The following is a 72,089-nucleotide window of genomic DNA, read 5'->3' on the forward strand; positions in this document are numbered from 1 at the left end:
TAACATTTTGAAGGAAATCAAACACGAGGATTTCCATGAGCAACGAAAGAGATCATTCCAAATTCCATTCGAGTGAACACAATCAATTACAGTCTAAGAACAGAAACTAACAGGTCATGCAAAACTAGAAATTACAGCATGCTTATAAGAGTATCAAGGGATAGAGTATGCATACCTTTGAAGAAACATTCTTCATGAATCCCTCGATCTCCAAGTGCCCAAGAACTGCAACACTTGAATGCAATGATCGGAACAACACGATCACTAGCACGAATACAACGAACGTGGCCTCCACGAAACCAATCGAGTCACACTCAATTCATGAAGTGAGTGAGGACATCACTACATTGGTTACCTTGGTATTCTTGGTGTGACAATCCAGGAGATCTTGGCTTGAAGAAGAGGCTGGCAGACAACGATTGTGTAGACGATCGAGGAAGTGGGAGACGGAAAGTTGTCTATCATATAGACGATGTGCTCGATCGTTTAATTTATGGAAACCAATCGTATAGACTTAGCCACTCGATCGTTTAACTATGATCAGTTGATGAACTATCGATAGTCAAAGCTCCACAATCGATTAGTCTCTGTTAACTATTGCTTAGTGAAACTCTTTCACTTGATAGCTTATCCGTGAGTTTTTTCCGAAAGTGGCAACTCTTCAATTTTAGGAAAACAATTTTCCTTTTATCTTACGGTTACCATAAAACCACTAATAACCTTCCACTCAATTGGTTAGTAGAGAAAAAGAATTAATTATCATATAATTAACATATTATAAATAAATATGATAACCAACTTACCATATTATATTTATAACCTATAGTTTTAATATTCATCTCATGAAACATACAAACCGTAGTTCTTTTTCTATTTTATGGTACTTAATCTAAATCATTTACATTAATCCTCCACTTGATGTATCTCATACATCACACCAATTATATCATAAATAATTGAATTTTCTCTTATTAATTTGAACACTTCAAACTAACCTCAAGAACTGATTCTCAACTTGAATCCATTGAGCTACCAAGGGGATCTTATGGACCTATAGCTTGAAGCTCCAATAGTACGTGAATAATTGACTAAACTCTTTAGTCACAGGATCCACCATCCGTTAACTGACGGGCACTCCACTAAAGACCAACAGCTGCACTCTTCTCACTACAAATATATTTTTGTGTCCATATCAACCAATCAATAGTGCAATAACCCTTCACAAATCGCTCATAAGTACAGCTAGAGCAATTTACCGTTTTGCCCCTATAGTTACATCTAACTCCTTAAGTACCACTAATTCTTCTAATGAACAATAAGTCATAATCCTACTATGACTAGGTCCTCTCTTCCAAAGAGAGGATGTGGCCACTATATTCAAGACCCGGAATTAGCTTTTAAGGGAGCAATCTATCTACTTACCCCTACTTTGTGGAAGGAGTGAATTCCATCTTGTGTAACTAAGTTCCCAGCTTCTCAATCAGAAAAATCCCCAAAAAGGTAGGCTTGTTGAGTTTGCAATCTGGCCACTCTCACCCATACTAATCAAAGGACTGCCCTCATAAGCAGAAGTTCCTAAAACACTCAAGATTAAGATCATGTCACCTATGGTCGTTTAAGTGAGATGTAAGTCTCAATTATTAACGGCGTTATATAAAGAGACAAATCATCTCATGGTACGGTCTTATACAAACTCTTTGTATAGGACACCCCTGCTCACGTGTCTCCAAATGAAATGGCCAGGATCAGACCATCTGTAGTAGTTCACAACACTTGTAAACCTCTACAAAGCGAGTCGTATCCGTAGTGTCACCAGGATAAGGTATCCCTCCTTTATCCTTATACTATAGACCTTTTAGGTTATTACTTAAGGCATGATCCACTTGTATATCTCATATACATGCTTAAGTTTACATACAATAATCACGGATCTTTGTTTATTGGATATGAGTAAATGTAAAGAAAATAACTCTTATTTTATGAATAAAAATGTGTACAAAATTTACAAACTATGAGACTCCGGGAGAATTAGGACACCAATCCCAACACATTTACTATGAAGTAGGGATTGTCAGTCGATATTAGTCTAATCCAGGATTAGATCACTAGTCGACAATCAAAATGATTCTCAAGTATCTTCAGAGAACAAGAGACTATATGCTCGTGTATAGAGATAAGGATTAGATCCTTATAAGAAATACAGACTCTTGACTTTCAGACTGATAGAGATTCTCGAAAATCGACAAAGGGCCAGTGTTCACTCCGAATGGAAGGGTTGCATTTTGGCGAAGCATCAAGCAAGGATGCATCGCGGACTCCACTATGGAAGCCGAATACGTAGCCACTTGTGAAGCTGCTAAAGAGGTTGTTTGGCTTGGGAAGTTCCTTACACATTTGGAACTTGTTCCAAATATGTCTTTGTCGATCACTCTCTATTGTGATAATAGGGAGGCTGTGGAAAATTCTAAGGAACCTCGGAGTCACCGAAGAAGCAAGCATATTGAACGGAAGTATCATTTGATCAGGGAGATTGTGCATCGTGGTGATGTGATAGTCACGAAGATCGCGTTGGAGCACAATGTTGCTAATCCGTTTACAAAGGCTCTCACGGCTAAAGTGTTCGAGGGTCATCTGGAGAGTCTGGGTCTACTAGACATGCAACACATTGTCTAGGGCAAGTGGAAGATGATACTAGGGTATAGAGTATGCCATAGTTTATTGTATGTTGTACTATTTTTATGTATTGTACGTTAATCTCTCAAGGCATTAGGACAAGTGGGAGGTTGTTGGGATTGGTGTCCTAATTCTCCCGGTAATCTCATAGTTTGTAAACATTTTGTACACACATTGTTATTAATAAAATAAGTGTTATTTTATTTGCATTTACTCATATCCAATAAACTAAGATCTGTGGTTATTTCATGTAACTTAAGCATGTATGTGAGACATACAAGTGGATCATGCCTTAAGTAATAACCTAAATGGTCTGTAGCATAAGGATAAAGGAGGGATACCTTATCCTGGTGACACTATGAACTCGGCCTGCTTTGTAAATATTTACAAGTGTTGTAAAGTGCTACAATCATGACCATTCATGTGGAGACATGCGAGCGAGGGTATCCTATACAAAGAGTTTGTATAAGATCGGTCCTCGAGATGATTAGTCTCTTTATATAATGTCATTGATAATTGAGACTTACATTTCAGTAAAATGACCATAGGTGATATGACCTTAATCCTGAATGAGTTGGGAACTCCTGCCTATGAAAACAGTCCTTTGATTAATATGGGTGAGAGTGGTCATATTGTCAACTCAACAAGCCTACCTTTTTGGGGATTCATCTCATTAGGGAGCTCGAAACTCAGCTACACAAGACGAAATTCTCTCCTTCGCCCAAGCAGGACAAGTAGATAAATTTCTCCCTTAAGGGTTGATTTCGGGTCTTGAACATAGTGGCCACACCCTCTCTTTAGAAGAGAGGACTCATTCATAGTAGGGCTATGACTTATTGTTCATTAGAGGATTCAGTGGTACTTAAGGAGTTAGATGTAACTATAGGGACAAAATGGTAAATTGGCCCAGCTGTACTTACGAGTGATTTGTGATGGGTTATCGTACTGTTGATTGGTCATGTGGACACAAAAATATATTTGTAGTGTGAAGAGTGTAGCTGTCAGTCTTTAGTGGAGTGACCAACAGTTAACAGATGATGAATCTCGTGACTAAAGATTTTAGTCAGTTAATCACGTACCGTCGGAGCTTCAAGCTACAGGTCCATGAGGTCCCCTTGGTAACTCATTGAGTTCAACTTGAGAATCAAATTTTGGGTTAGTTTGATGTGTTCAAATTAACAAGAAGAAATTCAATTATATGTGATATAATTGGTGTGATGTATTAAATACATTAATTGGAGGAAGTAATATAAATATGATTTATATTAAGTACTATAAAATAGAAAAAGAACTATGGTTTATATGTTTCATATGATGAAATATTAAAACTATAGGTTATAAATATAATATGATAAGTTGGTTATCATATTTATTTAATATAATTATATGATAATTAATTCTTTTTCTCTAACAATCATTTTGAGTATGAGGTTACTTGAAGTTTTATGGTAACCATGAGATAAAAAAAAAATTGTTTTCCAAAATTAGAAGTTGATTCATTAGAGAAATTCTCACAGAAAAGGCTATCAAGTAAATATAGTTTTTACTAAGCGATAGCCATTGAGAGCATACACGATCGCTTAGAGTTGACTATACGATAGTTACTCGTTGATCGTTGTTACACGATCGAGTAGAGAAGTCTATGTGAATGGCTTCCGTTTACTAAACGATCGAGTACATCGTCTATGCGATAGACAGTGTTCATATCTCCCACTTACTCGATTGTCTACTCGATCATATACCTCCTATCTTCCTCAATCCATGATCATACAGAGCCCATAATCTTGAATTCTCACACCGAGAATACAAGATAACACTTGTGATGGTGTTCTACATCCGTTCTTGAATTGAGTTGGACTCGATTGGGTTTAAGGAGCATTCAAACATTTGTGGAGGCTGTGTCCGTGTTCGTGCTATTAGTTGTTCCGGTCGTTGCGTTTGTGTGCATTATTGGAGCATTGGACACTGATCGAAGGATACTTGAAGAATGGTTCTTCAAAGGTACGCATACTCTATCCCTTGAATCCTATTGTAGCATGTTGTAATTTCTGTTTATGCATAATCTATATGTTTTTGGTAAGACTGTGATTGTTTGTGTTCATTCGAATGGAATTTGGAATGATCAACTTTCGCTGCTCATGGAGATCTCTGTGTTTATGATTTCCTTCAATTAGTATCAGAGTTAGGTTGTTCTTATATTCAAAATTCCATTACTGTATTGAACTTCTTTTACAGTCGTGGTGGGTTTTAAGTTTGTTCTACAATGCGTTTAAGAGTTAAATGTGTTTATGGATGTGTTGATGGTTGTTTACGAGATGATTGCCTCTGTTTAAAGCTTTCATTAAGTTTACAAAGTGTTAATTTGTAAGGACCCCTGCGTTTTTTGGTATAATTAACAAGCAATCGAGTCTGTATTTAAGCATTTGAAGTTTTTTGAGTCATTCGTGATGAAGTTTCGAAGCATGGAGATGTAATTCTCATCGAGGAAGAAGACCAAAGGTTGGTTGAAGGTTGGTTGCTCCACTTCCACTACTCATGGAGATCTTTGTGTTTGTGATTTCCTTCATGAATTCCATCTTGTTGGACTATGTCCCTAACTATTTATTCAGTCTTATCTCAAAATGGGAGGCTTGTTGAGCATTATTGTTGAACTACTCTCACCTATGTAGATCAAAGGATAATCCCAAAGAAACAAGAGTTTATAGTTAACTCGGGATTAAGATCGAGTTATCCTAGGTCATCGAATTGAAATAGTCAGTTTTAACAGTGAACGGTCGTTAAAAAGAAAAAGTGACTATTTCGTGGTCCGATTTTATGTAAAACTCTTTTGCATTTGATACCCCTACTCGCATGTCTCCACATGAACGATTTTAGGGTCACGTCATTTGTATCATTATACCAAGTAGGCCACATCCATAGTGTCCCCAGGACGAGATACCCAATCTCATCCATATACTTATAGACCCTTTTGGTTGTAAACTATAGCTTGATCCTCTTTTATGTCTCTACATAAAGTTACAATATTCATACTATAGTCATGGATTCATTTATTGGATTTTTATTACATAATGCAATTTCAATAACACTTTTATTGAATAAATGCTTCAATAATACTTTCATTGATAAATAGAATATATTTCTATGATTAAGAACTAGGAGTTTTAGGACATTTCCAACACTATAGTATGGAGGAGCATAAAGTAAAGTTGTATTGTTGACTCCATCATGGAAGCTGAGTATGTAGCTACTTGTGAAGCAGCCAAAGAAGCAATATGGTTCAGAAAATTCCTGACTGATTTGGATGTTGTTCCAAATATGCACATGTCGAGCACCCTGTATTGTGATAAGAGTGGAGCAGTTTTTGACTCAAAGGAACCTAGAATCCATAAACGAGGAAAGAACATTGAGGGAACATACCATCTCATCAGGGAGATTGTAAGACCCTAACATTAAATCTAAAGTGGGAAGTTAAATAGAGAAGAAAAATCCTAAGTAAGGATATTGGAACAAAGGGAGGAAAACATCAAAATTATCCGAAAAGGGTGACCAAAATCCAAACGCCTATGAAGGGCTTAAAACATGTGGATGCAAGAAGGCATGGAGGATGGAGGCAAGAAAACTTGAAAAAAATGACTAAAGGTTGCATACAACCAACGCAAAGGCATACATGAGCCATGCGGACACGAGCAACAAGCATGCGTCGAGTGAAGCATGCTAGGCGCGTCGGCCAGGCCTCAAGGCCAAACGCACAGGCCATGCACCAAGCGCGCAACCCATGCGTCGAGGCCAAACGCACAGGCCATGCGTCAAGGCCAAGCGCGCAGCCCATACGTTGATGGTGTATGCCGAGCGCCTGCCTATGCGTCGAACGGACAAGCGGGCAAGCCATCCTATGCGTCGAACCGCTGCTGAGTCTACCAAGAAACCATGTGTCGATGTGCCAGACCAAGCGCACGCCCATGCGGCCGAGCATGCTATACAGCCGAGCAAGCGTGCAAGCACCTAGGCAGCACACCATGCGTCGATGGTCAGCACCATGCGTTCACGCCTAGTAGGCCGAGCGAGCACACCTAGCAAGTCATGCGTTAAGGGTGAGCAACCACCCTATGCATTGGTGATGGCCAACTCATGCATTGGCTAAGTTGGACTTTGATGAAGGAAAGGTGAATTGCTATGCGTCAAGGACAAAATGTGAGGCTAATTGATGGAAAACTTCAAGGGAGGATGCCAAGGGTATACGAATATAAGACTAAACAATTTAAGTAGAGAAATATGTGAGGTATTTAGGTGATTTAGGTGGCAAAAGAAGGATCACACAAAATTCTAGTAGGAGGTGGCTAAAGGAGATTTCATGCAATTGAAGTCTTATCACCCCAAGTAGGAGGTGGGTGAAGAAGATTTCATGCAAAAAATGAGACTTTGGCTGGCAAGCTGAAATAAGAACAACTCAAGGTTAGGCTAAGGATAGGCTGGGTAGACTGAATGTTGGCAGCTCCAAAGTGAGACAAATGGGAGTTGTGTTGTCAACATGGGGTGAGTTTGAAATGGCTATAAATAGGGGAGTTGGGCAAGGGGAATTCATTCATACTAGCACCTAAATCGTGTGTTGAGAGCATATTAAGAGAGTGACGTTTGAGTTATTAGGCTGCCAAGTTGATTGGAGATAAAAAGAAACAAGGTTGCGTTGGTAAGGCACCTAGTCAGCCGGACACACAGCCAGCCCACACCCTGCGCGCACGCAGAGCTACATTCGTCTGTCCGCGAGCACATTGCTCAACGCATCCCGCGCGCCAGCCCAATGCAGTAGCCTCCCCCGTATGGCGCATCACGCCCAGCGCTCGCCCAGCGCAGCGCACGCCCAAACCCGCCAGCCCCTTGTGCGGCGCAGTACGCCCACTCTACCTACTACCCAACGCCCAGCTACCTATCTCAAACCAAATAACCTCTAAAGAGGCTAATTTTAAGTAGGGTAAGCTGGTATTTTCAATATATAATGGTATTTTAGCTAGTTTGACGTTATTTATTGATGTAACAAAGGAATTTCCATTGATATAGAGGAATTCATAGGAGGGTAGTCTGAAGGTGATTTTAGTAGAAAAACTTGCTGACGATGAGTGTTTACTTAGTTTTATGCTTTGATATGTGAATAAATGCATATGTAAGTGCAAAATACATGCTTATGATGTTATGTTGATTGCCATGATATTGTTTGTGATATTGCTATGGAAACTGAGATTATATCCAAATTACATAAGTTAGCATGCTTAACAAAAGGTGCTTGGTGGGAAAATATAGTCGGCCTCGGTCGATGGGAAATAATAGTCGGTGACGACCGAAGGGAAATATAGTCAAGTACCTAAGCATGACTAGCAGGATAAAGAATTGTCGGTGTACACATTGGCGGGAAAAGTGGGTTATAGGAAAGTTTCCATAAAAAGTTGTAATAATGTGTCCATGATATGAGCATGCCACGAATAGCATGGAACTGGAGGATGTTGATTAAATGAATATATACATGATCATGAATAAATTATATTGGGATTATGATTATGTGATTGATTTCCCAAAAACATGATTTGCAAAGTGATTATTATTCTAAAAGAACCACTCACTGGGTTTAGTAGCTCACACTCTTCCAAATGTTTTCTTATATCCCCCCCCCCCCCCCAGGTAGCAAAGCAGAGCGTTTAGGAAAGGAATCTACTAACCACCATCATACCAGGACTTGGTAAATTTTCGGGGCATGGTTCGGATCATGTAATAAAGAATATAGGAAATTGAACTATGTGTATGAAAGTTAGATAGAGTGTTGTAAACATGTTGAAATCTTTAATAGATACGGGGGCCGGGGGGGAATGTTAAATTTAAATGTTGTCTTGGAATACTACTGGTGTACCCTCACACTCCCTTCCCGGTCTTAAGGGTTAAGGCTAAGGAGGGGGTGTGACAGAGATAGTTAGGGTTGGCAAAAAAAACCGTGGGGACCCGAACCATTTGGGTCGGGGATTCCCCGATTTGACCAGGTATGGGGTCAAACCGGAAAAATTAATTGGGGCCCCGTCCGGGGACGGGGCGGGGACGAGGACAGTATCCCCACCCTGACCCCGACCCCGATTTTATATATTTTTATTTTTATAAATATATATTTAAAATAATATAAAATAATTAATTTATATATATGTTTATAATATTAATAGGTAAAGTTTGGAGCCAAGAAGTCTAAAAAAAATCCAAAATTTAAAACTAAAAAGCCCAAAAGGAACCTTATCAAAAGAAGCCCATTTCTCATCTCCTTTCTCTTCCTTCCCTTTCCCTTCTCTTTCTGTCTGTGCCCTAGTACCTCCCTGAGTCAACCGCCGCCGAAAATGCTACCGCCAGTGGCGACTATCGAAAATGCGACCACCAATGCCGACCACCTGAGTCTTCCTGCCCGTGCACCAATCAACAACGCGACCACCAACCCCTACTTCCCTTTCCCTTCTGGCTTCCAATTCCATTTCTCTTCTCAGTTCTCTAATATCTAACGCGACCAGCCCGTCGACGTCAGTCAACAACATGACTAGCCCAGACCAGCCGTGAAGATTGTCGCCCAGTCGTGAAGCCAGTAAAAATTTCCTTTCATTTTCCTTTCGAATTTCATTTTTTCCCATGAATTTTTTAGTTTTCTTCTTCAGACTTTTTTTTTCTATCTCCTGTCCTCAATGCTTGTTAATTAGAACAACTCCACCAAATTTGTTTATTAATTAAGATTATATGATAACATTGGTAAGTAGAACAACTCCACCAAATTTGTTTGTTAATTAGGATACATTTGTTTGTTGATTAAGTATAAATATGTTATATTTTGGAGAGTGCCAAAGAAGTCAAAATAAAGATTTGTTAGTGTGTTTGGTTTCAAAGTCCACAATGGTAAAAGACTCTTGAAGGAGAGATGATGGCAAAGTAGAAATGAGAAAGATTTCGCATAATAAGATAAAAGGATATAGTGCTTATTCAATTTTGATTTTTCCAAGTAGTAGAGAACTTTTTCACTCAACTTTGAAACTTTTTATTGGTTAATTATTAAAACTTGATCCTTATCTAAATCAACAAGTTATGACTCTTTTGATAGACATTTCTTCACTCTCAAATCTCTCTATTATACTAATATTTTGTAAAATCTTTCATGTCAAAATCAATAACAAATTGAGTGGTTTACGTATAAGTAGACATTTTCTCCTATAAGGATTCCATTTAACATAAGTTTCTCAATTCTCTAGTTCAAGATGTGACCTAAAGACTAAAGAAGGGTTTTTAAATTAAATCTTTGGTAGGTTGAAAACAATGTCTTCATCACCTTCTACAAATAAAGATTCTTCAAGTCCAATTCCAATTCCAAGTCCAATCCCAGATCCAACCCCAGATTCAACCCCAAATTCAACACCAAATTTAACTTCATGCTCTTTGAATGATTATAATTTTAATGTTGATAATTGTGTTATTCTTGGTGAAGATATTGAGAAGAGATCTTTAAAGAGGAGATTGACATCAGTTGTTTGGAACCATTTTAAGAAACAAAAAATAGATAGAGTAGACAAGGCGGTTTGTAATTATTGCAAACGAAAATTAGGGGGTGAAAGTAAAAATGGAACCAAACATTTGCATGATCATATTAAGATATGTCCATATAAAGGACATACGAAAATCCCTATTGACTCTTAATAGGGAGAAGAACAATACATTAAGTTTATATAACTTCGATCAGGAAGCTGCAAAAAAAGCATTAGCTAGGATGATAATAAGACATGAATATCCTCTCTCAATAGTTGACATGAAGGTTTTAGGGAATTTTGTAATGACATCCAACCATTATTTAAGATGGTGTCAAGAAACACAATAAATAAGGAGATTTTGAAAATTTATGAGACTGGAAAGTTGAAAACCATGATATTGTTGAATGAGATCAAAGGAAAAATTGCCCTTACAACGGACATGTGGACTTCCAACCACCAAACAAAAGGTTATATGACTGTCACTGCTCATTTTGTTGATGATAGTTGGGTTTTGCAAAACAAAATAATCAGGTTTATATGTGTCCCTTCTCCACACACTTCTGAGATGCTTTATGAATAAATAATGGAATGTCTGTTAGATTGGAATATTGATCGAAAATTGTCATCTGTAATTGTAGATAATTGTAGTACAAATGACTCCATGGTTAATATGCTTGTTGATAGTCTATGTGGAAACTTAATATTGGATGGGAGTTTATTTCATATGCGGTGTTGGGCTCATATTCTGAACTTGATTATGAAAGATGGGTTGGCAGTAATAGGAGATGGGATTGAAAGAGTACGTAGTAGTGTGTATTTTTGGATGCATACACAAAAAAAGAAGGAGAAATTTGAGGAAACTGCTCGACAGTTGAATGTTTATGATGGTCAAATGTTGAGTCTTGATTATTGTACTAGGTGGAATTCTACATATTTTATGCTAGCCACTGCATTAAAGTACAAAGTTGTTTTTTATCAATTAAAACAACGAGAACCAAAGTACAAGTGTTTGCCTTTGGATCAAGATTGAGTATTAGCAAAAGAGATATGTGAGAAACTGAAAATATTTCATCATGTGACTGAAATATTTTCTAGATCCAAATATCCTATTGCTAATCTTTTTTTCCCCAAAAATTTGTAAATTGAAATTGGCTATTTCTGAGTGGACTAATTTTTGCATTCAAGAGATAAGAGACATGACTTCAAATATGATGTTAAAGTTTGATAAGTATTGGAAGAAAATTCATGGGGTAATGGCCATAGTTGCAGTTTTAGATCCACGTTACAAATTGAAGTTGATTCCTAGAATTTATGGAGATAGTTTTTTTTTTCTTGAAGTGGAAAGGATTAAAAAAATTTGTTTAGATTTGGAAATAAAATATCAGCTGAAGCATGAAGGTGAAGGTGAAGGTGATGATTATCACATTAGAAATTTAGATGGAACCTCACAGAATATAGAATTTGATGATTTTAATGATTATGGCTTGTTTGTATCAAATTCCAATAATATGAATCAGAAGCAACAGTTTGATGCATATTTGGATGAACTTGTCTTACCTCGAACATCCGATTTTGACATTTTGAGTTTTGTGGAAATTGAATGGTGTCAAGTATCCAATTTTACAAGAAATTGCAAGAGATATATTAGTCATCCCGTTATCTAGTGTTGCATCAGATTCTGTTTTTAGTGCCTATGGTAGGATTGTAAGCCCACATCGTAACAAACTTCATCTGAAGACGACAGAGGCTTTGATGTGCGCTCAAAATTGGATTGCAACTGAAGTTTTGATAGGTTAGTTTGTTTATTTTGTTTTACTTCTTTTTAGCATTTAATATATTAATAAATATTTTCTTTTATTACAAATATTTGACAATATAAGGTATTAACAGGGGAAAATAAATGGTTAAACATTTAGCAACTATTTTAGAAGATGCAGACGATTCTGATGAAGATGGCGTGGTGACTAAGGTATGCTCAAGGATTAACATTATTTTGTGGTCTAGATTTTTTTTTTTTTTTTTGTGACATTATTTGTTTGTTACATTTTAAATGTAGGAATGAATAATACTCACAACTAAGGATAGGATGATGCCAAGAAAGGAGAAAGATTTGATTGTGAAGTCATCGTTGAAGAGAGAAAGACGAGCTTTATTGAATTTTAAGTTGTAAACTTATTTGGATGTATAAGACGTTTGCCTTTAATTGACTTCTTTATTCAAACATTATTGAATTTTAAGTTGTAAACTTATTTAATGGATTTGTTAGTTTTTATTGTGTTTATTTGAATGTATAAGATGTTGTGCACTAGTCAAATTTCAAATAAAATCACTTGAATTAAAAAATGAGGAATTCGATAAACTTATTTAATGGATTTTTGTGTGGGCTAATCAAATTTTAATTAAAAAAAAATGGGAAATCCCTACGGGAAATCCCCACGAAGAATTCCCGCGGGGAAACGGGGAATGGGGCCCTGCAGGGACCCTGTTTCCCCGACGGGGAATCCCCACCTTCAAATGGTGGGGACGGGGGCAGGGATGGGGGAGAATTTCTCCCACGGGGCTAGGGACACGGAGCGCCCCCTGCCCCGCCCCGGCCCCATTGCCAACCCTAGAGATAGTACACAGAGGAGATGTGATCGTCATGCAGATAGCCTCTAAAGACAACTTGGCTAATCCATTTACGAAGGTCCTCCCAGATAAAGTGTTCGAAGGTCACCTAGTAGGACTAGAACTACAAGCTTCATAAATCTAAGGCAAGTGAGAGAATGTTAGGAGTACAAAGATGCCCTAATTTATTGTATTCTTTCATTACTCAACATTGTATATATTTGTATATGTGTAAATCCACTGGAGTTTTAATCCAAGTAGGAGTTTGTTGGGTTGTATGTCCTAAAACTCGCAGTTTGTGATGTCAAACATATTCTATTATCAATAAATATGTCATTGATATTTATTTAATAAAATTTGTTGGTGAGTCTGTAAATTGTACTTGTAATGACTAAATCCCATAAACTAAGATTTGTAGCTATTACATGAATACTTGGACTTTATGTGGAGACATAAAGATGGATCGAGTTCGAGTAAATAGCCAAAACGATCTATAACATACAAATAAGGTTGGGTACTAAATTTTGGTAACACAATTAAATATGGTCACTTTGTATCTAGTACAAACGATGTGATCCTGAATCGTTTATGTAGAAACATACGAGTGGGGGGCGTCTTATGCAAAGAGTTTGTATAAGATCGGGACCAAAAAATAAGTCACTTTTACTTTATAACGTTGTTTATTGTTTAAGACTGACTATTTTAAATCAATGACTTAGGTAACTCGGCCTTAATCCTGAGCTAACTATGAACTTCTATTTATTCGGGATTATTCTTTGATTTGCATAGGCGACTCAATAAGCCTCCCATTTTAGGGGTAAGACCATAGGGACATAGGGTGTAAGATGGAATATACTCCTACCTATCTTTAAGGTAAGTAGAGAGGTTTTTCTCTTAAATACTGATTCCAGGTCTTGAACTAAGGGCCCCACCCTCTCATTGACCCGAGAGGGACTTGGTTTAGTGATTGGATCACAAACATATTGTTCATTAGAAGATTAGTAGGACTTAAGGAGCAAGATGTAATTTCGGGGGTAAAACAACATTAGACCCAATCGTTATTACGAACAACCAGTGAAAGTCGACTTACTAATTATGGTTAAATCAAGTAGATGGAAAATATCTACAGTGAGGAGAGTGCAACCATCGAGCTATAGTGGTGTGTTTCGATGGTTAACAAATATTGACTAATTCGGATTAAAGAGTTTAACCGATTAATTTCAAATCGTTGAAGCTCATGATCCATAGATTCATAAGGTCCATCTACTAGCTCGTAAGAGATTGAACCTTAGATTAGAATATTGAGCGAGTTTGAAGTGTTCAAATTCAAAATTAGGGTTTGTAATTTGAAATGTTCAACTTCGGTTTTTAGGGTTTGGATAATTATATTCGATATAATTAACGTTTAATTTTGTTGAAATTGAACATAATTGGAGAGTTCAAAATATTTAAATACTGATTTAGATATTGATTATATGAATAAAATTCATGTTTAAACTAGGTGTTGATTAATTTAATATTTGATATTAAATTATTAATTAAATTTATTTAATTAATTATTTAAATTAAATCAATTTTAAATTTAGCATTATTTAAATTAAATCAACTTTAAATTTAGGAAATTTAATTTCATAAATTAAATTTAAATTAAATTAAATTTGAGATTGAAATTAGTGGATTTATCCAAAATTTTAATTTCTTAGTGGAGCTCTCCACATTTCAGCACATAGGCCACTCATTAAGTGCAATTTGAAGTGTCAAATTGCTGAATGTTGAGTGCTTGCATGCTAGAGCTTAATAAAAGCTTCGATTATCTGATATTGAAGGCTGATGCATTCTGAATTTTGAGGATTTCTCGGCAAAAACATTTTTTGCTTTCAGGCTCTCTAAAACCACTCAATCCCTCTTAATTCTAACTTCCCACCGCTCAATACAAGGCTGAGAATAGTAGAGATGATCCTTTTGGTAGTCTACTGGAGATTTGGAGTTCCACTTTCGTGGATATAGTAAGGATTAAGTGTATCTTCAAGGTATACATAATGAAACCCTCTTTTTGTTAAAATTTGTTTAAATAGAGTGTTTAATGATCCTGTTAGCTTCAACTTTATGCTTCTCTACTCTATCATTTCCAACATATTCCACCTTACAAAACTCAAAGGCCTCTTCCTTTAGCTGTGTTAATTTAGATTCACATAGTCTCCCCCTTAAACTCCTTACCTCTTTCTTTCAAATTCATTAATAATCAACACACAAAAGACTCAAAATCAAGAAATTGAGCTAAGAACAACCATACATGATGAAACTAAACTACTTTTTGTTTTCTTTTTCATATTTGTGAGTGTCCGGATCAACTTAGAGAAACTCATAAGATATTGAATTCTAGGTAGTTGGTCATCATGGATTGAACCCATGGTCCCTTAGTCCTTTGATCTTTTTTTATACTCTGCTACCACTAGGTCAATCCATGATAGTTAATAAGACCAAACCACTCATTTTTTTTCTTACTAGGCGTCGATTCAATTCTTCTTTTGTGAAAAAAAAAAAAAAAGAATTGACTTGGTTTAATTTTTTTGGCATGACGTAGAGAGATTCGACGCATATAATTTGGTTTCATAACTTCACAATTTCATTATTTTTTTTTCATATATAAAAATGAATTAATTTGGTTCGATTCTCAATTGGCCTTGAAGCGACCGAACCGAACGGATAATCACTTGTAAAGGTAAAATCCGCCGTCTTGAGCCAAGAAAAGAGCTGGTAGGGCCGTCGACGGGGATTCATTGCGTGGCTGCCTTCGTGTGCAACCGAGCTCTTCTAATGGAGTCGTCGTCTTCCTCGTTTACATCTTTTGAGCATTCTCTTTCTCAGTGGGATTACATCGATCTATTCATTCTACGCCCGATTTTTGCAGTTGTGTTCACTTTCTCCTTGATTTCTCTCGGTATTTTGTTCTTCTTTCCTTCGATTATTTTGTGTAATTCCTGTGTTTCTGATTTCTATTTCTGCTTACGTTTTCAAGTTTGAAATTCGATTTCTATTTCTGTAATATTTATTCGATCCTGCGTTCACTATTAATTGGTATGGTTACGTAGGTTGGTTTTTGGCGTGGAAGCTCGTTCTTGTTCACGTCCCTCTGGTGCAAGAAATTTTTGGTTTGCGTAAGAAACCCACCAAGCCGAAGCCTCCGACGCGCCGACTGTCGAAGTTTTATGATAATCTGAATTCCCAAACTTCAGCTTCTGGCTGGTGAGTACTCTTTGTTATCATTGTTTGATACCTGCTAATTGTTAGCTAAACTTATCTGGAATTGGTAGCTAGGGTTTAGCCGTCAAATGGGAATTGATAAATATAGAAAGACAAGCATTATATTCGTCTTGTCTTGTTATTATACTTTTCCTCCATGTGAAATTTCATATCAGAAACTTGGTCACCTTGTAATTTAAACTAAATTACATGGAAAGGGGAAAAAAAATACAAAATTCAACGCCACTCATGAAAAGTCGCAGTCTTGGTTTCTTTTTCAGATGCTGGAAGAATCTTCTTGTCGTGTATTAATGAGCTTGAGACGGTATATATGCTATAGATGTTTGTGTATCCTGCTTCATGCAATACAGAGTATAAAAGGGTAGATCATGGTATTATCATCATTTTCTTTGTGACTTTATCTCTGCATATATAGAGTTTTCATCGCCTGCCTATGTTTGTTTGTTTCTTTCTTTTTTTATGTACTTCCTGTGTTTTTGACGTCTATTCCATAACCATTAATAGGATAAACAGAGATTAATGTACAAAAACATAGTAGAAAGTGAAATAAACAACAAAACATAATGGAACTATACTGCTCTAGTGTTCGCCTTCCATGTTTCTCTTTCTGCGTGCGGCACAGTTGTGAGCATGCCTACCGTATTCCTTTGTTAAATGATTTCAAATTTTCAAGTATACTGCTCGTGTTCTCAATATTTGGTATACGGGGAGGCCCTTTGTAAGCTAACTAAGAGTGAGTTAGTTGATGTAGTTGTTAAGTTCGTTTGTTATTTTAGTTAGCATCTTTACAAACCCATAATCACTTCTACTCTATAAATAAAGGTCTCTCCCCTCGTTTAGAGGTAGAGATTCATATTCATTCAACTAGATTTTGGTATTACACCAATATTTAGATATTCAGAATAGGCTTTAGTCTATATGCTTACGGGAAGAAGTAGTCAACCATTATATTTCTGTTATGTAGATAACATCCTCAACTTTATTTACTAAAGATAGAATTTTAAACTCGATCTTTTGCAATCTTATCTTACAACCAATCTCAGTCGTGAAATGAACGAGTCATCTTCCTTCCACATGCCCCATCTTGCAGATTACCATTTACAATTCATTCTTATTATCATGTACAACCTTTAGCTTGGACTCTGTTTCAGTCACATCTTGCAGCCCATTTTGGTTAGACCCTTTTCTTGCTTACCGTCTTGCAACTCATCTCGGTCACGATTTCCTCTGTCTTTCACAATCATCCCATCACCACTATTCTTTTGCAGGCTCTCTTACCCAAATTTCAACTGTTCTCTAACCTAGCCAAGAGGTTTCTGTATAGGAATCTATTTAGTTTCGCTGTAGTTTCACCAAGTAAGAAACTGACGCTTGTAGTATTCAATAAAGAGTAAACCAAAGTCTTATATCTATTGTTTTTCGCATTTGTTTTGTTGAAAGTCCCTCATTTTTTTCACTTTGACGTGCTGTCTATGTTGTTACCTGAGTTGACACTTCCAAATTTTTTGTTACTGATTAATGTTTTCTGTTAAGAAGTATCTACTGATCAATGTTATCTGATGACCCATGGATGCTTGTTGGATATTGCAGAAACAAGTCAATTTTGGGCTCATTAATAGATGGGTTTTTCTGTTTACAGATGTATGTTTTGAGCTTAGAGGCCATCTTATCTGAATTGCAGAACGTAAACCAAGAGAAAGAAAGCAGTACTGGCCAATTGTTTGTGAGGACAAATTGAAAAGGTTCCGTTTCAAGCTTGAGATGTGTATAGCTCATGGTGAAAGTTTTTTTTACCATTTTTTTATTAATTGGAATGAACTTCTTCTGGCGGGTTGAGATTCTAACAGGAATTGGATTAGTTACATCTATTGAAGTATTATGTATATGGTACCAAATTTTAGGCTGGTTTGAAATGACATTTCAAGGGGTTAAACACTAAACAACCCTTTTAATGTTTCCTTAATTGTCTGATAGTTTGATCAAATGAGAATGAAGCAATGTCATGATTTTGACCTCCAAAGTCTAGATGGTTGGTTAGACTGAATTACAATTATGATTTAGCCTAACATGTATGATCTTACGTAGTAAAACTTATAGAAGTATTGTAGTATCTATTGATTCCATCATATAGAGCATAGATGAGTGATAATTGACATGCATTTCCTCTCTTAAGGTTGAAAGTTCTATCATTCATACCACATTTGTTGTACTAAAAATAAGAAAAAAGTTATCTTATAAAGTCTACACTATGTTAAATAAATGGGAATGTGTTATCATAATAGTGAATTGCCTTCTTTATCCTTAGGTTTGAGGTTTGTGTCCATTAAGGTCTTAGGTTTCATATTTGGATATGTTATTGGTGTTAAAAAATTTCAAATATACTATCGAAAGATATATCTAACATTCAAAATTCATTTTAAGCATTAGATTATTGGTGTTCCAAAATTTTAAGCTTTGGTGTCAAATGAAATCCATTGCAACTGATTTGTTCATCCAGAATAAGTCCATAGATTTGTATCAAGTTAGACTCAGAATCACCTCCAATCTTGAAACTATACACCCTTTTTTTATTGCATTTTTTCAGGCGCGTCTCCTCAATAGTTTGCATCAATTTATTAGAAATATATGTTTTAGTGTATTGAGAGAACATATCAAGTCAAGTGGGCGTTTATATCAAAGATTGATAATTTGATGTCCTATATTTATTGTTGAGAAAAAAAAAAAAGTTTACAAATAAGCATACCAAGTAATGAAGAATGTCGCAAAATCCACGATAAAATAAATCATAGTTTACACTTTTTTAGTACAACCAATGGGACTAGGGAGATTTAAACCTTTCATTTTAAGAGTAGTACACATGTTGAATATGAAATCTCAACTTGTATCTATTTACTAGATTTCTAAACTTTCAAAAGCATTAATAAGTTTATAAACTTTTAGCTGAAATCTCATTTTTATATCAATAGAATCCTAAACTTTAGATGTTAATCCACACATTTTTGTAAAAAAAAAGTATTAAAATATTAAGATTTATTAGATACAAAATTTTAAATTTGATAACATATTATATAGTTTTTAGGGTTAATAGGATAAATAGGGTGTTTTTGAAAAAAAAAAAAATTAGGAAAACCAGGTCATTTTGAAAAAATTTAGGTGAATAAGGTTCTTTTTTGGGGAATTGGAGTGCGTCTGTCGCACTTTTTTTTTTTTTTTTTTTTTTTTTTTTTTCCTTTCCAACTTACAAGTGTCGCGTTAAGGGGTGTGCACTTCCGGTTTTTTTGTTATATATTTTTTTTATAAATTAATTAATTTATTTATTTTTATTTTTTTAATTCCCAACTTATCTTTCTATAAATTATTCCCAACCTATCATTTTCTTAAAAATAATTCCCAACCTATCTTTATTTCTTCTCCTTCTTTTTCTTTTTTTAATTTTTTATGTTTTTTTATTTGTTTTTTATGTTCAAACTAAATTTATTTCTGTTAAAATTTTAAAATTGGATTTAGAATTAATGTTTTTTTTTAAACATTTTGAATTTGAATGTTTTTTATGTATTTGTTTTTAATCTTCTAGTTATGAATAAGAACATTGTAGTTTTAATCTATAATTGTAGAAGTTTGTACTTTACATTTGAATTAGGGAAAAAATATTTTTTTTGCTACTAAGTCTTGGGTCTAGTTTTAATTTAGTCTATTAATTTCAAAATGTTACACATTTAGTCCTTAAATTTTGAGTTTGGTTTTAATTTAGTCCCAAGATTTCAAAATGTTATAATTTTACCTTTGACATTTGAGTTTTGTTTCAATTTGGTCCCTATATTCCAAGTTTACACTTTTAAATTCGATTTTTCACTAAATACTCATTTTCCAGTCTTTAGTGTTAATGTAGGTTAATAAATTTAAAACATTTATAGGGATTAAATCTTTAGAAATTCTACAGTATAGAAACTAAATTGATACATAGTAAAGTTTAGGGACTAAGTTGTTACAAAATTAAAGTACATGGACTAAATGTTACAAACCAAAGTTTGGGAACTAAATTGTTAATTGTACGAAAGTTTAGGAATTAAATGTAATTTTTAACCATCATTTTTTTTAATACATAATATTAAGCATTTTAAATTTTAACTGTATAACATAAACTAATACAATGTTCAAATAAACTGATTAATTACAATTAATATACCATGTTTTATAAATAGAAAGTATGAAATTAAAACCCTTTTAAAAGACTAGGAAGGAATTGTAATGCACATCTTTATGAATTTTTTAGTGCATATTGAAAATGCAATTCTTTTTTATTGTGAATCATGTCAATTTATCTTAGCAATTTTTTAACCACAAATTTGCCTAAAAAACTATTTTATAATTCTTTAGTTTGAAATATATTAATTCTTTTAAAATTACTTTCATGTGTGGTGTTTGATGCTATTAATAAAATCTTAATTTTAAAATTATATCCTATATCCTAATTTATATGAACAAAAAATGTAATTTTTAAAACCAAATAGCGACAACCACTCTAACATATTAGGATATAGTTATTTAATGTATAAAGATAATTATCGAGCATACTAAAAAAAGATGATGAGCAACTAAATCTCTTAGAATAAAAGATCATATCAATTACCGCTAAGTTAAATTCACTTTAACCATTGTTTTTTTTTTAATAAAAAAATTCTAAAACTTGATATATTAATTATAACTTTTTTCTAGTAATATTAATTATAACTTCCTATTATAATTTATCTACCTATCCTATTAAATTATTATAATTGAATCAATATAAAATTAAATAAAAATTAATATATATAAGATTGACCATTTAAAAAGAAAAGGAAAAAAAGGACACAAATTTTGAATTAGCTACAGGTTAATTACATACAAAAAAAAAAAATACCAAAAGATTAGGTTCCATTCTACACAAACTTTCGTTAGTTTTTCTCAATGGACACAAATTTTGAGATGAGACACTAGGGGTGTTAAAAAAAAACTCAATAATCTGACTAACCCAGACTACCCAACCCAAACTGGGTTAGATTTTATTTTGGATTGGATTGGGTTAAAAAAATTTAAAAATCTTAAATCCTGATCGGGTCTCGAATTTCTCCATTTTAGGGTCGGGTCGACCCAACCAGACCTGAACAGATATATATATATATATATATATAAAGCAAAGTAGAAAGAGAGTGATGGTGAGAGTCTGAGAGAGAGTGTTTTAATTTATATATATATTAAAAAAACAAAATAGGAAAGAGAAATTGAAGTCCGGACTCCGAACTTGAAGAAACGAAACCCTAGCCACTTGTGTAATACCCCATACATTTTTTTTAGTAATAATGTAATTTCAGTAACTTTATTATTTGGAATTTCAGTATTTATTACTAGTTTGAGGGAATTTTTAGAATTTTGGACTTCAACTATAAGTGCGGAAATTTAATTGTTGGTGTGAAATTATTCAAATTAGAAATTGATGGCAGGAATTAATTTTCTTTTGAAACGAAAAGGAATTTAATAGTAAAATGGAAAGGAATTAAATTAATGGAATTTAATAGTAAAGAATTAAATGTAATAGAATTTAATAGTAAAACGGAAAGGAATTAAATGTAATTATACTTATTTCATTTTTTTTGTTTTATTATTATTATTATTATTATTTTAAATCAAACTCCACCTACCATCTGTTCGTTTTCTCCTTCCAATGAACAACGACAATGCCCACGATCTCCAACCAATGTCCTCTGATGCTGTAACATACAACTTCAACGGCCACAACGCTTGCAACTTCTAGCAACTTTAAGCAGCATCTCACATGATCAAAACACCCTAACAACAACGTTTTTCCCCTTTTTGACAATTGTTCCATTGGGCAAGAAAGAGGTTGAGCTTCTAGTTTCTAGAGTTTGCGATTAGAGGTAAGTAATCTTACTACTGAAACTGCCCACGGCCAGACATTAGATGTATGCTAGCATGATAAATGAATGTTATGGCAGGATGAAAGCATGATAGACTGATAGTATAATATGATCAAAGTATGTTCTGGTACGAGATCTGAATTATTTATTTATGCACATAGACACTTTAATGCTAGCATGAGATGGTATGTATTTCCATATAGTTGTATTTGATTTGTTGATGTTGAGGATTGTAAGACTAGTTACAAAGATAATTCTGACCGTTCTAAGATTTAATAGACTGTTTAGAAAAGATATATGAGCATGTGATAATATGATCGAAGCATGTTAATGTATGAGCACGATTTAGAATTTTATGAAATATATTAAAAGGATGATTGAGCATGGCCCTAAATTATGAGTTAAGCGACGCTACTACGGAAATGTCTTAAAGTTAGGTGAAAGTTTGAGCATTTTGTTGATGTGATTTATCATGAAAGTGCATAAGTTATATGATGTATTATGAAATTTCAAATGTTTGATTGTTACATGAGTTAGTGCGTGAAAGTGATGTACTAGAGTGGATCCATTAATACTAGATTAATTACGTATGTTGAGGTTAACTAGCCTGACCTTGATCGGGAGATTTTAGAGGATTCGTAATTAGGTGAATGTTATATGTAATATGAAGTTAGATGCAATCTCTTTTCCTTTCCAGACTATGTGACTGCATAAAAGTGATGTACATCTAAAGGCGCTAGTACATGAAAGAGATGTACTAGGGCTGGTGTGTATGAAAGTGATACATACCCCAAGGGTACTGGGGTGTACAAAAGAGATACATACTCAGTGGGTTATGTGTATACGAAAGGGGTGTATGTCTAACCATGTGTACGAATGAGGTACGTATCCCTACCTTTATAGAGAGGATCTGGGGTGTACGAAAGAGGTACATACTCAGTGGGTTCTGTGTATACGAAAGAGATGTATACATAACTAGATGTACGCAAGAGGTACATATTCAGTGGGTTATGTGTATACGAAAGAGGTGTATACGTAACCATGTGTACGGAAGAGGTACATATTAAGTGGGTTATGTGTATACGAAAGAGGTGTATGCATAACCATGCGTATGTAAGAGATTGTGTTTCCTTCGGGATTCACCAGAGGTTGCGGGTCCTACGGGACTTACTAGAGGTAGTGGACATACTTAACTACAATAGGATGGAAATAAGTTTTTCGTGCATGTACGAGTCCCATGAGGAATAGAGCAGCTTATATGTTCCACTAGAGGTAGGCATCTAGAAGACATAGATGCGTAGCCTGATCCCAGTAGTAGGGTTACTTACTGAGTATTTTATACTCATCCTTTCTCATGTTTATGTTTCAGGTAAGAGTAGGGCGCGCCGGCGAATGACAAGCAGAATCCGTGATCAAGCCACTGGGACCAATTTTATGCTTCCGCTCATGATGTTTAGATTTATCTCATATTTTTCCATTTCCAGTCTTCATGTTTGAAAATTATTAATTAATATTCGTTTCCAAACTTTTAAAGTTTTCTAGACTCATTAAATTTTCTAATTATGAATTATGGGTACCCTGTTATTTGACTTTTATTTAATCTTAACGAAAATCTTTTATTTGACTTTATTTATTTAGCATTTATTTCGCTATGAAAAATGTATCATTTTAAATTCTATGCATGCATGTGTATAGTAACGGCCTAGCTCGAGTCCTAGGGAGTCGGGTCGTTACAACTTGCCAGTCGCCTCATCGAAGCTTTTCGTCGCCCTCGCCGCTTTCGATCAAAACGATAAAAAACGAAACCTCGCCTCTTCGCTCGCTCTCGCCGCTTCCGTCGAAAGGAAACCCCTTCGCCTTAGTCGAACGAAAACCCTCCGCTTTTGATCCGATCTCCGCCTTAGTCCCCTCGTCAGATCTGGCCCACGCCTCACGCTTCCGACTCGGTCTCCCTCAGTCTCCTTGCTTCCAGTTCCGATACTAACTCACGCTTTCGCTGAGTACACCCCTTAGAGGGGAAAAAAAGGAACGGTGACCCAACCCCCGAAATTTTGGGTTGGGTTGGGTTGGGTTGACCCTTAAAAATGAACCGATAGGGTTCATTATTAGCCAACCCGATTTTTTGGGTTGGTCCACAAAATTCTTCCAACCCGAACTATGTACACCCCTATGAGATGCATTCCATAAGAGACAAAAAAAAAAAAAAAATTACACTTTTCCTAATTTATTTCAAAAGTACCTGTTTTCCTAAATAGTTTTTAAAACTACCTTATCATTCTAATAAGCCCTGATTTTTAAATTCTAATTATGACATTTTGTTTAAAATAAATTTTTTCAGTCACATTGTTTAAAAAAAGTTTAATGACATATTAAATAATAAATTGAAAGTTTTTAGTATTTATTAAATAAATTAAAGATAAAAAATAAAATTATCTGAAGATTTAACCTCATAAATTATAGGGTTGTTTTTAATATAGAAAAATAAACAAAAATATTTATAAAATATGACAAAATTTTAGAATTATCAATTATAGGCACTTAAATAATTTAGGGTAATTTATATCGATGTATTAATAGATATTTATATAAATCTATCTAACATATAAAAAATTTAAAAAATTTACTAGTAAATATTTTTTTAATAATTTTATCATTTGAAATAATTTATCCCAATTATAATATCGAAATAGGAAGAAAACAACCATATCGACTTTGGGGTCACCTCGAGGAGAAACCAATCACCTAGCGCCCATTTTGAACTATAACGTGGCGAAAGCTCCCCGGCAGGGCAGTGTACAGATTCGAGATTCCCCAGTGTCTCCATCTCCTTCTCTGCCACTTTCCATCCATGGCTCCCACACAGACATATATAGGTACATCTTTAAATTCTGACGTCACAACGTTCTCTTCTCTCTGCTTTGGCTTCAAATTTTAACTTTGACTATGGCAACTCTGGTAGATGGTTTCGTTTCCTCGAGCAATGCTTCTCCTGCCCTTCCATCGTCTTTCAAGTTTAACTTCGACCTCCAACCCAGTTTTAGATTATCTCGAAATTCCATGTATGTAGCTTGTAGGATGCATTTCACTGCGATATCGGCCCATGATAGACCCCAGGGTCAATTTTCTCCAATTGCTAAATGTACGGATCGTAATTATGGAGGTTTTAAAGTCCCAATCGCTCGTAGTTTCGGTTTGTTTAATCATAATGCCCAGGTTGTCAAATTAAATGCTTGTCGGGTCGATAACTTGTTTGGAAAGAAGCTGGCAACGTTTTATGCCAAGGACGTGAATTGCGTGGATAGTGACAGTAAGCTGTTCGATGAAATTCCTGAGAGAACGCTTTCAGCCTATTCAGCTTTGATTAGGGCGTATTGTCGATCAGAGAAGTGGAATGAGCTCTTTGCGGCGTTCAGATCGATGGTTGATGAGGGCATACTACCTGGTAAATACTTAGTGCCCACGATTCTTAAAGCATGTTCTAGAAGACAAATGGTGAAGACAGGTAAAATGGTTCATGGGTATGCCATTAGGAAGAGATTGGTCTCTGATATTTTTATTGGGAATGCTCTTATCGATCTCTATGGTAATTGTGGGGATTTGAGATTTTCGATCAATGTTTTTGATTCGATGAGTGAAAAAGATGTGGTTTCGTGGACTGCACTTGTTTCAGCCTACATTGAAGAAGGTCTTTTGGATGAGGTGATGGAAGTATTTCACTCCATGCAGTCTAGTGGATTGAAGCCTAATTTGATATCTTGGAATGCACTGGTCTCAGGGTTTGCTCGATATGGGGAGACTAACACTGCTCTCACGTACTTGGAAGCCATGCAAGAAGAAGGATTGAGCCCAAGGGTTAATTCATGGAACGGAGTAATATCAGGTTTTGTTCAAAATGGATATTTCAAAGATGCTTTGGATGTATTTATTAATATGTTGTTGTTTGCTGAGAATCCAAATTCTGTTACTGTTGCGAGTATACTACCAGCTTGTGCAGGGTTGAGAGATCTAGGTTTAGGCAGGGCTATTCATGCATATGCTCTTAAGTGCGAGCTGTGTACAAACATTTACGTCGAAGGATCATTAGTTGATATGTACTCGAAATGCGGACAAGATGATTACGCTGAAGAAGTTTTTGCCAAAGCAGAGAAGAAAAACATTACATTGTGGAATGAAATTATTGCAACTTACGTGAATCAGGAAAAAACTAGCCAGGCATTAGAATGTTTTAGATCACTGCAGCATCATGGACTAAAACCTGATGTTGTAACCTACAACACACTGCTAGCTGGACATGCAAAAAATGGGCAGAAAGTTGAAGCATATAAGTTGCTATCTGAGATGTTACAGAAAGATTTGGCACCCAATGTTGTATCTTTAAATGTTTTAGTATCTGGATTTCAACAATCTGGGTTAAGTTATGAAGCTCTAGAATTATTCCAGACCATGCTATGCAAGGGTTGCCTTCATAATAAGATGATTACTTTCCCGATCAGACCAGATACCGTCACAATAACTGCTGCTCTGGTGGCTTGCGCTAGCTTGAATTTATTGCACAAAGGGAAGGAAATCCATGGATATATGTTCAGGAATTCTTTTGAAGACAACCACTTCATTTCAAGTGCTCTAATTGACATGTACGCAAAGTGTGAGAATATTGATTTGGCAATTCAAGTATTTAGGAGTATAAAGAACAGGAACGTAGTTTGTTGGAATGCCTTGATTGCTGGTCTTATGAGAATAATGCAGCCTAAAATGGCAGTTGAACTCTTCTGTCAAATGCTAGTAGAAGGCTTAAAACCAAGTTCAGTCACCTTTTCAATACTTCTCCCTGCCTTAGCCGAAAAGGCAGATTTGAAAGCGAGAAGACAGCTACATTCCTATATCATCAAGAGTCGGTACCTTGAATCATGCAATGACCTTGCAAATGTCTTAAGTTCAGACAATTTTGATGGAGGAGTTTTGCTTCATGGAATATAATGCCTATTAGCGTATGACTATAAAGGTCATTCCCTAGAATAGAAAATGATTGGATCCTCTTTTCCCTTGCAGAGAACTATTTGAAAATATTAGATGAAAATTAAGGCAGTGAAGGATAATTCTGTACGATGAAGAGTTCAGTTCAGACATGAGACATCTGACCTGCGTTTGTGGCAATCAGCCAAACTTTGGTTTCAATAGATGGGATTTCAGATGATGAAGCACAGCATCCGATCATCACCACGGTTCAAGGGGAACTTTCTTGCAGGATGGAATGATGTTTGAAATATTCACTTGGTGCTAAGGTGCGTGCTATCTGTTTGCATTGCAAGGAAGGCTTTAATTATCCCTAAGAGGCTGGATTGATCGAGGATTATTATGCGTATATCCTCCTAAGAGGAGTACTCGTCTAGACTATAGGTGATGGGTTTTGAAAATGTATAACTTGGCTGTCTGAACCATTGCAACCAATACTTAGGCTTTCCTATTTCAAGATTACATCAAAGATGCAAATCCATGCCATTATTAGGTTTAGTGAGGAGGTGTGTGCTTACTGAAAATAAGTGAATCCTAAGTTTCTACGTTTTTAATTTTTCACAAAGGAAAGAAGTGGAATGGGAATGTAGATGAAGTTGAAAATCCGAGGACGATACACATACAAGAAAAGGTTTACATATAATTATTCTTTGGACATCATTTTTCAATGCTCAAGAGTCGACGGTAGCATCTCAGGTTTTGAATGGACAAGAGACTGAGATTAATCAATTGAGAGATAGAGAGAGTTGATTTTGGATCGTTATATAAATCTGTACTTGTAGATTCTCTCTCTATGATTGTTGCAATTCTTAGCACCGTCATTAATTAATTGAGAGAGAGTCTGAACTTTTCTTGTGGTCGACGGCTTTCGCTTAATAAAAAAAGAAAATATATATATTGCACTTAAAGCATTTGTGAAGTCATTTCAAACAAGTTCCAAGTCCGTGACCTTCAACACTAACTGCATATGCATAGCATCATTTTCTATGCCAACGAATCAAAAAATGAGGATATTGCCATTGATGGGAATGAATGAATATGCTTAGTAAAAGATCTATTGTTTACAGATTTTTAATCCCTAGATCTAACGACAGCTTTCCCATTAATGTTGTACTTTGATCAACGAGATTCTAACATCTAACCCTGAATTATTTGTCACGAAGTTCAAAGACATTGAATTCGATTACGGGTTGAGTTCAATATTTTCATTAGTTGGGTCGTATTCGTTTGGTGCTTTTGCTCTCAAAGTTTGAACTGTTTAAATGGTCAAATCCATATTTAAGAATAGCAATTAAGGATAGAAATGGCAGAAAGAAAGATAAAACACGATAGAGAGAGTAGTGGGTACTGGGAAAGTCTATAAAATAGACAGACAATTAATGAAGGTGGGAGAATGAAAATACAGTAGGGCCAAGCACACCATTATCATTTTGAAAAGGATTACCTTCAAATTCTAGCGTTCGACAGAGAGTACAATCGGTAACTAGAAGAAGAATCAGAACATTCTGGTCAACATCAAATCGAGCGTTTCCTGACCAACAACAGTTAGCAAGATGCATTTCGATTATTGACGAAGATTCGAATAGAGGGGAAAAAAAACCCTAAGATCTGAACTTCTGAAGCAAATTTCTACCGGTATGAGATTGATGAAAGCATGTAATTAGCTTCTTGAATTCTATTTTCTTACCCATATCTCGGATTTTTGGTTGAACTTCTGTGATTTATGTCATTTTTAAATGAAAACAATAGGCAGGTCCGGCAATCATGAGTGGTCGAAGATAAAACTGAGTTCGTAAAACTTGAGGTCGGTCGGTCTAGTTTTGTGTAGCTCGTAAAATAGATTTGCTGATTAAAGCGAAAATTTCGCTTAAAAGTTCGATATTGTAAATTAATGTTCATCTCGGCTTTATTTTATATATTCATTAATGAGGTATAATATTGATTATGGAGAAATGTGCTTGGCTATTTAACCATGTAGGTTTTATTCCTTGAAGCAACTATTTATTTATTATTTTTTGTTATCACTATATAAATATTTGTGCCTAAATTTTGTTCTATGTGAATTCAGACTTCATAGTGAGGTTTTCCGGTTGTGATTTTCTTTGAAGACATTTCCAAATGGATATAAACGGACTGCAAAAAGCTCAACAGGCCCTAGATGCTGAAATCAAATCATTTTTTGATTCAGCTCCCCCTTTGAGGAATATTGAGGATATCAGCAAAGATTTGAGAGAATTTGTTGAAATGAATTCACCACAAGCTGGCAAGTTCTCTCTTCGTTAATCTCTTAAGCATGTCTTTTTTGTTTTGATTAGTTGTTATTCCATAATATTCTTCTGGGGATTACTCTGCTAGTCTGCTAGCGCCTGTTATTTAACACTTACCTGACATGTTGGAAAGTGTAGGGATCTATTACAAACTTTATTTTGAAGTAAATGGATTAAATAATCCGTCCTAATAAATTAAGGAACTAAGCTTGTAATTTTACCTAATTTGTTTCTATGGATCAATTTTGCTTTCAATTATAGGAAATCAAAGTCCCAGGAAAGTTGTTTGTGTGACATCTGGGGGCACCACAGTTCCTTTAGAGCAAAGATGTGTTCGTTATATAGACAACTTCAGCTCAGGTCACAGAGGTGCAGCATCCACAGAGTAAATGACATTACATTTCAACATATGTTCTACTAGAGATTACACATTGAGTTTGGTTTTTTAAATGATTTTGCTAATTTCTCTTAGGTACTTTCTGAAGGCTGGATATTCGGTTATTTTCTTATATCGAAAGTACACACTTATCTTTGGTAGAACTGCATGGTGTAAGAGTCATTCTAAGTTTAGGCTTGATACTCTCCTGAGCTAATTGGTGGTTCTATGATCAGGGGAACCCGTCAACCATATTGCAGTTTGCTTCCTGATGATCCATTTCTGGAGTGTTTTGAGTTCACCCAGGAGTTGGGCATACAAGGTTTGTGATTTTCTTTATCCTTAACTTTATCCATGCCCTTATCTATTCTTAAAAAAAAAAAAAAAAATGAAACTTTATCCATGCCCTGCTGGTTCAACGGTAACAGTGTCATATGTTCTCGATGGGTAATTAACTGCCTGTGTATTCTGTGGGATACATAATACTTAAAAAGAGCATTTGCTCATAGGTTACAAGGAAACTTTCCGTTGAGGGTTAACCACTTAATTAATAATTCTTCCAAAGTAGAAAAAAAGAAGAATTATTTTAAATGACAAAACTGCTAAAAATATTTACAACTAATAGCAAAATATCTGTGTCTATCAGATGGACACAGATAGTAGTATATAGCTGTCAATCGCGGTCTATCACAGATAGACGGTGATATTTTGCTATTATTCGTTAATATTTTGGTTCATTTTCCTATATTTAAAAACAGAAAGGAAAAAAAAAGTGCTTAGCTTAAAAGCATTATACTCAAAACTCACCCTTAGACCACTTTGGTACATGATATTGTCACTTATAGTAACATCAATGTTCGTTATCAAACACTCTGAATTGGATATTGATATATTATTCGGTGAACTTTATGGAGGAGTTTTTTGTTATCTGGGGCCCAGGGTTAAGTAACCTTTCTCTTCTAGCACTTCAACTTTCATTTTATTGATTAATTGTTAGCATTCATGGTGCTCATGACTTAAATTCATTTCAACATTCAGTGCGCCAGCCTTATTCGGAAGAAGTTAAGAAGGCAATCAGTGAGCATCATGCTGTATGAACTACTCGATAGTATCATCACTCAATTTCTTAATATTTTCTGTATATTAGCCCATATCTAACATGGTTGGTAATGAAATACCACTGATTAGGAAACTTTCAAATTTGATTATTGCAGGCAATAGCAGATGGCACACTTCTGAAACTTCCTTTTACAACGATTTTTGAGTATCTTCAGGTAGTTTTCCTTTATTTTTTTGCACTACCTGCAGGAGCGATCTGTTATTACAGAACATATGCCTTATATTGGTCAAAACTCAGTGTCTTTAAATCTAAACCTCAAAGTTGCATGCAAGTTTTGTTGAAAGCATTATGGGGTTCAAAAGTAAAAACATCACTCTAAATCCACTAAATTTGAAGCTTATCAAGCTCAAGAGCACAAGGGAAGAAAATAGTTCTCTTGAATCACCTTTCATTAGAAAATAAATAAATAAATAAAGTTGTATGTACTCATATTTACAAAGGAGAGAAAGCCCTTTTATATACTGTCCCACAACACAATAAAAGAGACACGATAGTAATTAATATATTGTTTATAGTAATCAATCTAATTTGTGCATCTAGCTTATACTTGCATCAAGCTTATGTAGAAAACATAAGAAGCGCATAAACATAGGTGGCTAAATATTATTTTCGATCCAGAAAAAAACTTTGCTAATATATGACCTTTACTAGCTCGACAAAATTTAGCCACTTAATGCATTATGGTCGTATGTTTTTTTTCCCCCTTTCTTTCTAATCTTATTATTTATCTTGCAGATGTTGCACATGGTTGCAATATCACTGAGGAGTATTGGACCCTATGCACTCTTTTATCTTGCTGCAGCTGTCTCTGACTTTTACGTTCCATGGGAGAGCATGGTAATGGTTTAGCCCAAAACAGATAAAAACGAGATTTTAGTGTTATTTATTCAACGTCATGACTTTACTTGAACAAGATCTGTTCTATAGGTTGTACAACTGTGTCTTTTAAGTTCCAAAAGAAAAATGTGTATTTATTCAACGTTTTTTAAATCCTTCTTCTCATCTCTGAAGTTCCCAGCTGTTTCACAAATTAATATTAGCATTTAAGTAGCATACGTGTGGTATACATCTGGTGGGTGGGTGTGGTAGCTATAACGGTCATATAGAAGCTTGTATCTGTCCAAAAGATCAATAGACTTGGATTGTTGTACTTTCATGGATGGTAGCATTCGTACTTGCATCTCAAATCTTGTTTTGATCAATAACATAGAATATTGAAGTCTTCATATAATTAAATTTATCGTCCTATTATCTTAAACTTCTGGGTATTTGATAATTGAGAATGCATTAGAATAGGAGGTAGTGTTTAGGTTCTTTTTTCTTTCTTTGGTATATCCCTCTCCCATTTGTGTGTTTTTGCCTCGCTGTGGAAGATGAAAATTCCAAGAAGGTTAAGATTTTTATTTGGAAGGTTAGCCATTTAATCATGAACACATTGGATCGGAAATCAAGAAAGATGCCCAATTTGATTGTGCTTTGTGTTGCATTCTTTATAGGAGGGCGGTGGAGGATCTTCACCATATTGTTTTGGAGTTTTGATCTTGCTTATGAAGTTTGGAGTCAGTTTTTTTAGGAGTTTACCTTGTTTTGGCCAAGAATAGAGATGGTAAAGAGATGATTGACAATCCTTCTCCACCCCCTCTCGATAAGGGTCATTTTTTGTGGCAAGTTGTGGTGTCTGTTGTTTTGTGGGGCCTTATGTGATGAGAGGAACAATAGAGTTTTTAGAGGGGTTGATCATTCTCTGAGCGATATTTGGTCTGACGTTAGATTTAATGTTTCTTTGTGAGTTTCAATGACGAAGTTTGGAAGTCATATATTTGAACTCCTAAAATGTTATCCTCTCTATTAAAAGAGAAAAGAGAAAAAGATGAGACACAAGGTTTACGTGGAAAATCTTAGAACAGGAAGAAAAAACCACGATAGAGAGTCTCCGTTTGATTAATTTTTACATAATGTGAGGGATACACGAGGATTCTTATTTTTAGGCTCCAACAAGCCTAAATACAAAAAAGGAAAGAAAAATAGGGTACAATAAATGACTATAATACCCCCGAGACTATATACAATCAACTAAGTCCCTTATTTCCACATTCCTCAAGTTGGGGTGTAGATATCAATCATACCCAACTTGTTAACACAAAAGTCAAAATTTTACCTGAGTAACCCTTTAGTGAGAACATTTGCAACTTGTTGATTTGATGGAATATACGGAATACAGATACTGCCATTATCCAGTTTCTCTTTTATAAACTGTCTATCAATCTTTATATGTTTCGTTCGATCATGTTGTATTGAATTATTGACAATGCTTACAACATCTTTATTATCACAATAGAGTTTCATAGGTAAGACACCATCTTGATGAAGATCAAACAGTACTTTCTTCAACCAGATTTCTTCACAAATTCCCAAACTCATAGCTCTGTATTCAGCCTCTACACTACTTCTAGCAACTATACTTTGCTTCTTACTTCTCCAAGTAACCAGATTACCCCACACAATGGTATAGTACCCTGAGATAGACTTTTTGTCAGTCACTGATCTTGTCCAGTCAGAGTCGGTATAGGCCTCAATGCATCATAATCCCCAGATTTGTCTGACTTCTCATCTACTTTCCCACCTATAGTAGGATTCTGATCACACGTTTCAGGCGGAGGTAGAATTTCACTCTTGTGTTTCTATTGTAGTCTCATCACTGTCTGCCACCCTGTTATTTTCTGGAACTAACACATCAGTCCTGTTATTCTCAGTTACATCCACAATATCATTCTTAACACACAAATCGTTATTATCAGGGACATACTCAGTAGTACCTTGAGCTTGTGATGGTTCAGATTCATGGATCAAAGCCGGTGGAACAGTAGGGATACCATTTCCTTTCTGAGATTCTTCCTGTGGTATGTTAGCCAAGATACCTGTTTAGTAGGTAGAACAGTATCATGGGATGTTGACCAGTTAGTCTCTTCACTATTACTCTCCCCCTGAAGATGAAGATGACTAATAGGGAAGAAGGGCTTATCCTCAAGAAACGTGACATCCATGGAGATAAAGTATTTTCTGGAAGAAGGATGGAAGCATTTATAACCTCGCTGGTGAAAAGGATATCCAAGGAAGACACATTTCTGAGCACGAGGAGTAAACTTAGTTTGGTTATGGCCACGACCATGGACAAGGACAGAACACCCAAAAACCCCGAGAGGAACATTAGGAATGAGTCGTGTGGTGGGGTATGATTTCTTGAGGCATTCAAGAGGGGTTTGGAGTTGGAGAACATGATAAGACATTCAGTTAATGAGATGAGTTGCAGTAAGAATTGCATCTCCCCACAAATAAGATGGAAGAGAGGTAGATAGTATGAGAGACCGGGCAACCTCGAGGAGGTGGCGACTTTTCCTTTCAGCCACTCCATTCTGTTGAGGTGTATAGGCACATGAACTTTGGTAAACAATGAACTTTGGAAGATAAAAATTCAAGAAGAGTATTATTGAGAAATTCACGACCATTATCACTTCGAAGAATAGCAATTTTAGTATTGAACTTAATCTCAATAGTGGTGTAAAATTGTTGAAATATCGACGAAACCTCTGATTTGTCAGTAAGAAGAAAGACCCATGTAAGATGGGTATGATCATTGATAAATCTCACAAACTAACGTTTTCCTGAAGAGGTGGTAACACTAGAGGAACCCCAAACATCAAATGAATAAGATTAAAGGGTTGAGAAGGTTTGTAAGGTTGAGAGGGAAAGGTGACCCTATGTTGTTTTGCAAGAATGCACACATCACAAAAAAGAGAAGAGACACCAATTTTATGGAATAAATGAGAAAATAAAAATTTCATATATTGAAAACTTAGATGATCAAGGCGAAAATGCCACAACATACAAACTTTTTTTGAAGTTGAAAAATATGAAGATAACAAACTAGTCCTATAGCTGTTCCTAGAAGAAGCATCATCATCAAGAAAGTAGAATCCTCTATTGTGTCGAGCAGTGCCAATCGTCTTCCTCGAGCTGAAGTCCTGAAAGAAACATTATCCGGTGAGAAGACAACTCGACAATTTAGATCTCGGGTTATCTGACTAATAGATAGCAAATTGTAAGATATTTTAGGTACGTGCAAGACATTGTGTAAAGTTAAACCATGGAAGGGAGAAATATGACTCTTGCCCGCAATAGGAGCAAAAGATCCATATGCAATTCTGATCGTTTCATTACCAGCACATGGAAGATACGATAGGAAGTTATCGGATGATCCAGTTAAATGATCTGTAGTCCCTGAATCAAGTCTCCATGGTTTATTGTCATTTATACTTAGGAGACTTAACAGTTGTGATGTACTTGATTGAGCAATTGCCCCAAGTGAAGGGACAGTAGAGTCATTTTGACAATTCACTTGAGATTGTGACTGGAAAGCACTCGCAGATTCACTTACAAGTGTGCATGGCCGGGATTGGACTTGTCATTCGGAGGGCGTCTTCTACCATTCGGTGGTCTATCATGTAATTTCCAACATTGTTCCTTTGTATGCTAGGGTTTTTTGCAATGTTCACACACTGGAGTTTGTTTCCCATTGTGCTTGTCACCATCATTATCGGATAATTTCGTACTAAAAGCAGCAAAATCAGTAGGTGACACAGTAGTGATGTTCATAGCACTAAATTTGTCTTCCTCAAGGCGAACCTTAGAGCACACTTCCATAAGAGGATATAGGTCTCTGTCCCAGTATACGGCCTCGCACTGCATCAAATTTGGAGTTCAAACTAGCTAGGAAATATACCTTATCTACTTCCTCAATTTTGGAATATTGAACACCTCCACATGGACAACCCCAAATAATTTCGCGACACAAGTCCATCTCTTGCCAAATTAGGGGCAATTTATTAAAGTACGAGGTGACATCTATCATCCCCTGTTTGCACTCGTGAACTTGTTTGTGCAGAGTGTAAAGACGAGATGCATTTTGCTTTTTGAAATATAATTTCTGAACAACTTCCCAGATATCTTGAGCAGTGGCAACATATAATAGCGGTTTTCCTATTTGAGGCTCCATACTATTAATCGGTAGTGATCTAGCAAGGAGTCCTCTCCTTTCCAAATACGCTCTCGAGGATCCCCCGGTCTAGGTGTGGGTATCTTGCCAGTCAAATAACCGAACTTGTGATGCCTTCAAAGGCCATTTTAATAGACTGAGACCAGGAGAAATAATTCTAGCCGTTTAACTTTTCTCGTGCAATTAAGCCTGTGAAATTTTCCATAAAACCAGACAAATAATTTGCAATAGTTAAAGTAGGGAAATAGATTATCGAATTCTCTGGATACATCGATAAACCGGAAGGAATATCTGAATTCAATACACTTGAATTTAAGTTTGTGGTTGTGGAAGCACCTAGAGCTGCCCCAAGAGTGACGATTTGTTGTTGAAAACTCGCCTAAAGATCAGCTAATTATTGTTGAACCATTGCTAGAGAAAGACCCATGGACCTGTGGTGTTCATAGCTTGGCAGCGGGGGATGGAGGAGCCTAGCTGACAGCAAGCTGTTATAGGCGGCTGGTGGCACATCATTCCCGATTACGGACTTGCCTCGGTGATGCATGGAAGATTTAGTAGCATCGGCTTCAGATTCTAGCGGTTGGATGAAGTGTCTGGTGGCGACGGTGGCAACATTGGGAGTAAAGTTGGTAGCGCTAGGGTTCCCGATTGGTTGCTGTTGAGGATGTATTTGCAGCATTCGAAGATACCAGTCAACGACGGTTTGAATAGTAGGGGCGGTGGTAGCGTGGGCAGTGGTGGCGGCGGTCGAAGGTTCCATCGGCGGTTGTGGCAGAAGCGATGTTGGTACAACACTAAGGTTATCTTGCATCGGTTGGTTTTTGCCGATGGCGGTTAGGGTTTTTTCACCAAGCTTTGATACCATGTTAAAAGAGAAAAGAGAGAAAGATAAAACACAAGATTTACGTGGAAAACCCTAGAACAGGGAGAAAAGACCACGATAGAGAGTCCATTTTATTAAATTTTACATAATGTGAGAGAGATACAACAGGATTCTTATTTATATGCTCCAACAAGCCTAAATACAGAAAAAGGAAAGAAAAATAGGGTAAAGTAAATAACTATAATATCTCGGGACTATAAACAATCAACTAAGTCCCTAATTTCCAACACTCTCCAATTAATGTCATTTTTCATTTCTTGGGCCTTTGACAAATGTTCATGTCCACAAGTGAGGATTGTTGAAAGTATTAATATATCAAATTTACTATAATCTATCAACTTAAGCATTTGAATTAATTGGCGATTTCACATGGGATGAATTCAAAATTTTCCCTTATTTAAGCAAACAGGGAGTTCGATATTGTATTTGTATGATGGTGGATCTCAATTGTCAAATGTTCAGTTCATTGGTTTAGTCATTCATGAAACGACTTCAATTAGTGCTTTCATCCATATTTTTAGTCTTTCCATTGCAGGCAAAGCACAAGATTCAGTCAGGATCAGGGCCTTTAGACATGCGACTTGTTCAGGTGCCAAAGATGCTGTCAGGGCTGAGGAGTGAGTGGGCTCCAACGGCGTACTGTATATCATTCAAGGTACGTTCTGCTGTTGGAAACTACCACCAAATAATTTTTTTAAAAAGAAGATAATAAATAAAGGAGTTGTACAATGAGGGAATACAGATGAAAGCCCCATCTGAAACTTAAAAAAATACTGTCCATTTTGATTCAGTGAACGAAATGAGGAATCAACATAACTCCCCAACTGTCCTCCATAGACCTCCATAGACCTTAGTTTTTAATGACCACACGGTCCATAGGTCCATGGGAGAACTGGAATGGAGTTCCAAAGAACCATTCTTCTTTTAACAAATGATTGCCGCACCTCAATTGCTCAAAAGCCAGTTGAACGGATTTATTTAGGGACATCTTGGTTGTAGTTAAGACAATTAAGAAGCTTACATTGGATAAAAGTCAAGAAAGGGAAATTGAGGAGGTATGTGATTAATCTCTTCATTCTTATCTCCCCAACAGATAATTATTAGATGGAGACGATTTTGGAAGTGTTCATTTGCTGAGTCTTATCCGATACATTATGTCCCATAGAACCATAAAAAGGCCTTATTCTTCTTAGGGTGCTTGGCCGTCCAAACAACCTTTGAATATTGGAGAATTCAATAACCAAATTCCTGAACCAACGGGAGCCTATGAAATGTGAACTAACCAGAAGCCACTTACGTTTACCGACTATCTTTGATCAGATTTCCTGAATAGAATGCCCATTAGGAAATTGCTATTAAAAGTCGAGGATGGGCAATTACTAGTTTCTTTTTGTTTATGTCTGAAACAAGTATGCTTTTGCAACGTTGATGCCATTGCAGCAATTTAGAGCTATTTGGGGTTCTATTCATTTTTCACTAAAATTTCTCCTTTGCACAGCTAGAGACTGATGTAAAAATCCTCTTGGAGAAGGCAAAGGCGGCTCTAAGGAAGTACAAGATGCATATGGTCATTGCAAATGAACTTTTGACCCGGAAAGAGGAGGTGACTCTTGTTACTGAAAATGAGAAGATTCGTGTTCAGCGTGACCCGGAACTGGTTGGTGACGAAGTGGAGAAGCATATCGTCAAACATATCGTCGAGAAGCATTCTGCTTACGTGGACAATTTCAACCACGGAGTCTCAAGGGCCAGTGGCTCATAGGAGTCATCGGGTACAAAATTGAAAATCCGTTATCTTCTGGTTATACTTTCCTTGCCTGGTTTACATGGTTCTGCTCTTCTTCCCGTGGAAGAGCAAATCTTCCTCCTTAGTCCTTTTAAGTTTATTGAACGTAAATTATAGCGTGAAGCTTTACATCGATGCAAAACGTTCTAATTTTTGCAGATATTATTTTGTCCTCAGTTTCTCATGTAAAGCTTGTTATTTTGACCGATCTGTGAAAGTTAAAGCGACTTTAAGAGACATGGAATACATGGTTGCGTTAATTAAATCATGTGCCTTGTGTCCTGTTACTTTTTGTTTTAGTAAAATTAGCTGGTTGGATATTCCATTACCCAATTTTTAACTAAGTTCATCCCCATCTATTTTCAATTACGATTTGCCCAAGGATACACTTGGTAACGATTTTGTTTTCTAATTATTGTTTGAGATTTATGTTGGAAATGTCTTAGAATTTGCGGTTCGTGTTAAACATTCTATTTTATCAATAACAATGACTTGTTGATTTTGTATCTTATTATAAAAATCCAATAAACGCATCCTTGCCTATATCTGAATGCTGTAACTTTATGTAGTGATATAAACAGGATCAAGTTGACAGTATATAGTATAAATGGTCTAATAAGTATGTGGATGAAATTGAGTATCTCAAACATTATTGGATGTGGCCAACTCTGTAGTTACAAGAAGTTGTAAGGTGCTACAAAAGATGTGATCCACAAATTGTTCATGTTGAGACACGAGAGTGGGGGCATCCCATGCAATGCGTTTGCATATAGACTAGACCACGAAAATAGTCACTTTTCTTTATAACGACTGTTTACTGTTAAAACTGACTATTTCATTTATTATATAACCTAGGTTAACTCGATCTTAATCCTGAACTAGCTATGAACTCCTATTTGTTCAGGATTATCCTTTGATCTGCAAACAGTGAGGGTAGTCCAACAACACTGCTCAATAAGCTTATCATTTTGGGGATAAGATCGGCTGAATAGCTGGGGACATAGCCTTGTAAGATGGAATTCACTCTTACTCTATTTATGGTTAGCATAGCTGGGGATATAGCCTTGTAAGATGGAATTCACTCTTACTCTATTTATGGTTAGCAGATAGGTTGTTCTCTTAAGTACTGACTCTAGGTCTTGAACAAACGGGGCCTTGCCTTCTCAGGATAGAGAAAGAATTTGGTTCATAAAGATTATGAATCAGAATTATTTATTAAAGGATCAGTAGGAACTTAAGGAACAAGATGTAGTCACAGGGGTAAAACGATATTTTTGACCTAATTGTGATTATGAATAACCTGTGAAGGATCGACTTACTGATTATGGTTATTAAGTGGACATAATATATCTACAGTGAGGGGAGTTCAACTATGGGCTATAGTGGAGTGTCCCATTAGTTAACGAATGAGGGTTAGATTGGACTACTGAGTTTAGCCGTGTTATAATTCTATAGTTAGGATTTTCCATTCTTGTAAATATTTTGTGATATTTTCCTTTTCTATGCTTTGTACACTTGTATATATTCATATCTTTGGTGAATGAATAGAGCATTCTGATTATTTCTCAAACCTAAGAGTTTTACATGGTATCGGAGCTCTCTAAATAAACTTAAGGTTTTTGTGAACCTTAGGGTTTGAGAATTTAGAACCCGTTTGTGATACGTTTAGGGTTTTGTGGAGAGGTGAGTTTACACTTTTGCTCACAGTCGCCGTCTTTGGTTTGTTCGCTGTCGTTAGCCGCCGCCGCCGCAGTTATTAGTCGTCGGAAAAAAAAAAAACAAAGGAAGCTGTTTTTTCGACATCGCTCAGTCCAACGAGGAGCCCAATCGCCGATCTACAAAACCCCAAAGTCCGGTTGCCATCTGACCAGCGCGTGAGGCTCACGCGCCGATTGTTTTTCTCTGTCGTCCGTCCACACGCCGGTGCGTGTAAGTGCATGCACCGTCATTTTTTGTTCGTTTTCTGTCGATTTCTTCAGTGTGGTTGACTCTTCTTGGTGGTGTGTTTTTTTGGGATATATAGATATTCTCACTGCTTGTAAAGACATCTCTTCGGTAAATTAGGGTTTGATTCTCTGCTGTCTGGTGTCTTTTTTTTTTTTTTTTTTTTTTTTTTTGAGGTAATGGCTGATAAGAAACCAGTAGTCATGTCTGAGATTGTTCCTATGGTGTCAAAAGTAACTGAACACAAGTTGAATGGATCCAACTACTATTCATAGAGATCAAATGTCCGCCACTTTATTAGGAGCATGGAGATGGATGATCACATCACAGAAGAGCCACCGATTGATGCTAATAAGAAAATTTGGTGGCGGGACGATTCAAGGATGCTTCTACAAATCAAGAATTCTATTGATCGTGAAATGGTTGAACTAGTAAATCACTGTGAATCAGTCAAGGTACTATTGGAATATCTGGATTTCCTTTATTAAGGGAAAGAGAATATTAATAGAGTGTTTGATGTTTGTAAGACTCTATATCAACCTGATCAAGGAGAAAAATCTCATACAAGCTATTTCATGGAGATTAAAAATACATGCGCGAAATTCAATGCCTTGATGCCAATCAGTACGGATCCAAAAGTTTTAATGGCTCAACGTGAAAAGTTGTTTATCATGAGCTTTTTAGTAGGTCTTGCACCTAAATATGAGATGGCCAAAGATCAAGTGTTGTCAAACTTAAATATCTCATCGTTGGAAGAAGCTTACACTTGAATACTTCGTACTGAAAAGACACAAGCAGTTACATCATCTGATTCTAGCAGTGCTTTGATTGGGCGCACAAATGATTATAGAGGTAATAAGGGGGTTGAATCAAATAGCTTCAAAGGTCATCCAAATAACCAAAGATCAAATCTAGGAGGTGTTTGCTATTATTGTCATAAACCTGGCCATACGAAGCGTGAATGCAGAAAATTGCTAAATAAAGGTCAGAGGATGCCATCACCCTCTGCACATGTCGCCTCTACTCTTGATAATCTTGACAAGTCAATTACGATTTCTGCAGAGGAGTTTGCTAAATTTCAGCAGTATCAAGAGTCATTGAGGGCATCATCTTCTACTCCCATTACGACCATCGTAGAGACAGATAACATTTCTAAATGACTTCTTTTCTCCACGTCAAAATGGGTCATTGACTCTGGCGCTACAGATCATATGACAGGTAACCCCAGTTTATTCCTTAACCTTTGTACATCTACCTCTTCACCTAATGTCACTATAGCTGATGGAACCTTCATTCATGTTTTAGGATCAGGAACCGTCCATCTTACTGAATCAATTTCTTTGTCATTAGTTTTAAATTTACCACATTTTTCGTTTAATTTGATTTCGGTCAGTAAACTCACTCGTGATCTTCATTGTTGTGTCTCTTTTTTTTCCTTGTTATTGCTTATTTCAGGATCTTATGACGAAACAGGCTATTGTTAAAGGGCATGAATTTGGAGGTCTTTACATCTTTGAACCACAAACAACTACGGCCATCACGTGCTCAAGTGTGTCGTCTCCTTTTGAAGAGCATTGTCGTTTGGGTTTCGTCTATCTCTGTGTTGAAGAGTCTTCGTCCACAACTTCAACATTTGTCTTCTTTAGATTGTGAGTCATGTTAGTTTGCTAAATTTCATCGTTTGAGTTTGTATCCTCGAGTCAATAAACGAGCTTGTGCTCCTTTTAAATTAGTCCATTATGATGTTTGGGGTCTTTTTCCTATTGAGTCCAAAGGAGGGTTTCAGTATTTTGTTACATTTTTCGATGACTATTCTCGTGTTACGTGGTTATATTTAATGAAAAGTCGTTCTAAGTTACTTTATCATTTTCGTAACTTCCATGCTGAAATTCAAACTCGGTTTAGTGGTGCTCTTAAAATCCTACGGAGTGATAATGCTAAGGAATATTTCTCTCATACACTCAAGTCTTATTTAGATACCCATGGCATTCTTCATCAATCTTCTTGTGTCGATACTCCATCCCAAAATGGGGTTGCAGAACAAAAGAATTATCATCTCCTTGAGACAGCCAGAGCTTTGATGTTTCAGATGCATGTTCCAAAATCCTTTTGGGCTGATGCTATTTCCACAGCTTATTTCTTAATAAATCGCATGCCTTCTTCCATTCTTAAGGGTGAGATACCTTTTCATACTTTATGCCCCAAGCAAAATTTGTTTCCCATTCCACCCAAAATATTTTGTTGTACCTGCTTTGTTCGGGATGTTTAGGATGTTCGGCCTCGGGGTACCAGGCTGGATCCAAAGTCCTTAAAATATATTTTCCTTGGTTATTCCCGTGTCCAAAAGGGGTATCGGTGTTATTGTCCTAGTCTAAATAAATATTTCGTCTCTCCTGATATCATATTTTTTTAACATACCCCCTTTTTTTCATCACCATCATTCTCTCCGAATAAGAGTCAAAGAGAGCATAAGGAAGTAGAGGATGATTTCCTTGTCTACACAGTTACTTCTCCCTCCGATCCTCTTCCTGATTCATCTCTACCTGTGGCTACCTCTACTCTTCCACCCATCGTTAAGGTCTATACTCAACGACAACCTTCTTCAGTTCCATGCCCTGTACCAGAGTCTTCTTCGTCAGTGGATCCAAAAACGAGTGATGATCTCCCTATTGCTCTTCGTAAAGGTAAACGTATATGTGCTCATCCTATTTTCTCTTTTCTTTCATATAACCATTTGTCGCTTTCCACATGTTCATTCATTACATCCTTAAAGTCTGCATCCATCCCTAAAACTGTTCATGAGGCTTTGTCTTATCCTGGTTGGTGTGCCGCAATAGTGGAGAAGATGACTGCCATAGATGATAATTGTACTTGGGATTTAGTTACTCTCCCTGCAGGAAAGAAGGCTATCAGTTGAAAATGGGTGTTTGCAAGTCAATCCTGATGGTTCTGTTGCTCGGTTAAAAGCGCACCTTGTAGCGAAGGCTACGCACAAACTTATGGCGTTGACTATACTGATACTCTTTCTCCTGTAGCAAAAATGATATCTGTGCGGTTGTTTATTTCATTAGCTTCAATCAATCATTGACCTTTACATCAGCTTGATATTAAAAATGCATTTCTTCATGGTGATCTTCAAGAAAATGTGTATATGGAGCAACCACAAGGGTTTATTGCTCAGGGGGAGAATGGAATGGTGTGTCGCCTTCGTAAATCCTTGTATGGATTAAAGCAAAGCCCACGAGCTTGGTTTGGTAAATTTAGTCAGGTGATTGAAAGCTTTGGAATGCGGAAGAGCATGTCAGATCATTCAGTCTTTTTTAAGAGATCTGAGGGTGGTGTCATCTTGTTAGTCGTATATGTGGATAATATTGTGATTACTGGTGATGATGCTTTAGGTATCCAGTCTCTAAAGACCTTTCTTCATAGTCAATTCCATACAAAAGATTTGGGTATGTTGAAATACTTCTTAGGAATTGAGGTAATAAGTGTTGGGATTGGTGTCCTAATTCTTTCAGAGTCTCATTGTTTTGTAAAGATGCACATTGTTTAATGAATAAAATAAGTGTTATTTAATTCTGGCATTTACTTGTATCCAATAAACAAAGCTCTTTGGTTATCTTATGTGAACTTAAGCATGTATATATGATATACAAGTGGATTATGCCTTAAGTGATAATCTAAATCGGTCTGTAATATAAGGAATAAGGTGGGATACCTGATCCTTGTGGGACTACGGATACGAACCTCTTTGTAGAGGTTTGCAAGTGTTGTAAACTACTACATATGGTAGATCCTGATCATTTGTGGAGACGTGGAGCGGGGGTGTCCTATACAAAGTGTTTGTATAAGACCTGGACCACAAGATGACTAGACTCTATATATAACGCCGTTGATACAAGAAACTTGCATCTCACCTAAATGACCATAGGTGACACGACCTCAATCCTGAGTGTTTTGTAAACTCCTGCCTTTGAGGGTGGTCCTTTGATTAGTATGGGTGAGAGTGGCCAGATTGCCAACTCAACATGCCTACCTTTTTGGGGACTTATCTGATATGGGAGTTGGGAACTCAATCTACAATATGGAATTCACTCATTTCCCGAAGTAGGGAAAATTAGAGAGATTGCTCCCTTAAGGACTGATTCCGGGGCTTGAACATAGTGGCCACAGTTTCTCTTTGGAAGAGAAGACTCAGTCATAGTAGGACTATGATTTATGTTCATTAGAGGGATCAGTGGTACTTAAGGAGACATATGTAACTACAGTGGCATAACGGTTATTGGCCCAGCTGTACTTACGAGCGATCTGTGAAGGGTTGTCGCACTGCTCATTGGTTAAGATGGACACATAATATATCTGTAGTGAGGAGAGTTCAGTTGTCGGTCTTTAGTGGAGTGCCTGACAGTTAACGGATGGTGGATCCCGTGACTAAAGAGTTTAGTCAGTTATTCACGTACCGTTGGAGCTTCGGATCTACAAGTCCATGAGGTCCCCTTGGTAGCTTGGATTCATGTTGAAGGATCAGTTCTTAGTGTTGATTTGAAATGTTCAAATTGACAAGAGATATTTTGATTACATGTGATATAATCGGTATGGTGTATGAGATACATCTAGTGGAGGATTGATGTAAATGAGATTTACATTAAGTACCGTGGAATAGAAAAAGAACTATGGTTTATATGTTTCATGAGATAAAATATTAAAACAATAGGTTATAAATATAGTATGATAAGTTGGTTATCATTTATATTTATAATAATATTGATTATTAGATAATTTATACTTTTTCTTTTAAATAACCAAATGTAGTGAGTGGTTATTGATCATGGTAATCGTGAGGTTTTAAAAGGAAATCGGTTTCCTATTTTGAAAAAGAGGGGAAAGGTTTTGAGTTTTCTCTCCGACGAAAAGAAACTCACGGAAGTCGTCAAGTAAATACAGATTTACTAAATGACGGCTGGTCTAGGTAAACGATTGTGCAGGTGCTAGCTAAACGATTGTTCAGTGTTTACTAAGCGATCACATAATTTTGCTAGACGATCGTTGGCCCAAGGTAAACGATCGTGTAGAATCGACCTAGCTAAACGATCGTGTAGAATCGACCTAGCTAAACGATCGCATAGCTTTTGCTAGACGATCACATAGTTTTATCTAAATGATTGGGCATCGACCTATATGATAGGTCTCCGACTTCTCCCACTTGCCCAGTCGTGTACACGATCTGTCTTTCCTCCGTTCGTTTTCCTCACACCAAGTCCTAACAGAACCCACACTCTGAATTCTCACACCGAGAATACCAATGTCGCCTTGTTGGTGGTGTCAGACTCAACTCGACCCATCGAGGTTTTCCAGAGGCCGTTCGTGGTGCTGCGGAGGTCGTTCGCTATTGCGGAGGAGTTCGTGACCGAGGAGATCGTTGAGAACGAGCACGAAGAGTTCGTGCTGTGTTCGTGCGGTGTTGTGGTCGTGTAAATTGAGTGTTTGTGGTCGCTGTTGTTCGATCAGAGTGCGCAATAGAGCGTGGAGACGCTTCTACCGATGTTCGTATAGAGTTTGCCTCTTTGTACATTTATAGTTCATGCTGTAATTTCTCTGTATATTTGCATAACCACTTGTATTGAAGTCGACTGTAAATGTATTGTTGATTCATGATTGTAATTTGGAATAGTCTTGCTTCCGCTGCTCATGGAAATCGCGTTTCCGATTTCCTTCAATAAGAAGCAAGAAAGGAATTCTATTATCACAGAGAAAATATGTACTTGATTTGTTGACTGAAACATAAAAACTGAGGGCTAAGCCATGTAGTACCCCAATGATGCCCAACTTACAGCTCACAAAAGATGGAGAATTACTAAAAGATCCTGAAAGATATAGGAGGTTGTGGGAAAACTTAATTACCTTACAGTGACTCGACCCGACATAGCCTATTCAGTAAGTATTGTGAGTCAGTACATGTCATGCCCTACAGTTGATCATTGGGCTGCATTGGAACAGATTCTTTGTTATTTGAAGGCTACTCCCGGGCGTGGTTTATTATATAAGAATTATGGTTATACTAATATTGAATGTTTCTCAAACGCCGATTGGACAGGATCTAAAGAAGACAGAAGATCAACTTCAGGGCATTGTGTTTTTGTTGGTGGTAATTTGATTTCTTGGAAGAGTAAGAAGCAACATGTGGTGTCATGTTCAAGTGCAGAATCAGAATATAGAGCAATGGCACAATCTGTGTGTGAATTGATTTGGATATATGAACTTCTTGTTGAGTTGGGATTTGAAATCACCACACCGACAAAGTTGTGGTGTGATAATCAAGCAACACTTCATATTGTGTCTAATCCAGTATTTCATGAAAGAACTAAACATATTGAAGTTGATTGCCATTTTGTACGTAAAAAAATTCAACAAAGGTTGGTTTCTACAAGATATGTGAAGACTGGAGAACAATTAGAAGATATCTGCACGAAAGCATTGGATGAAAGACATATAGATTATCTATGTAACAAGTTGAGCATGATTAATATATATGCTCCAGCTTGAGGGGGAGTGTTATAATTCTATAGTTAGGGTTTTCCATTCTTGTAAATATTTTGTGATATTTTCCTTTTCTATGCTTTGTACACTTGTATATATTCATATTTTTGGTGAATGAATAGAGCATTTCGATTCTTTCTCAAACCTAAGAGTTTTACAAGTCGATTAATCTCGGATTGTTGGAGCCTATGATCTGTAGGTCTGCGAGGCCCCCCTACTAACTCGTAAATGGATAAGTTTTAGGGTAGTTTGAGAAATTAATTTGAAACATTCAAATTAAACGGAACAAAAAGAATAAATACTTAAATATGATTTAAATATATAAAGATGATTATTATGCAAAAATTAATTTAATATTTGATATTAAATTAATTGTTTTTTAAAATTAATTTAAGAAAATCAATTTTTGAATTAAAATGATTTAAAATCATTTTTTTAAAAAATAAAATGAAAAATCGTTTTGCATGGTTGCACAAAATAGAAAATGAGTTTTCTCCATTATCATCATCTTTATGCTCACACAAAAGCCATTATCCTCTCTACTTTGATTTTCCAAGCATGAGCTGCAAGCCATGCACTCCATCTATTTGCATGTTCATCTAAAATATATAAGAAAGATTGGAGTTATTGGAGAAGGATGAAGGCAGAATTTTGAGAGAAAAATTTCTGTGAAGAAGAAACTGTCTTCTTCAATCAGCTGCTGTGAGCTCCTCTTGCTTCTTCATATCTTCAAGTTGTTCTTGAGTCCCACAACTCTGCCTAAAGCTCCAAGAGAAGAGTAAGAAAGGCTTTGAGGTGGTTCACGGTGATTTCAAGTGAAGACAACAGCTGTACAAACATTTTCTTGGAGAGTTCTTCAAAGGTATGTTCAGAAAACCCATTTTTTAAAGAGCAGCATGCTTTAGTTTTTGCCAAAATTAGTGAATTAGAATACTTATGGATCCTTGATACTTCCGCTACATGTTGTTTAACTCTTTCAATTGGTATCAGAGCATCTTTCAAGCTTTCAATTTGGTCTAATTTTGGCAAGGTGGGTGTTTTTTCATGAGATATATGAAACTGATGCACTGCTATGGTTTTTTGAGTTTTGGCATTTTAATTCTTTTTAATTTCTCAATTAAATTTATAATTGGCTCTTGTTTGATGAGCATTTATGTGTTAGCAAGAGTCTGTAATTTATTTAAAGTTATTAGAGTTGAAATTAAGATGTAATTGAATAAACAAGCGAAAGAGGTCGAGTTGCTGTTCCAGATTTTTCAACTTCTGCTTAAATTTGTTGCTGAGGTCTAGTTGCTAAACGATCGTTAAGCTCCAGACGTTACACGATGAGAAGAAAAGCTAGACGATCGTTTAGTAATATGCACTGGTCGTTGTGATGATGAACGCTAAACGATCATGTACCTGCGGGAGCTAAGTGATGTGTTCATTTGCTATACGATAGCATTACGCAATTGTTTAGTTTTGTCGTGGGAACTAGACGATACGTTAATTTTGCTAAAGGATAGCACTATACGATCGTTTAGCAATGATGTGCGCTAAGCGATGCGATGAAGTGCTACGCGATAGCAGTAAGCGATCGTTTGGTCGCAGAGTTAAGCGATCGTGTAGATAAATGCTATGCGACGCGATGATGTTCTATACAATGGAGCTATGCGATTGTTTAGCTGCATCGGATACTAAACAATGACTTGAATGCGTTGGGCGATGGTGTTATGTGATCGCTTAGTACTATGCGATGGAGCTAAGTGATTGCACTATGATGGAACTTAACGATAGTCTAGTCCTATGCGATAGAGCTAAACGATCGTCTAACTTTTAGCAAACATTATGCGATCGTGTACTTCCTCTCAACCTAAGGCGATGACACTAGATGATTACCTCACAAGCGTTACACGATCGACCTTAACAGCATATTGAGGTTGGACCGAGAGCAACCGATTCGATCGTTTTACTTAAGGTTCAATTCGGTTCAGCCTCAAATGGTTGTGGTAGGTCCGATTTAGGCTTTGTTGGTTCGATTCATACTCATCCAGCCCGGTTCAAGTTGTTTTGTTGGTTTGGAGCGGTTCGAGCAGTTCAAAGATGATTATGAAGCTGTTAGCTATCTATTTGCTTGTTTATGCCAAAACGAAAACTATAACAGTTAGTATTTAATTGTTTATGCATGAGATGCATGTGATAATTAAATAAATTCATGTATATGCATACAGTAAAAATCCCACCGTAGGAAGTATGTTACATGCATTGACAGTATGTTATAATTGTTATAATATACAGTATGTATGAGTTATGTTTAATATAATAGTTATATTAGATACCTTTGTTGAATGTTGTGGATGTTAAGCATGTCTAAATTTTGTAAGTTGTTATAAAATTGGTTAGAAGTTTAAAATCCATAACAAAGAACAGCTACATGCTCAGTTAGGTTAACAACTAATTTTAAACGTTAAAATAGATTGGTGTCCTATAAAATATGGACAAACTCGTATCGGTTCATAAACCTGTCTAAGGCTGGGGGTACTTAAGTTGAGGGTTTACGGAACACCTCCTACCCGGGGATTATGACCGAACTATTGAGAGTTGTTAACTAATTTTATGAGCTTGTGTGAGCGATGTGAGGTAATAAAATTGTTTATCACCTAGACATTGTAGGTTAAATCCAATTATAAGAGTTATATTTAGATAAATCACTTAGACTTAGGTTGTATGAAATTAGCCGTCATGTCTAAGTAAATTACCCAAACATTTAGAACACTTCAGTGAGAGATTAACAATATATTTGATATATAGTTATTAGCTCTCACATCCTCAAGAGTTCACACCGTGAGATCCATGCTCATCTTCTTGTCGATTTTACCTTGACTGCTCAATACGGAAAGTGTTTGCATGGGTCAATAACAAGGTGAATGAGGGAAGTGGTTCATAGTAAGTGGGTGAAGGAAATGTGTCAACATTGTCCTACGGTTTCTTCCATTAGTTTGAACCGTGAGATTCTTATGTTGCGTCTGCTGTTGTTTTTATGCAGCACTAGCTAGTCGTTAACCACGACGATCCATACGGAGGGTTGTAACATAGGATTCAGAACAATCAAGGCTTCAGTAAAATGAATAGGTTCTTATAGTTCCATCTTGGATATTGTCTTCTCTCTCGAAGGCATATTCATACCGTCCTATAAGATCTGAAAAATGGCGGATCACACTTACAAGAATTACTAAGTGTTAGTAAAGATCTTGACCGAAAACGATAATCAAAAGAACTATTGGGATATGAGTTATTCCAGATAATAGTATTTGGTCAAGAACTGTCTTGCTTCTGTGAAGGAATTCTTGACTGCCCCACGGTAGCACTTGTTCTAAATCACTTAAGTATCGTTGCAAATAAATAAAGATTTATTGGGTACTTTATTAGTTTTTCTAAAATGGATTTAGATGCATATTTAATAGAGTTTGTTTAAAATGTTTCAGCAATGTCGAACTCGATTATACAACTGCTTGCTTCTGAAAAATTTAACGGAGAGGGTTACTTAAATTGGAAATCAAATATTAATACAATATTAGTAGTAGATGATTTGAGGTTTACGTTAACAGAGGAGCGTCCTCCAGTTCCCAGTTCAACGGCGACCCGAAATGTTCGGGATGTTTATGATAGGTGGGTAAGGGTGAATGAAAAAGCCCAAGCCTATATATTGGTGAGTATATCTGATATGCTCAACAAGAAACATGAGGTCATGCCCACAACTCGTGAGATCATAGTATTATTACAGGAGTTGTTCAGGCAACCACCATCCTCTGTTAGACATGAAGCCATCAAATATGTGTATGTAACTCATATGAAGGATGGAACCAACGTAAGAGAACACGTTCTTGACATGATGGTCCATTTTAATATCGCAGAGGCTCACGGGGCTATGATAGACGAAACAAGTCAAGTGAGCATGATACTGGAATCACTTCCTGAAAGCTATCTACCATTCAGGAAAAATGTTGTCATGAACAAAATCACTTATAACTTAACAACGTTGTTGAATGAATTGCAAACTTATCAATTGATGATGAAACTCAAGGAAAAAGAAATAAATGTTATTTCTAAACTGAAAAAGTTTTACAAAGGGTCTACGTCTGGTACGAAACTCGTTGATGATAAGAAAGCTAGTCCTTCTTCTTCTTCTAAAGATAAAACCGTACAGATGAAAAATAAATGAAAAGGAAAAAAGAAAACTGCTGCGAAGAAAAACAAAAACAAAACTCCCAAGGGAAAATGTTTCTATTGTGGAGAAGTTGGGCATTAGAAGCGTAATTGCCCAAAATATCTAGCTGAAAAGAAAGCAGAAAAGAATAAACAAGGTAAATATGATTTACTAGTTGTTGAAACATGTATAGCGGAAAATTCTCACCTTACCTAGATATTAGATTCAGGCGCTGCTAATCATGTTTATACTTTTCTACAGGAAACTAGTTCTTGGAGAAGACTTTCTGAATATGGGATGACTTTCAAGGTGGACACAGGTGAAGTTATTTCAACTGAAGCAGTGGGAGATGTGAAGTTGTTTTTTTGGAGATTCTTTTATCCTACTCAAGAATGTGTTCTTTGTATCTAAGATGAAAAGAAATCTAATATCCATTTCTTGTCTTTTAGAGAATATGTACAGTGTATCTTTTGAATATAATGAAGTGTTTGTTTATTCAAGAGGTGTTCATATTTGTTCTGCTAGACTTGCAAATAACTTATACATATTACAACTAACGAAAGAAAAAGTTATTTTAAATATAGAGATGTTTAAAACGGCTGAAACTCATAATAAAAAGTGGAAAATTTCTCCTAACGCCTATCTTTGGCACCTCAAACTTGGTCATATTAATCTCAACAGGATTGATAGATTGGTAAAAAACGGTCATCTAAATAAGTTAAAAGACAGTTCCCTACCTCCATGTGAATCATGTCTTGAGGGAAAAATGACGAAAAGATCTTTTTCTTACAAAGGTCTTCGTGCCAAAGTACCTTTTGAACTTATACATTCAGATCTTTGTGGTCCGATGAATGTTAAAGCTCGAGGAGGATATCAGTACTTCGTCAGTTTTATTGATGATTAATCTCGATATGGCTATATTTACTTAATCAGTCACAAGTCTGAAACTCTTGAAAAGCTCAAAGAATTTAAGGTGAGACTAAAAATCAGTAAAGTAAAAGAATGAAAACACTTCGATCTGATCGAGGTGGTGAGTATATGGATTTGCAATTCCAGAATTATCTAGTAGATCATGGAACTCAATCCCAACTCACAACACCTGGAACACCACAACAAAACGGTGTTGCAAAAAGGAGAAATCGAACCTTGTTGGACATGGTTCAGTCTATGATGAGTTATGCTTAATTACCTCAATTCTTTTGGGGATATACAGTACAGAAATTATGCCTATTTGTTGGATATCCCATGGAAACAAAAGGAGGATACTTTTATGATCCCCAAGAAGATAAAGTGTTTGTATGGACAAATGCAACTTTCTTGGAGGAAGATCATATTAAAAACCATCTACCTCGCAGTAAACTAATATTGCAAGAGCTGTCTAAAGATACTACAGAAAAATCAACAAGAGTTGTTGATCAAGCAGGTCCATCAACAACGGTTGTTGTCCCGTCACGTCCATCCCAAGAGTTGGGAATGCCACGTTGTAGTGGGAAGCCTGAACGCTACATGAGTTTAACAGAAACTCAAAACATCATACAAGATGATGGTTTAAACGATCCATTAACCTTTAAGAAGGCAATGGAATATGTTGACAGGGAACAATGGATAAAAGCCATGGATGATGAAATGGAGTTTATGTACTTCAACTCAGTCTGGGAACTTGTAGATCAACTATAAGATGTTACACCTATAGGTTGTAAGTGGATCTACAAGAGAAAACGAGACCAAATTGGCAAGGTACAGACCTATAAAGCCAGGCTCGTGGCAAAGAATTTTACCCAAAAAGAAGGAATTGATTATGAAGAAACTTTTTCTTCTGTAGCCATGATTAAATCAATAAGAATACTTCTTGTCATTGCCACATATTATGACTATAAAATATGATAAATGGATGTCAAGACAGCTTTTCTGAATGGCTATCTTGATGAAAGTATTTTTACGTCTCAACCAGAGGGGTTCGTCGAAACAGGACAGGAACAGAAAGTCTGTAAGCTTAATCGATCCATTTATGGATTGAAACAAGCGTCCAGATCCTGGAATATAAGATTTCACTGCGATCAAATCTTATGGCTTTGAACAGAACGTTAACGAGCCTTATGTATACAAGAAGATAGTCAACAAAACTGTAGCATTTTTAGTTCTGTACGTTGATGATATCTTGCTCATTGAGAATGAGACAAGCTTTCTTGTTGACGTAAAGAGATGGTTAGCATCACAGTTCCAAATGAAAGATTTGGGTGATGCTCAACATGTTCTTGGAATATAGATCTTTCGAGACCGAAATAATAGAACATTAGCATTGTCTCAGGCATCTTATATTGATAAGATGTTGTCAAGGTATAATATGCAAAATTCCAAGAAAGGTTTATTACCTTTCAAGCATGGAATTCATTTTTCGAAGGAACAATGTCCTAAAACACCTCAAGAGGTTGAGGAGATGAACACAATTCCATATGCTTCTGCAGTTGGGAGTTTGATGTATGTTATGTTGTGTACACATCCCGACATATGTTTTGCAGTTAGAATCATCAGCAGGTTCCAATCTAATCCTGGACACGGTCATTGGACCGCTGTCAAAAATATCCTCAAGTACCTTAGAAGAACGAGGAACTATATGCTTGTATATGGACCTAAGGATTTGATCCTTACGAGATACACTGATTCTGATTTTCAGACTGACGTAGATTCCAGGAAATCTACTTTAGGATCAATTTTCACTCTTAACGAAGGAGCTATAGTTTAGAGAAGTATCAAGCAAAGTTGTATCACTGACTCCACTATGGAAGCGGAATACGTGGCTGCATGCGAAGCTGCTAAGGAAGCAGTATGGCTACGCAAATTCTTAGTTGATTTGGAAGTCGTTCCAAATATCTACCTCCCTATCACACTGTATTGTGACTACAGTGGTGCAGTTGTTAACTCAACGGAACCCAGGAATCACGAGCGTGGAAAACACATTGAACGAAAGTACCATCTCATCCGGGAGATTGTACACAGAGGAGATGTGCTCGTCACAAAGATGGCCTCTGAAGACAACCTTGCTGATCCATTCACCAAGGCCCTCTCGGCTATAGTTTTCAAGGGCCACCTAGTTGGACTAGGACTCCGAGTAGTGTAATCTAGGGCAAGTGGAAGAATGTCTATGGTATTTTAGATGCCCTAGTTTATTGTATTTTTCCCATTATGTATCTCAACATTATACTGTATATATTTGTTCTCACTGGAATTTTAGTCCAAGTGGGAGATTGTTGGGAATGTCTTAGAACTTGCAGTTCGTGTTAAACATTCTATTTTATCAATAACAATGACTTGTTGATTTTGCATCTTATTATGAAAATCCAATAAACGCATCCTTGCCTATAGTCTGAATGTTGTAACTTTATGTAGTGACATAAACAGAATCAAGTTGACAGTATATGGACTAAATAGTCTAATAAGTATATGGATGAAATTGAGTATCTCATCCTGGTAACACTATTGGATGCAGTCCATTCTGTAGTTGTTACCAGAAGTTGTAAGGTGCTACAAAAGATGTGATCCCCAAATCGTTCATGTTGAGACATAAGAGTGGGGGTATCCTATCTATGCAATGCGTTTGCATATAGACTAGACTACGAAAATAGTCACTTTTCTTTATAACGATCGTTTACTGTTAAAACCGACTATTTCATTTATTATGGTGTACGCCAAGGGAAAGCGGAACCTTAGTTGCGTCCTTAACACAATTGACAAACTTGCGATATTTTTACTCTTTACTCTTTCTCTTTTTGCCTCATTCATAAGACTTGACATCGCATCCATAGATTCTTTTGTACAACTTCACAGCCAGTCCTCGACCCCTGTATCATGTATCATGTATCATAGTAGTTTAGGAATTTACTTTATCAACGCATTTTATTTACAACGTATTTTACTTTATCAACGCATTTTTACTTTTAGCGCAATTTATATTTTTGTACAAACCAAAATTCTTTATTCATTATTGTAACCGGTCGCATGTATCACATAAGTATCGAATTTAACGACAACAATCCCCGTGTTCGACCTCAGATCACTCTGAGAACTTGTGTTGGAATTATACTTGGTTTCAGCACAAGGAAACTTGTGACACACACTACTTCATCGCATACTACGAGCATATCACTATCAATGCATATACTTAGAACATAGTATCGCATAAAATGTCTTTATCGCAAATCACTTGAGCGCATATAGATCATCATTCATTCATTCATCAGCGCAATAGATAAAGATAACATTCCATTTTTACAGTCAACAAGTTTATGGCAACATGAGCTTGTATTACATTCATCCATCAGTAGTGTGTATAAGCGATACAAAACATAACACAGAAAAACACTTCATTTGTATCCTTACAAGTTTATGGCACCGTTGTCGGGGGCATGAGCTTGTATGATTCATATTCACATTGTCCATATGCTGAAAGATTAATTTTTACCGTTACAAGTTTATGGCGCCGTTGCCAGGAACATGAGCTTGTATGATTCATATTCATATTGTCCACATGCTAAAAGATTAATTTTCACCCTTACATCGATCCTTCACAGGTTGTTCATAATCACAGTTAGGTCAAAAGTACCGTTTTATTCTTGTGACTACATCTTATTCCTTATGTTTCTACTGATCCTCTAATGAACAATTCCGATTCATAATTTTTATGAATCAAATCTTTTCTCTATCATGAGAAGGCAGGGCCCCATTTGTTCAAGACTTGGAGTCAGTACTTAAGAGAACAACCTATCTGCTAACCCTAAATAGGATAGGAGTGAATTTCATCTTGCAAGGCTATGTCTCTAGCTATTCATCCGGTCGTATCCCCAAAATGGTAAGCTTATTGAGCAGTGCTGTTGGACTACTCTCACCGTTTGCAGATCAAAGGATAATCCCGAATAAACAGAAGTTCATAGCTAGCTCAGAATTAAGATCGAGTTAACCTAGGTTGAGTGATCGGTCGTGTTCCCATATGTCTATGGTGAAACAGAGATAAACGTGATGAACACAAGGTTGTTTCCATCTCTGGAAATACTTCCCGCTTTAGTTAATGCATTCTTCCAACCTTCTCTCGATAGGCGGAATAATATCTTCACTTCTGCTCTCACAAGTGAAGATGCCATCAACATGCTTTAGCTAAACTTAATTGATTCTTTGACACAGATTAACTCACTCGCTTAATTCTCACTATTTACCCCGGGATTAAGAACACATCATGGAGAAAATGGATGATAAATGTATGGAAAGAGACAGAGAGATGATAACGATGACGATGATAACATTTAATTCTAAAATTAAGCGTTTGATACATGCTTGTGAATGAGGGATTAAAGAAGATGAACACAGAAGATGAATTAGAGAATAGAAACAAATACGGAAAGAGTGTCAACGTCTTGATACAGATCCCAATCGGAGACTTGTGCTTGCCAACATATGGATGTGGTGGAGAGGAAAGCTTCCCTCTCAGGTTTGCTTTCCCGGTAGAATTGATCTTTTGCACAGAGCTTCAGCTTCGGAAATCGGAAGAATTCTTTGCTCGGAGACTCACCTTTCGACCTTGTCTCGTAGTTCTCCCGGATTTACTCTGTAAGTCTCTTCAGACCAGCCTCTCTCCCCGTATCAATATATCTTTGTATGAGTATCTCAGTCTATATTTATGTCTATTTCAGCGAATTTGAGGAAGCTATTTATAGGCAAGACCTTGGCTCTTTAAAATTGTGGTCCCCACTGTCTAATTATGGTAATTCCTACAATGGCATAATGGAAAATTCCTTTCTGTTCCATGGTCAATTCGTTAGAATTGCACAATAAAAGTTGTACACTTGTCAGAATCGCCCGCGAATGCGTTGCTCTTCACATCTTCAATCTATCGCCGCATTCGGTGTTGTTTTTTATTACCGCATGCGGTTGAAATGCATTGATCGCTAAAGCTCTTGATTGATTGTCGCATGCGCCGTTATTGCGTTGATCATCTCTTCGTTATTGATTGATGGGCGCATGCAAAGTAGATGCGTTGTACATTTTGTCTTCGAGCCATTAACGCATGCAGCGACCTATTTTCTGCAAAATAGAGACTGGAATATTTTATTTCGCCATCGCAGTGGTGTTAGTGGGTGTGTTTACGACATTTCATAATTTTCGTATTTCTTAGCCAATTTTTATACTATCGACGCAACTTTCCTCTCTTTTTGCCGCAATATCTACATAAAACAGCATAAATAACTTGTATTTCTGGAGTTCAACTATGGGCTATAGTGGAGTGTCCCATTAGTTAACGAATGGGGGTTAGATCGGACTAATGAGTTTAGCCGATTAATCTCGAATCGTTGGAGCCCATGGTCTGTAGGTTCGCGAGGTCCCCCTACTAGCTCGTAAATGGATAATTTAGGGTAGCTTGAGAAATTAATTTGAAACCTTCAAATTAAAAGGAACAAGAAAATAAATATTTAAATATGATTTAAATATAATACGGTGATTATTGTGCAAAAATTAATTTAATATTTGATATTAAATTAATAGCTTTTTAAATTAATTTAAGAAAATCAATTTTTGAATTAAAATGATTTAAAATCATTTTTTTGTTTTAAAAGAAAATGGAAAATTGTTTTGCATGGTTGCACTAAATGGAAATTGAGTTTTCTCCATTATCATAATCTTTATGCTCACACAAAAGCCATTATCCTCTCTACTTTGATTCTCCAAACATGAGCTGCAAGTCATGCACTCCATCTCTTTGCATGTTCATCTAATATATATAAGAAAGATTGGAGTTATTGGAGAAGGATTAAGGCAGAATTTTGAGAGAAAAATTTCTGTGAAGAAGAAACTATCTTCTTCAATCTATTGCTGTGAGCTCATCTTGCTTCTTCATATCTTCAAGCTGTTCTTGAGTCCCATAACTCTGCCTAAAGTGTACAAACGTTTTCTTGGAGAGTTCTTCAAAGGTATGTTCAGAAAACTCATTTTTTAAAAAAGAGCATGCTTTAGTTTTTGCCAAAATTAGTGAATTAGAATGCTTATGGATCCTTGATATTTCCGCTGCATGTTGTTTAACCCTTTCAATTTAGACTTTTTCCTTCTAAAATTTTATACTGTGGGTCTCACATTTCTTGAGATAACACTTCAAGTTTTTGTCAAAATTCTATATTTTTATTTTTTATTTTTCAAAATTTGGCTTGGTTTAGTAAAAAGTGGATAACAAACAAAGAAACTTATTAAGTAAAAATAGTGTTTATAAGCTTCATTTTCAAAACAAAAAATCATGTGGTTATTAAATGTAGTGATAATAATCCACACCATTCTAATTTTTTTTTACTGAAGCTGACTTTTTATGTTATCAAGTATTTTCTAAGATTAAAATTAATACCCTAAAATAGAGCAAGTATTTCTTTGGGAACCATACATTGATGGTTGGATTGAGTTCATCATATGTCCTTACAATGAAAAGTAGGATCCTTCAACATGTATTATATCATGCTAACAAGAATTTCATACTCAAAATCATCACGTTGAAAATGTTTTATAAATGTTTTTTTTAAAAAAAAAAAAATCCAAAGTCCTTGAAGCTTACAAAGTAGTTTCGCAAAAGTAACTTAAAATAAAAATTCTTATCCATTAAGCACATTCTACTTATAATTGTAAGTTTTTTCGTAGGGGAGAGGGTGGATATTTTCATGTGCAAGAATCAATTTTCTTTCTTTTAGACTGTAAACTAAATAGTATATATACAATTCTTCTGTACAATAAATACTAAAGGTAATTTAGAGGGAATTATATGCAGAAACTTTTCTCTGTTCCTCTTTCTGTTTCTTCTAATGATATTGGCTATTTGCAGCATTTTTCTTTGAGGCCAATAAATTCAATTTATTATCTACATGTTGTCATCCTCATCTGTAACGAGCTCGAGGCCCTCCTCAGCTAAAAGCCGGCTTATTACCTTCTTCTTTTCCTCCTCTGCTTTTTTTCGCATTAAATCTCTCTTCTTCAAGACAAGTGTGTGTCGTTTAAGTGTGCTGTTAAAATACTCTATTGACGCCTTCTTTTCTTTTGCCAGTAATCTTCTCTCTTCATCTGGATCAACCTGCAATAACATCCACTTCAGAAATAAGGTGTGTTCCATAACGAAATTCCAACTTCAGTTCTTTTTTCTTTTCAAATATCAAATGTACAGATAGATAAGGTGAGGGGAAAAAATAACTCCCGAGTTCCTTTTCCAAAATTGGTTTCAAAATGTAAAGAGGATATAATCAAGTGCATTTCTGAGCACCAAAGGTCTGTTCACCTTTGATCGAGAAAGGCGCCGAGCCCGTAGATTCATCTCACGCTGCTGTTGCTCAGCCCAAGCTGCTATTGCCATATCACCCCGTTGATCAAAAGCTTTGCGCTTTTTGATAAGCCACTCCATCCATGCTTGAGATGCCTAATAATCAGCAGAATAAGCTATTTGTAAGCAACTGAGATGAGAATTTGTTCGACAACCAAATACTCTCTACAAAATGAAATTCAAATATGAAGCTACTCTCTATCCATTGAAAATTATAATTCACTTAATAACATAAAGTGAAATCAAACCTTCATTGGATTAACTCGGTTATCTACATCATACTGCCTCCGCTTCTCATCATCTATGAGCAACTCATAAGCAGCTTGAATCTTAATGAACCTAACTTCTGCTGTTTCTCCCTCTTCAAGAGTTCCTCTACCATCATAAACTTTGAAGAAAGAAGGAACCCAGTTTACAGTGAAATAAGTTCTTTAACCAAACACATGCACTAAACACAGACAAAAAAGGCAAGTTTTCTCTAGTTTTTTGGTGTGGGGGTAGTATGAAAGGCAATACTGATTGCCACAAAGCATGGCACCGGCAAGAAGTTGCAAAAAATAATCTCAGTACTTCAATAAAACAAAATAAAACTTGAAAAGTCATGATCCTTCTATATAAATTCAGACATAGGTCTAAATAAATAACAATCTTTGTTTCATTTTATTTCATTTTGGGAGAGGGAGCTGATAACCCCCTCATCACTCTCGTGCATAACTCCAATAAATTTAGTAACTGGAAGTGATTATATATCAACGGCAAAGGAATATATAGCTCACCATTCAGTTTAGAAATGGTTTAATATGTGATTAACTTAGATGGTGTAGTATTTTAATTGCAGAGTTGTCTTTCCTTCCTTCTCAGAATTGATGAACAACTCAGGATTTTTCTTTTTTTCAAGATGTGAAGAACTTCATGAATTTAATCATGCGAAATTTTAAGCTACATTATTGTTTCACTTGAGCAAGGAGCAAACCATCCGGATGATAAAATTTGGCCAAGCGCCTATAGGAACTCTTTATCTGTTCTTCATCAGCATCCCTCTCTAACTCTGTTTTTATTGGACCAAAGAACAAATGAAAAAGTTCCGAATCAGTCAACAGACATTATCCTTGAAATCATAAAAGCAAAAGCATTCCATGACATAAATTTAAACGATCGAGAACAATATCCTTGAAATCATCAAAACATTTTATCACAAAATCAAAAGTGTCCAGATTCAGTGACGGCATAATTTCTTCCATTTACCCAATCGGCCAATCCAACTTCTTCACCCAGTACTAACCGAAGATTTCCATGATGAAAACCACAGAGCTAGAAAAGAACCAAAAGAGAGAGAAAAAGGAAGTTACCGAGAGTTTCATAGGGAGATTTTTCGTTGGCCCAATTGGAAGCCATGGCCAGCGTCCTCCGCTGATTGATACGGAACCACTTCTCGGTCCGAGAAAAGCCTGACGAAGAATTGAAGGTGGGAGAGAAAAGTGAAAAGCGACGCTTGTTATTAGGGTTCCGAAACGAAACACTGGGCATAGACTGGCATCTGCTGCTAAACAGGAAGGAAGAAAACATGGCATGAGGCCTACACACCGTCCTCAAACTGCCCATCTTTTCGCTCCACGCCTTCGAATTCTGAAACAGACTGATATTGAAGAAGAAGAAGAAGAAGAAAAAACCCAATAAGTTTGGGGCATTAACTGTTAACAGAAATGGCCACAGAAATGGCCAGTTTTTCTTTCTACAATCAATTGTTTTTTCCCCTGTTATTTAAATATCTTTTTTTATTTTATTTTTTATTTTTCTAATTTTTTCAGAAATAATTTATATCAACGTCTTAAATCATTGTACATGTACTCTAGGTGTTGGGTGAGGAGATGAGCTGAGATTAGTTGATATATGAACTTATTGGTTAGAAGACCAACTTTATATGTCACTAGACATTTTATACCATGTCTACTAATAGTACATTTAGCCCTCATCACCACCAATGCCTCATTGCCTATGAAGCACAAACACAGATACGGATACGATCGGATACAACGATTCGTCAATTTCTAAAAAACTAAGATACGGATACGTCTAAGGGTACGCCATTTTTTTAATATATATATTTTTAAAAAACGAGGATACTGATACATTGAAGTTACATTTCCTTTTCTTAAAAAAATCTAAGATATAGATAAATGTATCATACAAGTTAATAACAATGACATAAAATAGAATACAAACACTAAAATACAGTAAAAATGCAACATCTAAGATGTTGAAGTACAATCGTTAATAAAATGCAATAGAAAACTAACTCATATTACAAAGAAGAAGAAGAAGATTAGAGGGAGAAGTATGAAGATAAACGAAAAACTTCCTCATTTAATTATTGAAGATATCCAAATGGTTTATATTTTGGTGGATTTTGTGGGTAATCAAATGTGAAGATGAAGATTGGATGATTTTAGGGTTTGATCTTTTATTTATTTTTTTCCTTTTAGTTTTGGACTCTAGTAGTTAGCTTTTTAAATAGGTTGCCTAGTTTTAGATTGGGAAAGATTGGATGAGTTGTTTGTCTTTTTTTTTTTTCTAAAAAAAAAGGTATGTGTAGAAATAGATATGTCAAATAGCGTGTCAGATACGTATCTAGGAAGTATCTAGAAGTATCGGTATTCGATACGTGTCTGATACGGATTTGTTGCCTCACATGAAGTATCTGTGCTTCATAGCTCATTGCTCAACTTCAGTGACCACCTCCGACGACTAACTTCGGCAACCACTGTCTGCTGCCAACTCCGACAACATCCAACCACTACTATTGATGGCCAACATCGTCGACCTCCGAGGGCAACCACTCTGACGATCATTATTTTAAATTATGACTATTATAAATTGAGTTTTGTTGACGCTCGTGACATAAAACCATCAATAAAACCTTAAGCTGAAGCTTAAAATACATATAAAACATCAATAAATGTTTATATTTAAGTTGACATGTAATATCCACGAATCTTAGTTTATTTTTGTAGGTATCGAGCAGCCATGAGTAGAATTGGCAATTTGGAGTTGAACAGGGTTAATTTGAAGCAATTTGGAGGTGATTTGAGCATCCAGGCTTCAAATGAGTCAAAAAGACCAAAATGCCCTTGCTTTAGCATCGCATTTGCATTGTCTTGACGCTCGCCTAACGTTGTAAGATAGAATGGGTAGCGTTGCAATACTCACTGGTGCGTTAAAATTGTGATATGTTATGGTGTGAGTTTGCGGTGATGTGTGTTATACGGTGAACATGCAAGTTTCCCTAATAATACCCAAGTATAAGCCTTTTTAGGTTTTCTGGTAAGTCCAGGGTCGAAGACAGGGACTACTAAGTAAATATGCAACGGTCACTTTGATTCTCTTGCAGTAGTAAAAACAAATGAAGTGGATGGTGTTTTGATTAAGGTTTTTCCTATGCGATGGAGTTTAAACGCAGAGTGATGAACGCGTAGAGTTACAATGAGTATGCGATGAAGGGGTTTAGCTAACATTTCCTAAGATTGTGCACAAGCTATGCAATCATGCTAAACACAAATATTAGTACTACATTTCTCAATGCAGAATGCCATTATTCCTATTTCTAGGACGCATGCGATATGTATACGAAAGAGTCGATAGGACTTATTTCTAAGTCTCTACTCTTGTCTATGCGATGATGAATGATGCAAACATAAAACAAAGTGACCACATATAATCATTCATATTTCTAGGGTGCATGCGATGTGTAGATAGCAATAGAGCTTATGTCTAAGTCTCTATTTCTTGCTTATGCGATTCTAATCCGACTCTCTCAAGCCTAGATTCTAATCTGACTTTTTCAAGCCTAGATTCTATCTTTCGACTACTCTCTCAAGTATGTCCAAATGATGAATGACACATACATAAGACAAGATGATCGCATAAAATGTAAATCTTAAGTCATGCTAGCTAAGTATTTCTTAACCCATTCAGAAGTTTAGCTACTCATGCGTGGTATGGAGAGATTGAACATAGATTGAAATGAGATTTCCATTTTTTGTAAATAAAGTACTGAATACGAAATATCAAATGGATTTGAGAGATAAGAAGCCCGGTAAGCAATGTCTTGCTTCCCGTGGCCTTTTACACTGCTCTTGTTCACTCAAACTCTGTTCAAAATGTGTATTCTTGCTCTCGCAAGTGTTGGCCCTCTCTCCTTTGTAACGCTTTCCGGTAGTCTCTCGATCTGTCCAGGAATAATCTCTTGACTTCCTCGTCTCTTTGCTCTTCTTTGTCTTCTAAGTATATGTATGAGTATATGCGTGAACAGACTAACTGATTCTCTACTCCTAAGCTCGTTAACCCTTTTACACTAGTGGCCTTCAGTATTTATAGAGCTCAAAGTGAAACAGCCTTTCTTGCTAATGATTGCAATGATGGGCGGCATTAATTCCCCTGTTCTGATGTGTCGATTCATGGTCACCGAAAGTTGAGTGTACTTGCTACAGTGTGGCTTTTAACAGCTTGTCAACTAAATTCGGATTTAACCATTATCAGCTTTCCGTCCCATCATGATTTATTATGTTGTCACCTTTTTAAGAAGCTTCCCACGATCGCATGACTTGCGGTCGCATTGTTCCTTGCCAACGCATATGCGCCATCGCATTGTTCCTTGATATGCAATCATTATGCAGCCGCCTTTTTAAGAAACTTCTCACGATCGCAATCTTCAAGCGCATTGATGCCTTGTTCCTTTGGATCGTACTTTTATATGCGCCATCGTATTGTTCCTGCACAAAATAAGTAAATTAACTATTTTTATGCGATGGGTGCCTGTGATCGCAATTCCTTTCAGTTTAGTGCTTTCGGACATGATATTACTTATTTTATCGTCACATTCTCTCATTGTTTTACTTATTTGAGTTGTAATAACGTGTATTTCTACCAGTTATCACTCACCCTCAGTGTTGCAACGCTACGATTTTGAAAACGGAGAAACCCTCACACGTGCAAATGAACGTCAGCCCAATGTTGGACTTTTGTGCCTGATGCTCGAGACCAGCCGCATCACCGTTGCAACGCTCCGCATAGCATTGCGACGCTGTCCCTTTTTCTATAAATATAATTCTTCCAATTTAGGTCAGAGTGTGCCGAAAATCAATGAGGACATGCTGAATTTCAATGGAGGTCGAGGAGAGGCCCTATTTCTTCCTTTCCCTATTTATTTTTAGTATCATTAGGATATTTTTTAGTTTGATTTTGGATAATGAACGTGTATTAGATTGTTGATTTGTCTATAATTGATAAGGTAATTCTTTTATTTAGTTCTTGGATCAAGCATTAATATTAATCATTGAGTTTTCTGCCCAACTTTATGTTTTAATTCGGAATTGTGTTTTTTTTAATCTTGCTTGATTTCGAATTTCATTTGTGTGTTGGATTGACGCCCCTATCATGATTGTAATTCTATCGCTAGTTAATCTCAAGCTCGCATGTATCCTAGTAGTTCGTCTATGCTTTGAGTTTACCCCCGTAGCATCGGTTGCACGTATATGTTTAGGTTTATAACCTGACCTTGAATCTTTGCATTGCATGTTTAATTTAGGTTTGAAGAATATTTGGTTAGTTGAATATAGCTTTTCCTGACAATTAATCAACATAGTTGAATCTTAAATCTTAATGCATGTGTTTCTAGTTCTTTATGGCCACTAAGAACCCAATTGAATTTAGGAGCATGTTGGTTAGTTAGGGCACAGTCTTTCTGGCCTTAATTTTTAATTAGGATGCTTGATTGGTTTCAAATTAATTGATTGTCGACCTTTGTAGAGATTAATTAATTCACATCAATTAGGTAGCTACGCATGCATAATTCGGTGACCTGATTCATTGATAGAAAACGATGATTTAAATTACATTGAATTGTTACTTGATTCGAGAACTAGATAAACCAATTACCGTTTCATCTATCATTTGCAATTTATTTTTCTTGCATGTTTCAATTTCAACCAAAAACCAAAATCTCGTTTTTACTGTTTTTCCACAGTCAAAATTAATTCGAAAAAAATTAATTCTTCGCTTCTCTGTGGTTCGACCCCGCACTTACCACTGTTACTACGTTTTAGTAGTAATAGAAGTAGTTCGATGTATACAAATTTTCTTTTGATCAAGTTTGAGGCTTATTAACGAGCAAGTTTCGGGCCTGTCATATTTCAACCCGAAAACATATATTTTGTGGATTTGTTTTTTGGAACGGCCAAATGTTTGGCCATTTGATATAATTTTTGTGATGTTCAGAACAATGTAAATGTAGTACACTATCACATCCTCACCATTATGAAATAGAAGGTAACAATTCTATGTGTAATTTCAGTTCCACGTATACGATTCAGTTATTCAACGTTTATGTGTACAATATGTTAAATAATAGTGTTAAGTTAGCAAGATTTAATAGACATACATACAATATTCCAATTTATAGGTAATTGAGCAACAATATGACATGTATTTTGGTGGTACGTTTTATAGATTAAAGAGAATTAAAATTTTTACAGTTTTTAAAAAGAACTTGTTATGTTTTACAAATTAAGAAAAAAGAATTGAGATTTTCCCGTTTATGTCATAAAAGAGTTGAGAAAATAGGTGTATAGTTGAAAATTGATCAACAACAACAAAGCAAATAATAATAATAAAACAAAAACAAAATAAAATAAAAAGAAGAAAAAAAGAACCAATCTCATTTACAAAAACTGCATCAGACAATAATTATCAGCTCAACTTAACTTTGCACAACAAACACAGATAATTTAACTCTCCAATTATTAATTACCAACTTAACTCAACTCTCTCTTTTATCACGTACCAAACACCCCCTAATAGGTAATAATTAATGGCTTTGTTCTCAGTTCTAGATTCCTTCTTAATTTTTATGTTATTTTCTTTTTGTATGCTAAAAAACAAGCAGATATTCTAATCCAAATTGTAATCTCGTTTACTAGGATTGATAATTAAGTGTATAGTATTTTAGGATTAATTATTAAGTTTATAGCAATATTTTAAAAAATTTGCAAGTATAACAAAATCTAAGAATTGGATCTAAATTTTGCTATATTTACAATGTTTTTGTATTGTGTTATATTTGTTAATACTTTGAGTCTACTTGTTATATTCACAATTGTCCCCTTAACAAATAACACCTAATAACACCTATATTTATCTTTTAAAAAATATAATCTAAATATGGGAGAAAATCATAACTAACTTTTTTGTCATCATCAATCACTTGTGTGTTTGACCCAAGAAGTTGGAAAGTATGAGTTGTGAACTCTACTCCTTATTTTGGTCCAAGTAGTTTGTGGGTCTCACAACTAAAAAAAAATCAATTTTATACCTTATCAACTACTTAAATTGTGGACCCCAGGAGTTCACAATTCTGAACTCTCTAAGCTTCATAATTCCTTCGAACTCACTATTCCACTCATTGTCCCAAATATCCCCTTACAAAATCAACCATTTATATCATATAATCATTAATTTACCAAAGTTCTATTTGATGTCTCTTATAATTATTTTTTAAGAATATAATTATTATTCTAAGAACTATATTTTCTTTTCAACTAATGTGAAGATATAGAGATTTGAAACTACAATCTCAAATAAAGGATTATTATTCTTATTAATGAGAGAATTAGGAAAGCGTATTTTTTTATTCAATCACTTCCCACTATAAATACAAATCTACATGCTAAAACAACATACAACATCAAATCAAAAAACTAGCGACTAACACCGAATATAATTAAACTAACTCTTTATTACCGAATATACTTAAATTTCCCTAGAAACTAGGACTTGAACTAAATCAAAACTACTAAAAATAGACTTGCAGTTTGAACTAGGGTTATACTTATTTTGATTAATTATTATTGTAATTTTAAAATTTTATTGTGCAATACCCTTGCTAATTTACATGGAAAGATAACCAAACACAATATTATTCACATAACCTATGAAAGGAGACATCACTCACGAGCACAATAAAACACGAACATTATTGTTTTTTTTTTTCTTTTTTTGTTTACCGGAAACAACTTTTCACTGGTATATGATTACAAATAAATGTTCAGAGTACAAACCCCAGAATGAAAATATGAAGAAATAATAAAAATAAGAACTTCCAGTTAAATGGAGATCAATCCAGAGAACCATGAATCTTTCAATACCCTCACCTTCCTTGACCCACCCAAAACCCAAAAAAAAAAAACCTAAAACTATGAAGGTCCCCACAAACCATAGAAAAAGCGACACAGCCGAAAATTTAACGTTATTGTTGTCAATACTCTCTCCAACTGAAGTAAAAGAACATGTGAAATCCACCACAAATCCATCATAAGATCATTACTTGAAAAATAAAAGCTACTATCTTTGTTGTAATTAGTAACCTAAACATGCAAGAAAAAGATGTATATATAAATCTAAGAGGCAACTAACATTAGAACCAACTAAGAATATTGGGGGGAATGATATTAGCAATTCTACTGATTGCCATTAGATTACGATTAAAAATAAAAAGAGAAGCAAAGCATACCTATCCAAAAGATTATTCAGATAATTTAGCATGCCTGATTGATCTTTATAAAAGCACCATCCTAACTACCCATAATCTCTCACAACTCACACCCCAATAGGTTCTCCAGTCAATAAGTCAGACTTTACATGTTGGAAGCTCCCAAAAGCTTGCACCACTTTTTTTTTTTCTTTTTTTCTTTTTTAGGAGCATAATTTCACAGTTCAACCACCAACTCATCTAATTCTGTATGACTCAGAAACCTCACCAAGCATCCAAGCACCTTCTACCATGAGACAGAAATCAAACTTCATATCTTTTTTTTTTTTAACTCTTGTTTATTTTATTTTTTTTTCTTTCTTTACATAAATTCATTTAGTGAACGCTTCAATAAGAAGATTCATAAACCATTCCATGCATCAGGGAGAGGCCCACTCGAAGTACTGGCAACGTGCCCCTTTTGTAGCAGTCCAGTTCCCACAGCCAAAGAAGAAACTCCCTTGCTTTGGTCCTGGCTTACGAACCATACCTCTGCTACTTCTGACCCCACAGAAACAGTATGGGAAGTATTGGATAATGGGAACTTGCAGAGGTTTTGGTTTCATCGGCGGTTGCAGAGGGAGTGTTACGGTTTCTGGGAATTGTTTCCATTGCAATGGACAGTCAGTAGTCTGCCACATCAATGAATTGGTGATGGAGAATCTGAAGCCTCTATGCATTAGAAGGGCAAGTAAACGAGCAGTGTTCTTGGCATCATCAAGACCACAATGAGCACGACCTTCCCAAGATAAGCCTGCCATCTCAACAGCTTCCTTTAGATTGCATCGTGCTCCCCCGAAAACCTCACGAAATGGAACTTTTAAGTTGATCCATCTAACAATTGAATCAGAAGAGAGAAGTAAGAACTACATTGCAGTATTAAGAACTACATAGCAGTATTAAATAGAAAGTGATTCTTTTGTAAATACGCCTGTGTTTATCTACAAGTGAAGTTTAGGCGCCAACATGCAGAATTAGACTTGGCTGATTGCTAGGGGGTGAAGGTATCAATTATTAACTGATTGGTTCGTTTTTCTCCGAGATTTTAAGCTCTAAATGTGCAGATACTCCTACCTTGATTATATTACTTACAGCACACAATCGATAGCATTAAAATAAATTTGATCCCTGGATTTTGTGTACTTCTAGTGCACTTCCCAATTTGAGATTGCAAAGGTGATATAATTTTAATTATTATTTGTACGATATGTCGATAGAATTTCTATAAGGATCATTTACCGGTTGAAATATGGAGGCTTCCGAATCTTCTTGAAACGGCATTCCGACTCTAACATGACTCGGCAATCCCAGTTTGACCAAGTTACCACTGCAAAATTTGTATTTTTGATCCCCCTCTTTTCAAGCCATTTATCATGCCTGAGGAGAGCTTCATTGAGAGTAACACCTCTGTCCACCTATAGACACCAATGAGATAAGAAAAAATCAGAATGTGTCCTAAACCAGATAATCAACGAGCAAATATAATTATAAAAGAAACAGAATGAGACTCGCAACACTCCAAAGGTCCAGTTTCATGGAACTAGATATTTCCCTTGGATGTTCCATCCAAGAAAATATTTATGAGAAAACATAGCAATCAATATGGAAGAAAGGGAAATAAAGTCTTGCCATTCCAATATCAAGGGAAAAGCAAAGCACCTTTAAGGGAATCAATATCCACCAACGCCTATTTTCAACAAGCTCCAAGGAGGAAGATTTCATCTTTCTAGATGAAATCGATGACAACGTCCCAAAGGAAACAAGCCAAAAGAAAAAACTAGCATACTTCAGAATACTGATTACTGAACTTTCGAAGCTGGGATACAAGAACTTTTTTAAAAAAAAAAAAAAAAAGGAGAGAAAACGGCACTAAAAAGGGCATTATCAATCCAACAATCACCCCAAAAGTCCCACACCGCTACAATAAATCAGAACATTAGGGAGGAATTGATGTAAGCCCCTAGAAGTAGCTTTCCGTTTGTGTTTCCATATCATAGTTTTAAAATGGAGTAAATTTGAACCAAACGGCCTCTTGAAACATCGGAATGTTGTTTCTGCCTTCTTCTAAATAATTTAATATTACCTTTAAACAACACGTCATGTCAAATACCAAGGAGATCAGGACATGTCAACAATGTAAGAAAACTTTTATAACTTTCATTCACGTGAACATGCTTTTACCCAAAAATATTGTGGTAAAAAATTACTTATTATACTCGGGTCTACTACATTTGTTAATATACTTAGAGCTACTAGGGTGTGTTTTATTTGCCCATCGTCATTTTACTGGTTCTCGCCCACACAATAAGCCCTCAAACTGCTACTGCTAAACTGAACCAACCGAACTATTAGTTGGCAATTGAGTCAACTCAATTTTTAGCCTCCCAAGGATTCAGCAAGATTTCAATTCTACTCAATATCATAGTTGAACCAACCCATGAAGGCCCCTATAATAATGGTAGGCCACGTGGTTGAGTAAGATAAGCCATTACAAGGATCTTATAAGCTTGATAACAGTCAATAACACCACCATGTTTGTTCCATGCCAACAAGATGCAACCTCCAAGCATAATTATTTAATTCGAAGAAACAGCAAGCAAAGCTTTGAACGAACCTGAATTTGCTGAATGCCAGTTAGATCCCTGCAGAAATCACTCAAGTGCTGATTGCAAGTTGGGCGCACATATGTCTGAAAGCAAGCTTCCAGTTGGCCGGTCACACTACTTACAATGACAGATGGGAACTCAATTATCTCCTGTGGATGGGGATTTCTATCTTTATCACACGTTGCTTCAAAGTCTATAACCACAAAATATTGAAACTCTTGCAACCGAACTTCGCAATGGTAATTCTGTTCAAACATTTTGAAAGGGACGTATTGGACGCGGTTCTCCACCGGCAAAGAGTATAATTGACAATCAGAAGTATTCATCTGGCACTGTTGCACCTTTTGAGAGTCAAAATGGAAGGCTGGCCATGATCCAGAATTGTGCTGATAAGCAGGTTTATTGTGAAATTCATTAGGACGTTCAATGAAATTGTTAAGCAATGGGTGGTTTGTTTCAGGAATATCATTGTTGGCACGACAACTGATTTCATCTGTAAGTTCTTGGAAACCATCAGCAGAATTTCCACTATGTTGCAAACTGAATGGCATTCCATTATTCTGGAGGCATTTTATAGAGGCCTCACAGTTCCTCTGCATACTTTCTGAAAACAAAGAAGCAAAAGAAATCACAATGAGATTGAATTTAATATTGTCTTGAGAACATAAAAGGTTAGGCCAGTCAATATGGCTAAAATTATCCAATAAAAATAAAAAAAATAAATATATTTTTTTTAATGGAAACAACTAATTTCAATGAGAAAAAAAAATGAAAGAATACAATGCATACAAAAAACGGGCCCCTCAGAGGAAGGGGCTCCAATTAACAGAAATGTTACCTAAGGAATAGTTACAAAAGGTCTTCAAAATCAAAGCCCAAAAAGAAACACGATATCTCACCAAAGATCAAACCTCACTACGGTCTCCCTCCACACCTCTTAAAACTCTATTGTTCTTTTCACCCCACAAATCCCACAAAAACACGTATATCCAGCAAGCCATAGGAGATATCCCTTCTCCTTAAAAGGCATATGGAGAAAGAACTCCCCGATCATATCCCTAATGTCCTTATGGTGAACACACGAGTAGCCAAACTTCTAAAAGAAAAATAACCACATAGATCTCCTAAACTCGCAACTCCAAAAGAGATGATCTAGGTCTTCCTCCGCCTTCCAACAAAGAATACAACAAAAAGGTTCAACTAATGAGGGTATCTTTCTCAAGAGCCGATATAAAGTGTTCACACGGCAATGTAAACCTTACTAGGTAAAGAACTTAATCTTCTTTGATATCTTAATCCTCCAAAGAGAATCAAACACAAATTCACTACTGGGAATAGGGTTCAATAAAATATGAAAGAGGGATTTACACAAGGACCCTCCAACAGAAGACTCCAAACACGCACATCCCTC

At 36.0% G+C, this 72,089-nt stretch overlaps 5 protein-coding genes and 1 long non-coding RNA gene across 14 annotated transcripts in view; 4 read left to right on the forward strand and 2 right to left on the reverse strand.

The window, feature by feature from the left end:
- The first annotated feature begins 15,440 nt into the window (after nucleotides 1-15,440).
- Nucleotides 15,441-17,529, forward strand: LOC150036543 (uncharacterized). Its single transcript, XM_090313381.1, is given in 4 exon segments — nucleotides 15,441-15,753; nucleotides 15,905-16,058; nucleotides 17,211-17,266; nucleotides 17,269-17,529. Coding segments are annotated over 4 exon segments (447 nt in total). The 5' UTR covers nucleotides 15,441-15,629; the 3' UTR covers nucleotides 17,382-17,529.
- A 7,193-nt stretch (nucleotides 17,530-24,722) lies between these two features.
- On the forward strand, nucleotides 24,723-38,754 carry LOC120075282 (phosphopantothenate--cysteine ligase 2-like). 8 transcript variants are annotated; one of them, XM_090312550.1, is made up of 10 exons: nucleotides 24,723-24,864; nucleotides 29,073-29,267; nucleotides 29,533-29,656; nucleotides 29,744-29,788; nucleotides 29,884-29,969; nucleotides 30,686-30,738; nucleotides 30,862-30,921; nucleotides 31,503-31,604; nucleotides 37,239-37,358; nucleotides 38,202-38,754. In XM_090312550.1, the coding sequence occupies exons 2-10, from the start codon at nucleotides 29,123-29,125 to the stop codon at nucleotides 38,463-38,465; spliced, it is 999 nt and encodes a 332-aa protein (XP_090168676.1). In that variant the 5' UTR covers nucleotides 24,723-24,864; nucleotides 29,073-29,122; the 3' UTR covers nucleotides 38,466-38,754. The 8 variants fall into 8 exon arrangements, with proteins under 8 accessions (XP_090168676.1, XP_038884430.1, XP_038884434.1 ...); XM_039028502.2 differs by lacking the exon at nucleotides 24,723-24,864 and adding an exon at nucleotides 28,106-28,639; XM_039028504.2 differs by lacking the exon at nucleotides 24,723-24,864 and adding an exon at nucleotides 28,346-28,660.
- On the forward strand, nucleotides 24,724-27,912 carry LOC120075281 (pentatricopeptide repeat-containing protein At1g19720-like). Of its 2 annotated transcripts, XM_039028501.2 has the most exons (2): nucleotides 24,724-24,864; nucleotides 24,951-27,912. In XM_039028501.2, exons 1-2 carry the CDS (start codon nucleotides 24,840-24,842, stop codon nucleotides 26,966-26,968), a joined length of 2,043 nt encoding a protein of 680 aa, XP_038884429.2. In that variant the 5' UTR covers nucleotides 24,724-24,839; the 3' UTR covers nucleotides 26,969-27,912. The 2 variants fall into 2 exon arrangements, with proteins under 2 accessions (XP_038884429.2, XP_090168674.1); XM_090312548.1 differs by lacking the exon at nucleotides 24,724-24,864 and having other exon boundaries at nucleotides 24,871-27,912.
- Nucleotides 38,755-58,844: 20,090 nt separating the features above from the next.
- On the reverse strand, nucleotides 58,845-61,396 carry LOC120076648 (Chaperone DnaJ-domain superfamily protein). Its single transcript, XM_039030528.2, has 5 exons — nucleotides 60,841-61,396; nucleotides 60,465-60,539; nucleotides 59,740-59,879; nucleotides 59,450-59,587; nucleotides 58,845-59,248 (listed from the first exon to the last, which is right to left on the reverse strand). The coding sequence occupies exons 1-5, from the start codon at nucleotides 61,091-61,093 to the stop codon at nucleotides 59,039-59,041; spliced, it is 816 nt and encodes a 271-aa protein (XP_038886456.1). The 5' UTR covers nucleotides 61,094-61,396; the 3' UTR covers nucleotides 58,845-59,038.
- On the forward strand, nucleotides 59,146-59,601 carry LOC150036544 (uncharacterized). Its single transcript, XR_016529243.1, has 2 exons — nucleotides 59,146-59,276; nucleotides 59,406-59,601. It is a non-coding gene; the product is annotated as an uncharacterized LOC150036544 (long non-coding RNA).
- Nucleotides 61,397-67,977: 6,581 nt separating the features above from the next.
- The window catches only part of LOC120075574 (uncharacterized), a 17,198-nt gene continuing 13,086 nt past the window's right edge, over nucleotides 67,978-72,089 (reverse strand). The window contains exons 3-5 of the mRNA XM_039029101.2: nucleotides 70,687-71,282; nucleotides 69,312-69,487; nucleotides 67,978-68,906 (exon numbers count right to left, since the gene is read on the reverse strand). Coding sequence (XP_038885029.1) covers nucleotides 68,453-68,906; nucleotides 69,312-69,487; nucleotides 70,687-71,282 — 1,226 coding nt within the window. The 3' untranslated portion in view covers nucleotides 67,978-68,452. The remainder of the gene's footprint in view (nucleotides 68,907-69,311; nucleotides 69,488-70,686; nucleotides 71,283-72,089) is intronic.

This window comes from Benincasa hispida, chromosome 4 (genome assembly GCF_027475165.1).
Source record: "Benincasa hispida cultivar pf3 chromosome 4, pf3_genome.v1.1, whole genome shotgun sequence".
Lineage (NCBI taxonomy): Eukaryota > Viridiplantae > Streptophyta > Magnoliopsida > Cucurbitales > Cucurbitaceae > Benincasa > Benincasa hispida.

Excerpts from the sequence above, each read along its gene's own strand:
- LOC120075281 (XM_039028501.2), top strand. The coding sequence starts at position 24,840 with ATGGCTCCCACACAGACATATATAG. Across the intron at positions 24,865-24,950 it reads TCCCACACAGACATATATAG|ATGGTTTCGTTTCCTCGAGC; the intron begins GTACATCTTTAA and ends CAACTCTGGTAG.
- LOC120076648 (XM_039030528.2), bottom strand. The coding sequence starts at position 61,093 with ATGGGCAGTTTGAGGACGGTGTGTAGGCCTCATGCCATGTTTTCTTCC. Across the intron at positions 59,880-60,464 it reads CAAATTTTATCATCCGGATG|TTTATGATGGTAGAGGAACT; the intron begins GTTTGCTCCTTG and ends CTTTCTTCAAAG. Across the intron at positions 59,249-59,449 it reads GGCGCCTTTCTCGATCAAAG|GTTGATCCAGATGAAGAGAG; the intron begins GTGAACAGACCT and ends ATGTTATTGCAG.
- LOC120075282 (XM_090312550.1), top strand. The coding sequence starts at position 29,123 with ATGGATATAAACGGACTGCAAAAAGCTCAACAGGCCCTAGATGCTGAA. Across the intron at positions 29,970-30,685 it reads CCAGGAGTTGGGCATACAAG|TGCGCCAGCCTTATTCGGAA; the intron begins GTTTGTGATTTT and ends TTCAACATTCAG. Across the intron at positions 30,922-31,502 it reads CGATTTTTGAGTATCTTCAG|ATGTTGCACATGGTTGCAAT; the intron begins GTAGTTTTCCTT and ends TTTATCTTGCAG.